Genomic DNA, 72,089 nt, shown 5'->3' on the forward strand with positions numbered 1-72,089 from the left:
ATATATATACAAGTGACTTACAACTCTTTTTTCTTTTTTCTTTATGATTTTTTCCACAAAATTACTCACCTTTTTTTGCGATTTTTTTTGTGATGAACCAAGACTTTGATTAATTAAAAATAGAAATCGAAGTAAAAAAAAAAAAAAAAAAAGATTGAGAATTGCATAAATTCTTGGGTTTCAAAAAAAAAAAAAAAAAATAGAGACCCATATAGTACTTTTAAAATTACTCTTACGCCTTAGTCAATAAATATTTTGATGCAATGTGGATTTTGTCAATCTTCATTTTTTTTTTCTCCAACTTGAAGAAGATTTGTTTTTAATCATTTCAATGACAATGATGAGTGACCTATTCAAGGAGCATATCTATAGAAAACTCTTGTGAACTAGTTAATAATAATGCTCACCAAATCAAAAAAGGGTTTGACTTACCTCCAGTACTTTTTTAATTGGACATGTCTTTTTGTTTAAAATATACAATGACAAGTGAAAGTTCATTTTAATCTCTATATTTTATTTAGTTAGTAGGCAATATGTCAATCTCTTATTAAAACAAAATGAGATTTATTTTAAAAAAGTATTGGAGGTAAGCCAAATTCGCCAAAAAAAATAAGGAAATTTTCACCAGCATAAATAGACAAAATTACATTAATTTTTTTTTAAAAAAATAATGTTATTTACAATTATGATAATTGCTTTTTATTACCGGTCAATATAGAAATTAGTTTGTGTTGCAATATTTTATTACAAGAAATAAATACAATCAAGCTAATTAATTAGACATGTTAAAGTGATTCTTTACATTATGGAATGTCTGCATGACATTACCTTTATATGTTTTTTTTTACCTCTCAGAAAGAGAAGTCGACAAGATTGTAGCCTGAGATCCAGCTATTTTTACTTTTCAAGAATCAGATCCAGCTATCACATCATTGGCCTTTGCCTTTGGGTTAAGATTTACGCGTTAGACATGAGGATTTATATGGAGGCTTGGTCCCCACACGGAAACTATACTAGCCCTAAGATCAAGGCTGTCCAAAATTCTTAAGCACTAAGATAAGATTTGATTTGTATATGTTACTCAACGCCTCCCAAGTCCCAACTAAGGTGAAACTCTCTTTTTTCCCGAATGTAGGACCCTGCAAAAACCAAGAAGCAATCGGATATTGACAACACATGGGACATGATGTAGATACAACAAAACAAGCTTGGGCCACAAAGGTCCATACTCCACAGTAGTTCACTCCAAGACAGAAATGACCCAGGCATTAAAATCATTCATTACTGAAAACAATACTGTTGTAGTGGGTAAGAGAATAGTAATTTGGTTCTTTTGCATTTAGTCAATCATTTCACATTCCACGGAGGACAATAGCATATGGTAATAGGACTATAAGATATGAAGGCCGCATGCTTAAACCAAAGAAAAGAAAGATATGATATGAGTATGACACGAAGATGGGTATTTGCTTCAAGTTCCAAGCTCTCATTCTCTCCTTCCATGGCTCCATCTTACAATCCACAACAACAGCAACAACAACAAGATGAGCTTCTGTTCTTGAAAGATAGACACTTTGAGTTACATGGGGAGATTATGATGTTTGTTCTTGTAGCTATGTTCTCTCTTTTCATTTTATTCCTAGTCGTGCTGCCTTGTCTCAGGGTCAGGCACCTTAGCAATCATGAACCCGGTTCTGTTGCACAAACAAAGTGTCCCTTACCATGGCTGAAGACAAGGAGGAGGAATATTGATGAGATTACACCAGAAGTGTCACTGCAGGATGAGACTGAAGCGGACAGAAAATCTCCTCTGTAAGTACTTATTTCGTTAGGCTTTCTATCATTTCTATGGCCTAAGCAGTAGTAGCTCCTGTATTGGAACTGGATTTATGATGTATGAGTACATGCTCGAGGATCGAATGTTTCAAAATACATGTTTATTTTATGCACTTAATATTTTGAAGTTTAGGTTTGACAAGTGTTAGTTTAAGTTTCAGTTGAGAGCACAGCCATTATGTAGCTTATATCACTAGCTTGTGGTTGTGAGTCTTCCTATCTTCTATCATTGTGTCATATCATGATATTCTGTAAATATTATAAGGTCTAGACTTTAGATATATGGTTTAAAGCTCCTATTTTCTAGGATTTCTTTTTGGTAAATTTGCTACTCCCGAAAAGTCGTTCTCTACTTTCTGTTAATTGGAATATTCAGGTAGAAAATTAGAAGATCTCAGTTTTTATCTCTCAAGTGCACTCAACTTGCTTCAACCATTCCTCGTGTTAAAGCAGGGGACTACTTAAAGCAATGAGCTCTAAGAACATTGATTTTAGAGGTCGAGTGCACAGTGTAATCTTCAATATTCTTGATTGTCAAAGTAGTTCCCCTCCCGCCCCCTCCCCTAATGTTATTTTAGTGGATCTTAAACCCACGATTCTATCCATATTATTCCAATAAAGGAGGTTGTGTCATTATTTGAACTAGAGTTTATTGACATTTTCGGAAGCAGCACTTTTAAACCTAAAGTGGATATACAGATGAAAATTTATTGAACTTTTGTCTAAGCTTATAGGTATTCTTATGTAGATCTTATTTTTTGTTCTTTTGGTTTTCTTGAACAATAAGGGTAAGGAAATCATAGCGTCACTCCCTCGGGATTGGGCCACAAACTATTCTTAACCACCCTACCCATGTTTGAAGTGCTTGGTCTAGTGCTTTTAGGCTTCCTTTAAATTTAGCCAACGTCTTGTCGCCATCTCTAAATGTTTGAAGTTCAAACTCAATACCTATCTTATATACTAAGACCCTCCCCATTGGATTAGGGCCGGTTGATCGATTTGAAACTTAAGATAAAAACTTGAAGTAAGCTCCTTTTCTTTGTATATATCATTAATACGGAGTATTTTAATTTTTTTTTAATCAAGAAATCTCTCTCTCTCTCTCTCTATCTCTCTATCTCTCTCTCACACACACATATATATATAATTACATTATCATTATGATTATATTCATTATTGTCTTTCTAGTTTCTATTGTATTATTTCATTATCTTCTAACTTGTTTTTGTGAATTTCTTGTTCATTTGTAAGATATTTATCTAAAATTTTTTCATATATTATTTTTGCTAATAACAAATTTATCAAGAGATACTAGTGGAGATTCAACTAATTTTGAGCAAAATTACACATTTGTTCTATAAACTTAAGCCCATAAATGAATTTTAGTTCTAAATATTTAAAGTGGTCACTTTTAGTTCTTCACAGACTTAATATATACATACATATATATATATATATATATATATATATATATATATATATTATACTTTTGTAAAAATCTATTAAATCTCTCAAACAATACGACCATGTTCCCAAAATAAAAACTAACATGTCATCCCTTCATTAGACTAAAAGATAATTGTAATATAAAGGGATTACTTTAAACTTCTAGGACTAAATTTACTAATGGGTTAAAATTTAGACACTAATAATATATTTTGGCTATTAATTTCCTATTCTTCTCCTTTTTAAATATTTTCATATCAAAAGTCATATTTTCTCATATATAATAATTTATAACATAAAAATATTTACTAAAAGAACCCTTATAATGGAATAAACTTTTAAGTGTAAAATAATAAATTATGATTTATTAAAAGAACTATTGTAATTTCACTTAACAATATTGTAAGGACCAGAAAGTTTTGGCAGCCCAAGCCCACTTAGAGTAGTGGGTTGTGGAGTTCAACCTTGGCCAAAATTAATAAAATTTGTAAGAGAAGGGAACGAACTTGCCTGAGGACAAATGCAGGGAAGAATAAGGTTTATATTAAGAAATAGATGAGCATTTAGCTCTCCACAAGCTTGCCCGAGGAGGCTAAGTTTATACAAAAGTAATACTATTCACCCTCTTCTCTCAATGCTTTTCTTTCTCTTTTCTTATTTTTTGTCTTGATCCCTTTTTCAGTACTCTCTCCTTTCCTTATATACTTTTACCTCCATCATATCTCCACCATTCATTTTCACCTTACCTCCCTCTTTTTATGACACTTGTTACTTTTAACATTTGAAGAAGATGGTGGAAGGAATTTGCTTAGCTATACCTTACACTGTTTAAGTCACCTTCTCATTTAATGCGGCTGATAAAACTGTTGTCTACCATTTAATGCGGATGCAACAGGCTACACCAGACCATAAGCTTCCCTATTGTCCACTGACTTCCACTCTCTTCAGACTCCAACTCCCACTTAGAATACTACAGAGTATCTTAATTCATTTCTTCCCTTCCTCGGGCGGCTTTCTTCCTCGGGCCCATGGCTTGCAGCATTCCCACACCAATGCTGCGACCCTTCAACTTCATCCTCAGTCCTCAGGCTTCCACAAATATAATTGCCTGATAACTTGAAACTTTACCAACAAAGACAAATTTCATTTATAATCAAACTAATAAAATTACTTTTACATCAATTGTATATAAGCCCCCCCCCCCCCCCCACACACACACACACACACAAACATTTTATATATATTATACAAAATTATATATATATATATAAAATTTTGTATAAGATTAAGTTTAAGGCTAGTAGAGGAAAAAAAAAGATTTAATTATGATTGGTTATCAAGAAATGCTTTTAGAGAGATTAAAAAAAAAAGAAAAAAGAAAAAGAAAAGAGAAAGAGTTTTATCTTAAACGTGACCCGTGGAATCTATATATATAATAAGTGAAGTTGAGAGAAACTCAAATTAGAATTCCAAATTAGCATTCCAATTTTGTGCTATGTGTCCTGAATATTCATCCAATTGAGTTATTAAGTACAAAAACTAAAGAGTTTAGAATAAACGAATTGTAATAAAAAAAAATGGACAATTTACATTTTATACCTAATAATATCCTAACAAATTTTTTTAAAGAGTTAATAAAATATAAACATGACTATCAATAGTATTTAAATTATATATATATATATAGGAATTATATTATGCATTTTATTGTATATTTCTAAGTGTAATAATGCATATGCATAGGGTTACAAACTAGTTAAAATTAATGTCAAGAGATGAAAAAGAATGATTTGATTTGGAGTGGTTCTCAAAAAGTGTACCTAGATTTTAGATAGATATGAGCCGCTTATCAAAAACTGGGGAAAAAATAGTTATGAAATTTATCATATTAATATTGTACTACAAGACAAATTTTATAGTCTCTTTTCCATTGTTTTAAAAATTGAACCAGGCTGGCCAGTTCAACAAGTCGAACTGAGAACTAGGCATGGAATCGGTTTGGTAAAAACTAGAAAAATTGACAAAAAAAACTGATCAAAATTGGTAAAACTCAATCAAAATTGATAAAAACTAATCAAGAAAAAAACTAGGAATCGATCTCTTTTTCGGTTCTTTGATCGGTTTAGTTTTTAAAACCATACTTTTTTCTTCCACTCTGGGGCTTTAAGCCATTGTTGTGTAAGCGCCTAGTGAAAGAACTAGCCTTGCATTAAACCATGTCCTTTAATGGTGAGCACTGGCATCATCAGCTGTGTGCTATCCCAAATGTCATATTACCACACTAAAAATTATTTTATCTTTTTTAACACATCACTTTATAAAATACCAGATATCACATATTCTATTTTAACATTCAACACATTAAAATACTATATAAAAAGTACATTATAATAACTTTTAATTTAGGGTTCAATCTCCTGCCTACATAAAAAACTGATTGGTATCTTGGTCTGATGATAAAGAACAATATTATCAGAAGCAGACACCATAATTTGAAATTACAATCCCACTTCTCAAACACTACAGTCCTCCACCACTAGCCAAAATCAACCAACCACCGCCTTAAAACACTAAACCTATAAAACTACAATCAATCCCCCAAAGTTTCCTTAAAAAAAAAAAAAAAAAAAAAAAAAAAAAAAAAAAAAAAACCATTGTTCGGGGGCCTTTTTCAGTTGTCTAGCCACGTGTGTCCGTTGGAGAGATGACCTTACTAGGCTCGGGTTCTGTTTGGGGAGTTTCGTTTGGAACTTAACATTGGGCCACGTGGTCCAATAGCTACCGGCGTACTTAAGCCTACAAAACCATTAAAGTCAAAGTCTAAGAATCACGATAATGGTTAAATAAATATATAATATGTGTTTCATATAATAGCTTTGATTGGTAGTTGTAATAACAGTTGAAATAAAAAAGTATTTATTTAGAGGTAAATTAATCATATATTCAACGATGTAAATTTAAAGATATAGAAGAAAAGTCACTTATCTTTGTATGGTTTATAGCTCCAGATGTGTAGCATCAGTGAGCTGATAGGATTCCAGCAGAATGCCAATAGTAGAGGCTAGTTAAGCTTACCCCTCTTATCATGCATTTAAATGAGTTTAAGCCTGGTTAATAGTTGTAATAGTAGTTGGAATAAAGTAATATTTATTTAAATGTGAAGTAATCATATACTCAATGATGTAAATTTAAAAATATGGAAGCAAAGTCACTTATCTTTGTATGGTTTGTAGCCCTAGTTGTACAGCTTCTGTGAGTTGATAATATCCTAACAGAGTGACCCCAGCGGTAGAGAGGCAGTTTTCCATGATAGCTTCAAGATTGAGGGGGAAAAATGGGTGCAATTGGAGGGAGAGAGAGTATATCCAGCTGTGTGTAGAGGCTGGTTAAACTTGCCCCTCTTATCATGCACTTAAATGAGCTTTCCCCTTGACAATGTTCTTTTAGTTGTGAATAGTGTTGCTTTCCATAAGAAGGGCTTTTGTATGGAGTACTTATGCCTTCTAAGAGAAGGGTTTTATGTAAGATGAATTTGTGTCTTCCATGAGAAGGGCTTTGATATGAGATCTTGGTGCCTTCTAGGAGAAGAGCTTTAGCATTAGAAGTTTATGCCTTTCATGAAAAGGGCTTTTGGTATGAGTGTTTGATATCTTTTAAGGAGTGTGGAGATGGTAAAAGATATAGATGTTTTGTGGGATGTAGTATTTGTAACATGTATATATATATATATATATATAGAAGTATGAGAGATATGGAGGTTAAAAATAGTAAAAATATGGGATTATAACCGCTAGAGAAGTTGTAGAAATTGCTTTCCAAGAGGAAAGACTTTGTAAGAGAAGGGTAGGGAGATGTGTTTAGGTATTTGGAGATAGGAGCAGTAAGATAGATGTATTTGCTAAATTTGGAGAGTGAGAGAATGAGTATAGGAGAGTAATGGTGTTGTAGTATGTTTAGCAAAACTGCTGGGATTTTCTGCTAGGATCTTCTATTGGGGTATTTAGCAAAGAATATCAGCTAAAATCTGTCCCAAATAGCAATGAATTTTCAGAGAATCCATTTTAAGATTTGGCCAAAAATGATATGTTTAGCTTTAAGGTATTCTTGCCGTTTTGGGTAAGAGCTGCTGGGAAAAATGTAGTAGAAAAGGAAGGTATTTTGACAAGAAAAAGATAGTTACTTTAGTTGGTTTTGGTTTTAGCCAAATGTGGAAAATCAGTAATGCTAAGGCTGCTGGGTCAGCTATTACATCTATTTTGAAAAAGTTGTCTCAGCTGTCAGAAAAAACTGTGACAACTATCATGAGACAGTTGTCATAAGACAGCTGTTGCTTTGGGCAGAAGCAGATGAGGTTAGCTAGGTGATTTCAAACTGTTAGAGAGGACATCCAGCATTTATTTCATGGATTTGGCTGAAAATGGTAAGATCTCTTTCAAGGGTATCTTGCTATTTTGGGTATGGCAGCTGGTTGCTGGGATTTCAGTATTAAATGGCTGATGATATCACTTCCAGCCAGGTGTCAAGTGCTGAATACACTACTGGGGTTCTGTTGGAAATGTTTCCTTTTTTGGGCTTTTGTGTTTTTGGTCCAAGGTTCCATTACAACACGTTTTTAGTAAGTAATAGAAGGATTGGTTAAAAGTTAATGAAACTTTAGAGATTTAGTCAATGTCTCATTGTGTTATGACATAATCTTGGTGAGCAAGAAGAGTATTTAATGCTTTGCTCTGGCAACTGGCAAAGAAATATATGGTCTTATTGTGGTAGACAGCAGCTGGGTATCAAAGATATCATGAACATTTTATGTATTTGGAGATTAAAGATAGTCAATCAGATTAGGCCATGCGTTTGAGTAAGATTTTAGCTGAAAGTAGTAATAAGATTTATGTAGAATAATATAATGAAGTTTCTAAATTTGTATAGCAATAGCTAGAATGAACAATTATTTTCTCAACAATTAGATGGTTGAGGATATGGAGTATTTGTCATATGATGAATGTTAAGTTTTAGGAAAAGAGCATTGGGGGATTTTATTATTTTAAGTGTTATATGATAAGAGATGCTTACCATATGTTACCCGCTACACACGGACTCGTCAGAGTTTACGGAGTTAGAGAAGACACGCCAAGTAACATGTCTCTTTTATCAACTTTAAACCGCTGGAGTTTTACTGAACATACCTTTTGGCCCTCCAAACCACAACTCCCAAAATTTCCCCAAAGAGACTTATGATCTTGGATCATAAACCGAAGATGAGATGACGTACCTCGGGTTTTATTATCATTTGGTATAAATATGGGCTCTTGTTGAAGAAACCGCTTGGCATGAGTGTAAGAGATGTAATATGGTTCGTGAGCTTTGATTCTTTGTTTAAGCTCAATCCATATGTTGATGTTGATAATGTCATGGGGTTATGATCCCAATTGATGAAGAGGAAATGTTGACCATAAATCTGCCTTTTGAAGTAAGGATCTCGCAGGCCATGTGAGCCCAATTCATGTAGTTGAATGGAATATGAGCTTATTTTGGACTTTAAATAGTTTTATCCAAAAAAATCAATAATATGTTGATGTGGCATGAGTTGCCAATGAAGTAATGCCATGTGGGTTAAAAAAAAGAGTCCTCTACACCTATGAAACCCAAATTAAAATCCAACTTCTCAAACCAAATCCAATCACCAAAATTAACCATAAATAGCCAAACAAAAACAAGAATTTTTGGCCATAGGTGAAAGAAAAAAAAAAAGGTAGAGGCAGAGGCGAGCAACTTGGTGAGAAGCAGAGTTGGGCGGAGTTTGGTGCTTGGTGAGATTTGTTGTGAGTGGAGATCACTGGGGCATAGATCGGTAGCTTTTGAGAGAGAGAGAGAGAGGCAAACAATATATATATATATATATATATATATATATATATATATGAGAAGAGAGAAAAAGTAGAATAAAATAATGAGAGGAGAGTGAAATAGAATATATTATTTTTATAGCATTTATGTATGGACCGTTCCAAATTTTGGAATGGTACTATTCCTTCATGCTAAACTTTTTAGCATTTAAAACATTTGATGTGAGAGGTTTTTTGATGTTTAATGTTTGACATTTGGCACACTTGATGTTGCTCTTTTTTTTTCTTTTTTTTTTTGAGGAACCACTTGATGCTGCTCTAATATTATACAATTAGCAGTAAGAAGGGATAACCAAATGTTACAATGTTTTCTTGAAAAGAGAACAAGACCTATAGAGGTGGATTGTATCCTGAACCATATATCCAAATTGCAAGAGGAAATTACCATCTCACTTATAGAGGTCTGGCAATCTTCTGCAATTGTTTTGATGGGAAGCAAAAATGATCAAGTTTAAGTATTTTATCAAAACTAAAATAGCAGTTGAGTAAAAGGACAGATAAATAAATTACATTAATCAAATGACAGGTACATCTAAATATCTAATCAAACGGTCAAGAAAATTAGTATACGACAAATAAACGTTCATCAAAAAGTATACAACAAATACATTTTCTACCCCTAGATATGATTCCTAACGATTCCCCCCTCTTTTATTAGTTTTGCATTGCCCCCACTCGTGAAATCAGAAAACAAGAATGCCCACCAATATGGAAGTCAAGGGAACCGTGAGGTTGTCATCAAGCTCAGTGCTTATGGGGAGTGTTTCCACCAATGCTGAGGCAAGAGACACAACCAAAAACCCCAAAACCATTTCCCATCTTTCCTGAAGAAATCCAAATGAAGAGAAATAGTACATATACCTGTCACAATATCATTTATCATCAGAAAACTCAATAGATTTATGCACAGATCAGATCAGAAAATAATTAGGGAGAAAAACTGTACCCTATAGATGCTAAAAAGCCAGCAAATACCATTGCAATACTACCAATGAGAGACTTGTGTCTGTTGTAAGGAATTTTATGACTACCAAACCTCCTTCCAATTATGTCTGCAAAACCTGAAACCAGGTATAAGAGCCGGTTACTTCCAGAACCATAAAAGAGTCTAGAGCGTAGAGCTGAGCAGGATTGCCATTGCTGACTATTGTTCAAGAGATAAAAGTTTAATTATACCATGGCTAAATTCTACCAAAATCAAGCCAACAGACAGTAATTCACTTGATAAAAAAATTACCATCCCCAGCACAGAGGTTACAAATTGCTGCAATCCCAATAGGGGAAGTTCTCCAATAGATGATGCAAGCCAAAGAGATCGTTGTAGCATAGTAGAGTGGTCCTCTAAGGAGTTCCCTGATGCAAGAAGTAAGCTAAGGGCAATTTGAGTCATGTCAATATATGAAGAACCAATCAATGGAAAATGTGTGTGTGTGTGTGTGTGTGTGTATATACACTTGAAAACACTTGGTTATGATTATAGTGAGTATCATACCTCAAACATGAAAACATCATATATTTTTCCTATATATATAAAGAATTATATATTCATTTTGCTGAGTTTCTGCTTTACATGGCTCAATTGTAGAAAATTTGGCCCCTACCTGAGACAAAATTTAGGATCACAACAAAATATAATTTTGATGTGCTAGATGGAGAAAAAGTAATGGGTCTATGTGAAAATAATAGGCAACCAATCACAATCTACCATATAAGATAGTTTTGGAAAAGAGTGTGGTAAAAGTTATGGGCTTAGAATAACTCTGGCAACCTAGCATGTAGAAGTGTAAACATATCCTTATTTTGGATTACCCGAGGATATAATACCAAAAGGTCAGAAAAATTACTCATTTTCCATCAGGGTCAACCAGCTTTGTCATTTTATAACAAAAGAGGTCTCTCTAGGTTGGGTCAATTCCAGGGAAAGAGAAGCAGAGACGTGACCCAATTTTTCATAAAGTCATTCTGAACCAATAATTCACCCAGAGTTGTCACCTGTGGTCTCCATTTCTGCTCATCGACTTCACTATAGCCTCATCTTTCATTATTCCAAGTCCCAAGAGAAGCATCCGAACGATATTGATACCTGGAACAAGACCTGCTAAAATGGAACCCCGATACCCAGAACTGTAATAAGAAGTAATAACTATTCAACAGGCAGATATGTAGTAAAATTATGAAAAATTTCTTGAATGATAGTAATAATAATAGTACCTGAACATTGGCCAGCAAAGCATGAAAACTAGCCCAACGCTTATATGCACAAGCTTCCTATTCAATTTCTAAACAGGCAAATACACAAAGAAATAACTAAAGGAAAATCAAAGAATAGGAAAAGAAAGATAAGGACAAGAAGACTACAGATGAACAAGATAGAAAGGCTTTGGGGACAGCATTTTATGCTTACAGGGTCAGATTGTCTCTAAAAGAATCTTTCCTTTAACTTTGCAAGTAAATTTAAATAACATTTTGGCAACAAGGGTTAAATCACTAGAGAAACAAAGCTAGTCAGATAACTCAGAACTATCAATTATTGCAAGGGTTTAGTTAGCTTAACTAATAAAATATCTTGTCCGAGTTAAGAGAATTCCAAATCCTGCCTAAAAAAAATGCAGCCCTCATTGATAACTTACCCTCCTTGCAAACAGCAATTATCATGGAATGGAGGATATCATAATTTCAATTCAAATTCTATTGTATGTAATAAAAAGAAATCTACCTACCACATAATATCTAAAGTACAGCACCATCTCAAACTTTAAAAATTATAACATTCACATAAAACAGATAAAATTAAAAGAATTCCTACATGAGAATCTAAATGTTAAAAGTACGAGTGTTCAAAGAAAAGACAAGTACGCTTTCCTGTTCGCAAAATATTGATCTTATAACTCAAAAGAAAATTGAATCTATTCCTGAAATATATCTCAGAACCAACTACTGTGAACCAAACAGTTATATTTATACCATACCTAAGTAAATTAACTTCCATTTAAACCATTGTTGAATCAGCAATTATTGTTCCTATTTTTGTGAACTTCACTTTCCACATATTAAGCTCTAAATTCTAATTAAAACCCAAAATTTTACCCGAAACGGTAAAAAGGAAAAATACCCAGCTAGACAGTTTTAACAGTTTAACCACTTAACACCAAGAAAAAACAAAGAAAAAAAGAGTGGATTCGATTTTGACCTTGTCAAAGATTCCACGATTGGCGATTTCGCCCCAGAATCGAAGCAAGGAGAGGGCGATGCAACCGGTCAAGCTGGCGGCACAGATATCGGCGACAACCGGGTTTTCCGGTATCATGATGGCAGCCAGTGGCTTCAGATCGCGATTAAGTATTCGCCCAGAACTGATAGCTCCCAGTCTCAAACCAAAACCAAAACCAAAACCACAAACAGAGCTGATACTATTAATATTAATAGTATGACGTGGGCTGTTGCGTGAAGGTGAGAGTGAGAGTGTGGCAGCTGAGAGTAACGAGGGAGTGTTGGAATTCCGTCCCAACCCGAATTGAGATTTGATTTTGGGGGCAAGTAAGTCAAACGTGGAGGAAGAGTTTAGTGGGGAGAAGATAAAGACAGTTGTTGCTGCCATTTCTTATTTATTTATTTATTATTAAATTAAAAGACTCTGTTTGGAAAGGTGGAAAGAGGGGAGAAAGGAACTAGTGGGTGGAAAATCAATTTCCACTTTTTAGTTCACAGGATACAAAGGAAAGCTTGAATAAATGGAGAGAAAAAAAAAAAAAAAAAATTCTTCCTGGGTGCACATTTCATTGTCTGCCCAGATTGAGCGGACGATGAAGGAAAGCAAATGTTGAGTTCAGCCGGTTTATATTTAAGGGCCTTTTTCTGTACGGTTCCTTAATTTAGACGATCAAAATACTTACGAATTCATCCGTTTTTAAAGCTTAAACGATAGAATTAAACATGTAAAATGTAAAATTAGTAATTCAAAATATCAATTTTTTCTCTCATTTACACTTTTTTTTTTTTTTTTCTCACGTTAGTTGTCAAGTATTAATATAGTTTCTTTATTTTTGAAAAAAAAAATAAAAATAAAACTATTTTTTTCTACAAACGTACAATTTTTTTATCACTAAACTTTTTTTTTTTTTTTTCATATCTACATTTCTCTCTCATATTAGTAGTCAAGTATTAATACAACTTCTTCTTAAAATAAAAACTAAAATAAATCTTTGATCGGTAAAACATGTAAACCCAAAAAATAAAAATCGTGAAAATAATGTGAGTTTAATTATCAAATAAAACAGCATAAAGTAGTATTTTAATAGTAATAGTTTTTGGAAAAAATATTATTTTATTACTAATAACTATTAAATGGATAAACTTTGGCTTTAAGCCATTATTTAGAAAAAAAAAAATAGTTGTAGTATAAAGCTACAACTTTTATTAAAAAAATATATATGGATAAATGTTTTGAAAATCTAACAGTTAGATTGCATTTTTTTTAAAAATGTTTTTAACACACATGTCAAATTTGTATCAATTGAATATAATTTAGTATTAGATCCATAAGCTTATTTTTCATTTATAAATTTAAACTACAAAAACTTGAATTTTAAATATTTGATTGATGATGTAGCTATTGATATTTGATCTTCGGAGAATTTTGCAAGCATGGAGGATATTAGAAGAAAATGTAATCCAATGGTGGATTTATCAAAATTCACACCTAATAAAAAGATATTAAATAAAGTTATAATCTTAGACTACAATCAAATTTCTAGCCAAATTTTGTCCATATTAAAATTAGCATTGTGGAAAAAATATTATGAAATATCGTTTCTTTGTAAAATCGTATTTTGAAAACGTGATTTGACTTGAAATTCTACTAATGTGGCAAGAGTTGATGAGGCAAGTATCAACCTAAAAATTGTATTTCCAAACATGATTTTAGTGTAAATTTTGAAATTTTACAACCTGTGCAAGACAAATTGTCAAATGTTTTGGAAACAAGATTATTAAGTGTAAAATGTTTTGGAAACACGATTAATAAGTGCAAGACAAATTGTCAAATTTTTTGGAAACAAGATTTTCCAATACTTGACTTCAATGTAAAATGTTTTGGAAACATGATTAATAAATGGACAACTGCATGGTCAGCTCCTGCCACATCAACAAAATTTAAAGTAAAATCGTGTTTTGAAAACACAATTTAAAGATGAGACTATTCTCTAAAATACTTTTCCAAAAACGCAATTTTTAATTAGAAATTATAAAATAATATATATATATATATATATTTATATATATATATATATTTTTTTTTTTTTCCAAAAAAACCCAAATATAGAGTCCATACATATAAGCCCCTGGGTGGTAGGGCAGTCCATGGGTTGAGTCGGTTTGGGTTTGGGCTCAACCTACATCTGACTTGACCTTCTGGGGTGGAGCAGCCATCAACCCACCACCAACCAAGAGACTGGTTGGATTTGGCGGATCAAACCTCCAACAAGTGGCGGGCGGGTCGGTTGGAGTAAGATTTCTAAGAAAATGGTGAGAAACGGCCAGAAAACAGTGAGATTTCACTATATCTGGCAGAAATTTGACTAGATTCAATGAGATTTAGCCAGATTCGGTGAAAATCTCATTACATCTGCCTGATATCTTGTTAGAATCTGGGTATTTTTTCCAAAATTTGGAAAATTTTCACTGAAATCTTGAAATTATTGCCAGAATTGAGGTATTTTTTGCTAGAATTTGGACATTTTTTTCGAAACACCTTAGTATGTCAGTTGGTTTGGGATTTTTGGGTATTTGGGGAGGAAAACCGAAACAAACCTGCTGGAGTTGGTTTTTGGAGGTAAAGACCAACCGCCAACCGTCGAAGTAGTCGGGTCAACTGGTGTCAGATCGGATCCAGTTCGTTTCTTTGGGTGGATTGGGTCTTCAGATGGGTTTGGACAGTCCTATTGGGTGGGAGTAAGCCAGTTGTTCAAACTTCCTCTCTAGTGAAAATCTCTTCTAGCAGTCGTGTTACACGTTTGATTCTTTATGTTTTGGAGGTATTTTCATTTGGTTGCTCACATTTAAAGTAATTCATTTTGAAAGTAGCTCTCCTAGTGGTGGTAGTTACCATATATTTTTTTTAGGGTGGTCATTATGAAACTTGAATTATACAAAATATAATAAAAAGGAAATTTCATATATTGACAAAAAAAAAAAATGCAAATACATAAAATCTTACAATTTCTTTTTACGAGTTCTCTTATTTTCAAATTGTTCTATGGTAGTCTCATTATCAATGCAAATACATAAAATCTTTCAAAAATTTAGTTGTACATTACACTAGCCAAGGCACGTGAGAATAGTTATGAGCAAATGATGGGAAATGTTGGCTGAAGAAGGGGATCTTTGGCTCATGCCAATGGCATGATCATATTGGGGAAGATTGAGATTTTTACCTGAGATGGACACCCAGCACTTACACAAAAGGGAGATAGTGACCTCCTATGGTCAGATGCTACAGAACACCTTTTATTGGCTGAGCTTGTGTTAGACCACTGTTAAGGACATATGTATCACTCCTAGCATCCCTAATGTCCCTTTCCTTATCCATGGTTTTCTCCCCACGTAGTAGCAGAGCCACCCTTTGTTCCACTACCCTGACATTAGTGTGATTTTTCTCTCCTCCAGCCATAGTATAGTACAATAGCTATATTAGGGTTTGAAATGAGCGAATAAGGGTTTGACACTTGTCTTGATGTATCTCACAACATTTCTCATACTATAAGAGAAACATGTTGTGGAACAATTAGGGCAAGAACCTAGAGAAAATAAGAGAAAGAGCAAAAAGATTGTGTAGGAAAGTGAGTTAGAGAGAAAAAGGCTTTCTTTGGGAAAGAACATCACCATTGTTCGAAGACCTTCGTTTTTACATAATAAAGAGCTCTAAAGAGTGAGGGATATTCTCTCCTTTCTCACCCATGGTTTTTCATCTTTTCTAAAGGGTTTTCCATGTACTTTCCCAAGCCTTCTTTACTTTTCATGTTATGTTTTGCTTTTCTCTCAACGTTAAAGCTTCCATTTTATTGTTTTTAGGCCTTTCACTTAAATGTACTGATAATCTAACTTGCACGTACATTTTTGGTGACTTTGTTGGGGAGAATCTCTGGTTATTTTTTCTTTTTGTTATATTTTATTTGTCCTCTTTCCACTCCTATATTTGGTTGTCTTTCTCCTTGGCTATTCAATGCCTCCGAGAAAGAAGAATGCAGGCAGTCAAGTTGGTTCAAGTGAAAACCAGTAAGTAGAACCAAGCGTGGACCATGTTTCCATGCACACTGAGGGCACATAATCGTCTAAAGAGGTTAGACAACCTGGGAATAGGTGTAGACACCACATTTTGTACCCCTTACAACTCGGGACCCTGTTCCCTAATGATGTAGGAATTCTAAAGCCCAAGGTTGGTTTAGGGCCCAATTAGATTGAAATTGACTTGAGGAAAGTATTTTTGGAAAATGTAACTCTTTTTATGAATTAAATAAGTTATTTTTGGAAAATAAAGACCACGGAAACCCTAGGGCATGCGTACACATACATGCATATGTGCCCGCATGCTCAAGATTTGCGTACGCATGTTAGGGTTCCAGAAACTATGGAAGACAAGTTTTTTGCATTAGAGTTTGGGTTTTGCATTAGAGTTTGGGTTTTGAAAATTCTAAGGGAAAACATAAGATTCACTAGAAATAGTGAATCAAAGAGGGGGGTTTTCACAAAACATCCTCAAGTCAATATTTTTCTGATTGAGGCATTTTCTGGCCTTGATCTTGGAGTTTTAAGATGTAAATCACTTCCTTGTTTGATTGTGAATAGATTGACTGAGGGGAACGATTAAAATCAAGCTAAAGAGCTTTGTGTTTTGAAGTATATGTTCTAAGTCCTTTTCTTTTCTTTTCTTGCTTTAATCTTCCTTGTTTTCCTTGTTTTTCTTGTTTGTTTGTGTTATAACATGTTTGTTTAGTTTAGGTTTTCTTTTTTCTTTATTTATTTATTTTTAATCATTTTAAGCATGTTAGGTTGTTAGTTTTTAGTTTTTATTCTGGTTTATTCTTGTTTTCTGGGTTAAGGTTAAGGTGTGTATGCATACACATGCTTTCTGCATACGCATACATACTCAAAGTATGCGTACGCATACAACTAGGCTGCATATGCAGGCCCTATGTATGCATGTATACTTATGCTTAGAAACCCTAATCTGAGTCTTTTTGCTTCTGTTTCTTTATTTCATTTACATCATATGCTTGTGCCTTGCCTTGTTTTATGCTTTTGAGTCTCTACTTCCATGTTTGCTTGTTGTTTGTCTTTCACATGTTAAGGTTAGGGTTTCTTTTCTTCTCTTTGATAGATATGCCATGAACATGCATAGGTGTTGTGGTACAATAAGGTATGTAAATTCACATGAACATGCAATTGTTTGAGATAGGATCTTGATTTTGCTTTGATGTATATTTGCAAATGCTTTGCCTTGGGTGTGATAACTTATTTATTTGATCTTAACATGCTATCTTTCAGCTTTAGATGTAACATGTTTGTTTAATTGCTACCTTGGATATGATGTGATAAGATGTATGATAGGAGCATGCTAGGGTTTGAGATGTATGAGATGCATGATAGATGTATGTTAGGGTTTTTGGGATGAAAATGCCATTTTGATTGCTAGATGTATGCTAGTATGTTTGTGAGTCTAGAATGCAGTATTGAACATGTTTTTAATGAGATTAAGACGTAAGACACAATGAGTGGAAGCCGATCCACGGGTTGGGTGCCTAACACCTTCCCATCTCCATACCTAAACTCTGGAAACATGTTCTAGTAGTAGATCAGTCCTTCCATGAAGGGTGCTATATTTATGGTTCCTAGACCTAAACTAGGTGGCAAGTCCATTTCTCTTCGCCATGGTCCACTCAGTCGAGGCGTACTCCCCCCGTTGCGCTCGTAGTGGCGACTCCACTGGGGATAGAGAGTTTAATTCCAATGTGTCTTATTTCTTAATCTTGATAAAAGATTGTTCAATATTTGTTTGCACACACTTCACTTGGATCTTTTTGTCCTTTTCACCTCGGTTGGTGATGAGTACTCTCCATTCGGGCCAAAGGCTTTTGGGGTTTATCCTACCAAAGTTAAGTGAAGAGACATGACATTTATGAAGAGTAATGTCTGTCTGCCAAGTGTGGGAAACGAAGCAATACTAAAACGGCTAGAAACACCTGTGAATGCCACGTGTCCTAGCTTCAAACGTCACAAGGCATGATTACACAAGCATTGAATGACTTTACTCATCAATGCCATTAACAGTTAGGAGGCTAATGAACATTACACTAGCCAAGGCATATGACAATGCTGACATGGCTGGATCTAGAGCCTACTAGAATAGCTATGAGCAAAGGAAAAGAAAAGTTGGCTAAAGAAGGTGAAAGTTCAAAAACGTGTACAAAAACACTTTTGAACGTTTAGACCCCCAAAAACCAATTTAATCAACACACGCAATATGTTAAACAACTAGTGTGCGGAAACTTAACATATGCTATAACATGGAATTGATTAAACAACTATCTAAGCCACAACAAAATAAACCACAGCAGATAATGTAAAGGCAGAGATAGAGAGGAAGGAAGATGCAAACACAGCGATAACACCAGATATGTTATCGAAGAGGAAACCGAAGACCTCGGCGAAAAACCTCTCCGCCGCCCTCCAAGCGGTAATCAATCCACTAGAAAATACAGTTGGGATACAAGGACAGCAATAGACCCTCCAAGCCTAATCTACCCAATGCACCTAAGCCCTCCAAGCTTCTTGCTCCAACGAGGTTGCGCCGAACCTTTTTCTTTTCTAGCTTTCCGGATTCCGCTACTACACCGTAGCATCAACCAATGAATATTGGCTCCTTCCTAACTGCTTCCCAGAACTCCAAACGTCTGTCTCACAGAGATGATAATGGTGAGAACTAGGTTTGGTATAATGGCCTCTCAAGGATTTGACAATGGAGAGGAAGAGAGTGAGGGAATTTGATGAGACTCTAAGGTAGAGATTGTGGGTGAAACAATCTGGTTTTTCTTTAGGGTTTCTCTCTCAAAATTCTCTCTGGAAGCTCTCTTTCAATCGTGGGTTAAAAGGGTATTTATACTGAAGTGAAGAGGAATGCGAAACGTCAGGTTTTTCCAAAACAGGGGTGGCTCGCGGCTTGACCTCGCGGCTTGACTAAGTCGCGAGTTCCAGTCGCGAGTTAACCGTATGGCCAGTTGTCCTGTTTTGTCCTGTAGTGCTCCAGCTAGCATGACTGTTCATCTTCCAGCATGCTTGGCACGTGTGCATCTTCTGGCGGGTTGAAGCCGCGAGTCCAGCCGCGAGTCCCAGCCGCGACACTCTGTTTTCTTGCACACTTTTGAGCAATCTTCACACTATCTCACTCACTACCCTTACAACAATCCCACTTAAATACAGGGTTACTAAATGCTGAATTACAAGCAAATTTGGCACGGAATAAAGCCAATTAGATGGTTGAATAAATTCAACCTTACAATCTCCCCCTTTGTCTATTCCGTGACAAAACTCTAAAACAGACTCTAGACTTAACATGTGAGTTGGGAACAGTTGAACAAAACTCACTCACACCTAATTCTAGAAGCTGTGAAGCACTTGAATCATATGAACATAAACTCCTGAAACACAACAATACACCATGATCATTGTAAGCAGAAAATTATAAATGCATATGAAACAGGCAATATGTGATCAAGCAAAGATGGAGTTAATAAACAAACCATGGCTTGATCAACCAAGTGAACACCACAAGGTAGTGATCACAGTGCTCATTCACACTTGGAATGAACACAAGGACATACAAGTTAACAAGCACAAGGCAAGACACTTGTATGCTCAACACTCAACCAATGCATAGCACACAAGGCATATGCATCTAGGAACAATCCTACAAGGGCACAAGAGTGACAGTACAACAATCATAATGCAGAACATTTAGATTAAAGTACTGATTTCAACATAGCATAAAGGCTGCACTTAAGCATGGTACATACCACAAGGCCTACAAACTATGCATAAAACATAAACCCTAAAAGCTTACAAAAGCATATGGGTACAAACTAACAAATACCTGAATAACAGTTTTACAAAACATAATATATCAACTTAAAGAGAAGAAGGAAACAAAAAAAATAAAGACACTCCCCCTTAGATAGTGACACTCCCCCTTAGGGGCTGCTTTTCTGCTTCTCAATTATCAATGAACTTCTCCCCCTTTTTGACATGGAATGGCCAAAGGGTCACTTGTCATGCTGAGTTGTGAAGCTGTCAAGTGTAGCAGCCAAGACATCAATCTGGTCTTGCATGGCTCTCATCCTGTCAGAATGCTCAGTCTGGACTGCCCTGATCCCATCAAGCCTTTCCAGAATGATCTGGAAAGCATCTGGAGGTGTGTCTGCAGAGGTTGAAGCTTTGTGTCTTTTGCCACTTCTCCTAGGTGTTGAAGTTGATGCAAGTCCAGCTGCTTCTGCTTCAGTCTCCATTGGAGCAGCCTCTCCTTCATCACCTTCATCTTCTTCTCCTGGAAGCCTAACACTTATCCTTTTGCAGGTAAGTTTGTTGATTGCAGAGGGTGTAGACATGGGACTGATGTCTTGAGGGATTGGAACTCCTTTACTCCTAAAAATCCTCATAAGCAAACTTGGAAAGATCAATTTAGGCCTAGAGGTTGTTCTGGTCTCATCCACAATGGTGTCATAAATGTGGGAACTTATGTCTATGAAGTTCTTTTCCTTGAGATCCATCAGAAAGACTGCTCTAGCACAGTTGATTGTAGTCAATTTCCTAATGGGATAGAGGTTAAACATCATGATTATGGTAAGGCACCTCATGTCCACTGGAAAGGCAGTGGTATTCAAACATTTCCCTTCTCTCTGCCCACCTATCCTTTGTTGAATTGTTTCAATAGACACACTCCTATCCTTGTAATTGATAAATTCTTCATCATCTAATCCTTCAAGCCCTAATGCATTATCTATGACATGAGCATCTAAGACAAATTCTTTACCCTTCACCCAGCAACTCAATTCATTATCCTTTATCACAGCATTGGAGTAAAATTCCCTTATTAAGGGTTCACACACAACAGGGAAACCACCCAAAAGCTTTTCCCATCCTCTTCCTTCAAAACAACTGGGAATAAAAGTTTGCCTTAAATCTTCCAAATCCACAAATCTCTCTTGAATGATTCCTGCATTCAAGAAGTTATCCTTGTATCTCTCAAAGTGGTGAACTGACCTAAACAATCTAGGATCCATCTTAAGTCTTTTGTCAGCCTTCTTCGCAGTAGATTTCTTCTTCTGAGGTGAAGGAGCCATCTGTGAACAGTCAGAAAAGGCCACAACAACATATAGCAATATATGTGCAGAACCAGTCAGAACCATGTAGTAAACAGAGAGAGATATCAACCAAACAAATGAATTTCAAACACTTAAACAGCAAGCTATTTAGTTCAAACATATGGATAAACCAAGCCTAGGATAGGAAACACATGAACAACATGATGAAACTATCCTGAAGGCAGATGAATGACATTGAGGCAGATTATGGAAAAATGATATGACATACAAACAATATATTGAGCCTAACAGAATCTTCCCACAGATTAACAATCTAAGACATGCACATCTAGCAAAGGAAAACTCACAACCTCAAACAGAATCAATAGTAACATCTCAACAGCTCAAAGTTCAGATTGAAATGAAAGGAATACTTAGCTAAGCACAAGAGCAATAGGAATATGACTATCATTAACACAACCTATATCAACAGCATCCACAAGCTAAGCAAGAACAAAGAGCAGAGACCGAACCACAAACCCATTTCAAAAACACAATCAAATGCGAAAAATCAAGGGTAAAAGCACAGAATCAAGTAGAAAAGAGTGAAAATCAGAAAACCCATACCTGTAACTTGACGATTTTGGGCTGTAAGAGTGCAACACAAGAGATTGGAAAAGGGAGCACGGAGTGTTTGGGAGGAAGAGTGTTTAGAGAGAAGATGAACAGTCACAAAAATTCGAGGGAAAAACTGAAAAAGTTTAAAAACTGCTCCTGTTTCTGCAAAACACGCGATTTTCGCGACTGGTTCAAGTCGCCACACAGTCGCCAGCTCAAGCCGCCAAAGCACTCAAGAACAAAATTTTGAAAAATTTTTCTAAGTGTTTTTCGCGACTGGAAGGTCTACCCGCGAGTGAGTCGCGAGCTAAGCCGCGAAAATCTCTGAGTGAATCTCGCGACTGGACCTTCCACTCGCGAACAAGTCGCCAAAACTGACCAGCGAAGATGCGACTGAGGCTCGCGACTTGACATACCCGCGACTGAGCCGCCAAAACAGGGCAAAACTGTATTTTTGAAATTTTCAGATTTTTCCAGCAAAACACTTTCCAAAAACACCTAAAACACTCAAAAATCTTTTTGTGCTTGAATTAACAAAGATTGAGCATGTGAAAACACATTTTATCAAGTACAATCACACAAATGAATATGGCATTTATTGAACATAAACTTGTGTGTTGTGTGTGGATATCAACACTGAGATAGTCCTTTGTCTAATGTGAAGCTTCAATGATCAATTCAACCAAGGCATACACAATTAGCACTAGATCATGTGACCAATCTCAATTATAGAAATATGAATATATGACTTCCCACACAACTTGATAACATAACTTGGAGCCTTTCATTTGACTCCACTTTCAGCCATAACATTTGATCTTTTGAGGCAATCATCTCTCATTGTGAGAGGGATAGACAACACTTTTCTTTGAAGAACAGGCCTTTGGCCTTTTTGAAAGAAATTTCACTTTTGATATAAGGTCGCTTACCCTTTTTCCTAGTCAAATACTAGAATGTGCGACAGGCTTTTGCAGCTCAATATCTCTTTTCATTTGGAGATTTACATTTAGTGAGCTCTTTTTAGCAAAAAAAAATAAAAAGTGGGAAGAGATATAGACACAAGTCTATGCATGTTTCAAGATCAACATAACCATTCACTAATCATTCATGACAAGTTTGAAGATCTATTTACAACAATCACATAGATTTCAAGATTTTTCCCATAGTGATATGAGTGCATGAAGACAAGCAATGCTCGAAAATGCACAAAGCCATTAGCACAAAGGTACATGGCAAAACGAGTTTTAAGACAAAACTCAACAAAGTCAATCAAGCTTTTTGATTTTCAAATTTTTATGTAATTTTTGGATTTTTGACTCAAGAAACAAAAAGACTGATAAAACACAATTAAGAAATATTCACAAGAAGAATAATCAAACAAAAACAACAAGCATACCAAACAAACATAGTCACAAAGCATAGGAAGTATTAATGCATGGACATGTTGTAATGCTTATGCATGAGTACCCCTTTTCACCCACACGTCACTTGCGTTTGGGGTGATTTCCTTAAAGGATTGGGTACGGGAGTTAGGGCTTTCAAACCTTCGTGAGAAGCTTTCCAAGCAGTTGGTGAATGCACCAATCATCTTCATCACGTCCATCATTCCGGTATCTCCATTTTGCTCTCTAGGTTGATCCCCTGCCCAAGTTCTCCTATCAATTCTTGGTCCTCCTGACCTTTGAGGAGTAGCACTGTTCTTTGCTCTCAGCTTTTGGCAATTTGGTCGAGTGTGCCCTTGAAGTCCGCAGTAATGGCACACATACATTCCTCTAGGACCTCTTTGTGGTCGAGGACGTGACTTGGCACGAGACTCAGACCTGCCCACATACTGATTACGATGATTCAGCATCCGTTGGTCCACCACATTCTTCTTCTCCTCCACCTCGAGCTTCACACCAATAGGGTCAGCTGCAACTGGATCTTTGGCTTTGACAAACTTCACTTCTTTGGTGACATTTCCAGTTGAACTACTTCCTCCGCTATATCCCAGTCCGGATTTGTCTGAGAAGCTCTTTTGAGAAGATATAACATCGTCAAGCTTCTTGATGGTGACCCTCTCTATTTTTGCATTTGCTTGAACAACCTCACTTTCAAGAAATCTCACTTTAGTGTAAGCTTCGGAGAGCTCACCATTCAAAGTTTCAATCTCGCATTTGGCCTCCCTATACCGGATTAGGAGACTTTTGTAGTCCTCCTCATCCTTCTTCATCTTTCTCACAGCAGCCTTGGCCACCTTTGTGTATTCACCAGATTTCTCCAAAAGTGAGTTGTAATTTTCTTGAAGAGTTGCAGTGCTTTCTTCTTCTTCAGCTTCCGATTCTTCAACAATTCCTAGTGAGTCATCCTCACTATGTTCTCCAAGGTCTTGAACAAGCAAATTCAATTCATCCGAAGACTCAACATGAGCAATAGTCATGAAAGCTGAATAGTTCCCTTCTCCATCACAGCTCTCTTCAGATTCTGAGTCGGACGAGTCTGAATCACTCAAGGTCGTGGCATACACCTTGCCTTTTGATTTCAAATAATTAGGACATTCCTTCTTGAAGTGTCCATGCCCGTTGCATTCAAAACAAGTAACACCTTGTGTGGATTGGGATTCTTTTCCATCTTTGCTTTTGAAATCCCTCTTCTCCCTTCCAGAATTTTGGAAATTTCTCTTATCATCAAATTTCCCATTGTTTTTGAATTTCAAAAACTTCTTGAAATTTTTAACAAGATAGGCTACATCCTTGTCCACCATATCTTCTCCCGACGAGCCTTGATCTTCCACCTTCTCATTAGTGGTCTTTAGAGTAAGGGATTTGCCCTTCCGTTGATTTGGCAGCGACATTTCATAGGTCTGTAGAGAACCAACCAGCTCCTGCACCTTGATGTCGTCAAGATCCTTGCTCTCTTCAATAGCTGTCACTTTGGCACGGAAGCTTTCCGGCAATGATCGAAGGATCTTCCTTACAATCTTAGAGTCCTCCATCTTCTCCCCCAAGTTAAACTTACTGACAACCACTTCATTCAACTTTCCATAGAAAGAGTCGAAAGACTCATCCTCACTCATCTTGAGCTCCTCAAACCGAGTGGTCAGCATTTGTAACTTGGTATCTTTCACCTTCTTCGTGCCTTCATAAGTTGTTTCCAGAATCTCCCATGCATCTTTGGCAATAGTAATGTGAGAAATCCTGTGAAATTCATTTGGAGACACACCACAGAAAATAGCATTTAGTGCTTTACTGTTAGCATTAGATGCAGCAAGTGCTGCCTTATCCCATGTGGATTTGGCTGCCTCAGGTTTGGCCCAACCAATCTCAACAGCATCCCACACGGATTCATCAATAGAGCATAAAAAAGCTCTCATACGAACCTTCCAAAATGCATAATTACTTCCATCAAAATATGGAGGTGCATTAAGGGATTGAGACCTATCCATCTCAAAAAGAAAGGGGGTCAAGGATCACACAGTGGTGATGAAACCAAACAGCTGTGTACCCGCTCTGATACCAATTGAAAGTTCAAAAACGTGTACAAAAACACTTTTGAACGTTTAGACCCCCAAAAACCAATTTAATCAACACACGCAATATGTTAAACAACTAGTGTGCGGAAACTTAACATATGCTATAACATGGAATTGATTAAACAACTATCTAAGCCACAACAAAATAAACCACAGCAGATAATGTAAAGGCAGAGATAGAGAGGAAGGAAGATGCAAACACAGCGATAACACCAGATATGTTATCGAAGAGGAAACCGAAGACCTCGGCGAAAAACCTCTCCGCCGCCCTCCAAGCGGTAATCAATCCACTAGAAAATACAGTTGGGATACAAGGACAGCAATAGACCCTCCAAGCCTAATCTACCCAATGCACCTAAGCCCTCCAAGCTTCTTGCTCCAACGAGGTTGCGCCGAACCTTTTTCTTTTCTAGCTTTCCGGATTCCGCTACTACACCGTAGCATCAACCAATGAATATTGGCTCCTTCCTAACTGCTTCCCAGAACTCCAAACGTCTGTCTCACAGAGATGATAATGGTGAGAACCAGGTTTGGTATAATGGCCTCTCAAGGATTTGACAATGGAGAGGAAGAGAGTGAGGGAATTTGATGAGACTCTAAGGTAGAGATTGTGGGTGAAACAATCTGGTTTTTCTTTAGGGTTTCTCTCTCAAAATTCTCTCTGGAAGCTCTCTTTCAATCGTGGGTTAAAAGGGTATTTATACTGAAGTGAAGAGGAATGCGAAACGTCAGGTTTTTCCAAAACAGGGGTGGCTCGCGGCTTGACCTTGCGGCTTGACTAAGTCGCGAGTTCTAGTCGCGAGTTAACCGTATGGCCAGTTGTCCTGTTTTGTCCTGTAGTGCTCCAGCTAGCATGACTGTTCATCTTCCAGCATGCTTGGCACGTGTGCATCTTCTGGCGGGTTGAAGCCGCGAGTCCAGCCGCGAGTCCCAGCCGCGACACTCTGTTTTCTTGCACACTTTTGAGCAATCTTCACACTATCTCACTCACTACCCTTACAACAATCCCACTTAAATACAGGGTTACTAAATGCTGAATTACAAGCAAATTTGGCACGGAATAAAGCCAATTAGATGGTTGAATAAATTCAACCTTACAGAAGGGGATCTTTGGCTCATGCCAACGGCGTGACCATCTTGGGGAAGAGTGAGATTTGAAGTTGACATGGACACCCAGCACTTGCACAAAAGGGAGATAGTGACCTTCTACGGTCATATGCTATAGAACCCCCCTTATTAGCTGAGCTTGTGTTGGACCATTGTTGAGGACACGTGTATCACTCCTAACATCCTCAGTGCCCCTTTCCTTGTCCATGGTTTGCTCCCCACGTAGTAGCAGAGCCACCCTTCATTTGACTACCCTGACATTGGCGTGCTTTTTCTCTCCCCTAGCCATAGTATAGTATAATACCTAAAATAGGTGAATAAGGGTTTGACACTAGTCATGATGTACCTTATAACATTCCTTGTACTATAAAAGGAACATGTTGCGGAATAATTAGGGCAAGAACCTAGAGAAAACAAGTGGAAGAGCTAAAAAGTTTGTGTAGGAAAGTGACGTAAAGAGAAAAAGGCTTTCATTGAGAAAGAACATCACCACTATATAAAGACCTTCATTTTCACATAATAGAGAGCTCTAAAAAGTGAGGGACATTCTCCCCTTGCTCACCAATGGTTTTTCATCCCTTTCGAAGGGTTTTTTGTGTACTATCCCATGCCTTCTTTACTTTCCATGTTATGCTTTCCTTTTCTCTCAATGTTTAAAACTTCCATTATAGTGTTTTAAGCCTTTTCACTTAAATGTGCTGTTAGATGCATCACCCATTCTCTCACATAGTTCTGATAATCTAACTTGCAGGTACATTTTTGGGGACTTCGCTAGGGAGAATCTCTGGTTATTTTTCCTTCTAGTTATATTCTGTTTGTCCTCTTTACACTCCTATATTTGGTTGTCTTTCTCATTGGCTATTCAATGCCTCCAAGAAAGAACGCAGGCACTTAAGCTGGTTTAGGTGAAAACCAACAAGCAAAACCAAGCATGGACCATGTTTCCATACACACTGAGGGCACAGAATTGTTTGAGGAGGTTAGACAGCCTGGTAATAGGGACCTTGTGGTAGGAATTGAGGACCTTCAACGTTCTCAGGTCACTATGTGGGCAGAGTTCCAATCCTTATGCCAAAGGACATCTACCCCTCAAACCCCACAAGGAGGCCAAGGACCTTAGGGAGAGACCGAAAGGTCAAATCTTGTTCCGCCCCAGAACCAAGATCCACTTCTTAACCAAAAGGCACCCCCACAGCCCGAGGGAGCTTAAGCAACTCCCTATTTAACTAGGGAGGATATTGTAGCCATTTTACTTGAAGCTAGAAAGGAAGAGAGTTTTGCTTACATTGACGCGAGACCTCTTTATCCTGAAGAAATGGCTAGAAAACCCTACCCCGCTAACTACACACCTCTTATCTTTCCTAAGTGTGATGGTATGATTTGGAATGCTAAAGACCATATCAGGAAGTATGTCGATGCTCTGACAACTCATTCTCATGACCATGAGTTGAGACTTAAGGAGTTTTCCAAGTCCTTGGAAGTTTAAGTCTTTACTTGGTATACCAGCCTTTTGCCAAGATCGGTTTTAAGTTAGAATGACATGGCTACCCCATAAAGAAATTCTTCGCTTTAGATGAAAAGCTTACTCTATCAGATTTGCAGCAGGAAAGGCAGAGGATATTTGAAGGTTATTGGACTATATCCATAGGTTTAGGGGCCTATCCTTGATATGCTATGATCCTGTAGATGAGGAAAGATTGGTGGATATTTGCATTGCTGGCATGTTGTATGAGTACAACCCTTAATTGGAGAACTTACAGATCCCAAGTTTCACAAGGTTGGTGGAGGCATCTAGGAGGACAAGTATGTCAGTGAGGAAGCCTTCCAAGGGCTTGACTTCACAGACCTTGAGTTCTCCTAAGCAACCCTAGAAGTAGGAAAGCAAATATGTGGAAGTAGCTGTGGTAGAGGAGCCAAAGAAAGCCACCAAAGGTAGGAAAATGGAGAGAAGTGGTATTCCTCCCCCTTTTTCTGTCTCAATAGAAGAGCCATTTAGCATCTTAGATGCCTAGGTGAAAGATTGTGTGGTGGTCTTGCCTAAGTGCAAACATGAGCCAATAGAGGAGGAAAAGTAAGGTGCGCTTTAATGTAGGTATAACAAAAGGAGTGACTACCACACCATGGATTGCTACGCTCTGAGAAACATATTCCATGAAAAGGTGGCCAAGGGTGATTTGGTCATCAAGAATGGGAAGCGTAAAAACCAAAGGATGCATAGACCCGAGGTAGAAATGACCTTTTTCATAGGTTGTGAGGACCCTATGGAAGAAAAGGCTGGGAGTGTGGCCAGTAGTAATGTTGCACCCCTGCCGTTGCAAGATGAAGAAATGACGTTGAGAATCCAGTAGGATGATAAAGTTCATTCCTTTCTCGAGGGAATAGGTCTCAGGCCATTAGTTATAAGGGATGAAACTCAGACCTTGACTTGAGTGGTGTAAAGAAGCCAGAGAGTGGTTGCTTTCGAGGGAAGCTTATTGCAAGTAGCATATTAGGAGACCAAGGAATCAATGACCTTCTCTTCTAGGGATTTAACCAACTGAGTTGTGGATGGTGAAAGGTGTATGTCATTGCTTTCTTAGGAGCCTCTCAAATCAAGAAGGCCTTAGTGGATGCTAGTGCTTCCACCAACATCTTGCCCTTCTTGACATTGGATGCCTTGGGCATTCCACGAGAAAGAATCATTTGAGAGCCACTACAAATGGCAGGGATAGGGTCATTGCAGTAGTGCACTTTGGGGCATGTATCTTTGGATTTAAGGGTGGGGTATATCAAGGCACGAAGTATCATGCATGTTATGGATGGTGATACTTCATACCACATTATTTTGGGCTAGCCTTGGCTCAAAGCGCGCAAAGTTGTGGCTTCTACATATCACTAATGCGTAAAGGCTGTTTGGAGAGGTAGGTTTGTGCCCGTTGAGGCCACCAGAATGCCTTATGATAGAACATAATTCCATTATGCAAAGGCAGCTTTGTATCAAGAGTTTTAGCCTGAGGGAGAGAATAGGATCCTTCCTTTCAATGCCATTATTTTAGAAAGGGAGGAAGAAGATGATGGAGAGGTTGTAAAGCTTGTGAGACCTCCTAATATAAGGAGGATCACCAAGCTTGATGGCATGGTGGTGACGGTCAAAGGAAGGGGGTCGGGAGAATGGCAGGCCCAATATCTTTAGCCTTATTCGACAGCCAAAAGGGAAGCACGTAGCTGAAGAATCCTTGAGAAAAGCCCCTGATTGTATGAACAACATTTGCAAGAGCGTCCAAGAAGAACTTGTGGTCAATCTTAGCAAGGAAGGAGAAGAAAGAGTGGTCAAGATATGCAAAGGTTTACCAGAAGAAGAAAAGAGAAGGTTGATATCTTTGTTGAGGGAATACGGAGAAGTTTTTACCTGGAAATATGAAAAAATGCCAGGCTTAGATCCAAAGCTAGTGACACCCAAGCTGAATGTCGATCCCAAGGCCAAGCATGTAAAGCAGCTAGCCAAGAAGTACAACTTGGATGTTGAAGAGAAGATCAAGGTTGAGGTGATCAAGCTCTTGAAAGCAAGGTTCATAGAGGAGATCAAGTGTCCAGAATAGTTAGCCAACATAGTTCCTATGAAGAAGAAATGCGGGTAGATAAGGATATGTGTGGACTTTAGAGACCTTAACAAGGCCAATCCTAAAGATGAGTTCCCACTGCCCAATGTTGACATTTTGGTGGATGTAGTTGCTGGTCATGAATGCTTCTCCTTTATGGATGGTTACAATGGTTACAACTAGATCTTCATGGAGCTAGTAGATGCTCAAAAGACCACCTTCAAGACACCTTTTGGGAACTATTACTACAAGATGATGCCTTTTAGATTGAAGAATACTGGTGCTACCTATCAGAGAACCATGACCTTGATTTTTGCTGATATGTTGCATAAATAGGTGGAGGATTATGTCAGTGATCTAGTGCTAAAAGCGAGGAACCCAGTTGAGCACTTATTGCACCTAAGACAAGTTTTCGAAAGTTGCAGGGAGTATAACTTGAGGATGAACCCTTTAAAGTGTACCTTTGGGTTGTCTTTAGGGAAGTTCCTAAGGTTCCTTGTCCACCAAAGGGGGATCGATTTAGATCCCACTAAAGCTAAGGCAATAGCTGCACTTACCCTGCTAGCAACCTTGAAGGAATTAATGAGCTTCGTGGGAAAAGTGTCCTATTTGAGAAGGTTTATTCCAGGGTTGGCTAAAATGTTAAAGCCTTTGGTTGAACAAACCAAGAAAAGAACCGCTTTTTTGTGGTATGATTAATATGAGAAAGCATTTAGGAAGATACAATCTATTCTAGCAAATCCTCATACCATGGTTGCTCCATCACTTGGCAAGCCTCTTTTGTTATACATAGCCAACATAGAGCAATCATTGGGAGCATTGGTGGCCCAGGATCAAGAGGGTATGGAGAAGCCAGTATATTATATTAGCAGGCTCATGAAGGGACCAAAGATAAGGTACTCCACGACTGAAAAGGTATGTCTATCCTTAGCTTTTATTGTGTCTAAATTCAATCATTACTTTCTAGGGCATCGTATATAGTTGGTGACCAAGAGTAATCCTGTGAAATACCTTGTGACCCACCCTCAATTGTCAGGGAGAATGGCTTAATGGGCCATCCTGACATTGTGCCATGATATCAAGTGCATAAGGTCATCCACCATTAAGGGGCAAGCAGTGGCTAGCTTGCTAGACAACTTCCTAAGGACAAGTGTTTTCTCACTTCCCCACCAAGAAGTTTTGGTGACAGAGGAGCAAGAATGGTCTATGCACTTCGATGGCTCATCTACCTTCCAGGGAAGGGAATAGGGGTGGTGTTGAAGTCACTAGGGGAAGAACACACATTCGCCTACAAGTTGTATTTCCCCTGTTCAAACAATGAAGCAGAATATGAAGCCCTAGTAGTGGGATTGAAGGCTGCCAAGAGACTTGGCATAAAAAGGTTTAAAGTATTTAAGGATTCCGAGTAAGTCATTATGCAAGTTGAGGGAACCTATGGGGTGAAGAATCCTAGCTTGGCTGCATACAGGGCCACAACAAAGGAACTTATGAAACACTTCACCTCCATAGAAAGAGAAGATGACAATTCAGGTGGAGAAATAGCCCGGCTTAATTAAAGGTGGGTTATGCCTCCTAAAAGATTGGCAAGAACCCTTATTAAAGGCAATGATCCAAGGAAGGGACATTAGGTCAAGTTTGCCATCAAATGTGAAAAACTTCCTCAAGATTAATGGGGACTTGTTTTTTAGAGGGGCAAAATGTTTACTTATGAAGTGTGTCTCGAGGCAAGAAGGGCTAATTACACCATGATATTTTTGGGGGTGAACCTGGATGTCAGTCTATATGAAAGATTGTAGAGGTTAGGGGTTTTTGGCCAGAGATGGCCAGTGAAGCCAAGGAAGTGCAGAGAGATTGCAAGACTTGTTCCATTATACCCCTAGATCAAGTAGAAGTGTTACATGGTGATGTACAAGAAGAAGATTGGTAGGATCTGTACCTGAGATACCTTTTAAAGAGTGTACTACCTCCTGATCGGTTGAAGAAGGAAAAGCTGAATGGGAAGCTATTCAAGAGGAGCTTCCAAGGGAAATGGTTGGTGTGCATTTCTAACAAGGAGGTAAAGGGTATTCTCTAAGATTTGCATGAGGGGGAGCCATCAGAACACCCTGGCGGTAGAAAGCTAGGGCAAATGGCTTTGCACCAGGGATACTACTAGCCTACCATACAAAGAGAAGCCCAAGATTTCGCCAAGAAATGTCAAGAATGTCAAAGCCCATGAATCTCTCATCATTTTTAGTTTTGACATGCAATAAAGAGGCCTAAGATTAGGGAGATTCATTTTGACTTGTAGGATCTTGGATGCTAGGTCCATAGTATATTTGTTACGTTTGGCCCAAGAATTTATTTCTCAAGAGGCCTTTGATTTTGGGCTTATGATAGCAAATAGGATATGATCCTATGAACCTTTCAAGTTAAGACATACCTTTGGATTTTGGGATAAGCCTTTTATATGTGAGAACTCCTTTTCTTTTCATCCTCTTCCTCATTCTCTCACCCCTTCATATCAGACTTAGAAAAATCCGCTCTTCCCTAAGAACTCTCTCATCTTCTCCAATGGCACCTAAGACCAAAACCAAGAAAACCTCTTATGTGATTTCCGGCAAAGTCATCAATCTCACCCACTGGGATGGGGCCACAAGGCTAACAGAGTCTCCTCCATTGACTTTCAGGCCACAAAACCACCTCTCAGAGGGTGCACGGGCTGGATTGGTAAGTTTTTCAAACTTTTTCCATTTTCAAGTTTTTCTTTGATCTTCTGTTTTAATTCGTTTTGGACTTGTAAATGCTTGGGTTTTGTTGTGGGATGGGTCTAGATGAAATCCTGATTTCCTAGGAGGGGTAGGAACATGTTTAGGATGATTTTGATTCATAGCACGCTTGAAACTATCGAATGAACCATTCTACTTGTGTTCATGTGTGCGCATACACGTGCATATGTGCGTAGGTGGCTTCATGCATACGCATCCACTCTTCATGCGTACGCATCTGTGTTCATTAGTTCATTATGGGTGCATGCTACAACATGCATATGCACATAGGACCTTACGTATGCATACACGAGACCTGCGTACGTATATTGGTACTCATAAACCTCATTTTTTGTCCAATTTGATTTTTTTCACCCATTTTTCATATCCAATCATGATTCTTATGCTCTTTTTCATCCTCTTTTGCAGGTCTTACCACCTTTCATGGGTAGGGGTAGTATTAGCCGTATTTCTTCATGGTATAGGGCCCTAACCAAGGATACAAAGGCCTTGGTGTACGCAGCCAGCTTCGAACCTGTCGTTCATTTGCTTCTAGAGGGTTCTGCCAGTGGCATTCTGGTGTAGACACTAGCTAAGAGGTGGTGAGATGCCACCCACACCTTCCACATTGCCGAGAGGGAGATGACAGTAACTCCTCATGATTTTCATCGGATGATGGGTTTGAGATTTGATGGCCCCCCTCATTGATGTGGAGGGTGTAGGCACTCGAGCGAGAGCATTCACTATTTCGATCTAGAGGCCGACTAAAGGCCTTATTCTCAGGCGACACTTGATGATTATGCTCGGATGGTTAAGGCATTCTTGTTGTATCTACTAGGGGCATATCTCTTCGCCAATGGAAGATAGATCGTATCCTTGAGGTGACTGGCCCTCTTTCGTGACTTCAAGCATGCTTGGAAGGCGAACTGGGGCTAGGCTTGCCCTGCCTACCTCTTTTCGGTCCTGGATACTTTGAGCCAAGGGACTCTATGTCAGCCGGTGGGACCTTAGAAGCTCTTTGAGGTTAGACCTTTTTTCTTTTTCTTTTGTAGTTTCACCAATTGTACTTCGTACTCTTGCAAACTGTATTTGTTCATGTCATCTGAGTTTACAAACTGCGTTTCATGCTTTTGCAATTATTCCTAATTTTCTTGTAAACTATCATCTTGCGAACTGTCATCTTGCAAACTATATCTCTGTCTTGCAAACTACATCTTGTTTTCTTGCAAAATGTCATCTTGTATCTTGCAAACTGTGTCTTATTTTCTTGCAAACTGCATCTCTGTCTTGAAAACTATCATCTTGCAAATTGCATCTTGTTTTCTTGTAGACTATCATCTTGCAGTGTTAGGCCTTGAACTATGGCCTTGTCACCCGCAGTGCAGATGTGGACCTGAAGAACTTCCCCTCGGTCCAGGCTCATCTCAACAACCTTTCTTCTGAAGATGTGAGTAAAATTCTTCTTTCCTAGCTGTCATTGCATGTTTGAAAGGTTTTCTCTCTAACCATGAGTGCTTTTTACAAGTCATTTGGGGGCTTTGGTTGGGTGTCCCTCCCATTACTGACCCTGGTCTAGAGTCGATTGCCATTATCTCTTCTACGGCTACCTAACCCTTGGAAGGTGCTGGTTTGAGGATTCTCTACTTGGCTGAAAGGGCTTTTTGTCAGCTGGCAGGTGTGAAAATGCCTCAAGTTCCAATGGATCCTCCCTTGTTCATGCTTGCCCTGCTCTCAATGACTGATGCTGAGTATCAAATGTGGAGGAGCGGCATTCCCTATGCTGAGCGGCTTATAGGCGACCTTGATTATGGAGAGTTCAGTGAGACTTGCCTCATGCCTTCCTTCCCAATTGGAGTATGTATCCTCTCTCTTTCCTCTTTGTTTTCTCTTTATCTTGCATATGTTGCATGTGATGATGCTCAATGTGGTAATCATGCTAGGATGTGGCTAGTTCTGCCATGGGTGGCCCTGTTAACCCTTCCCATTTGCCTTGGTAAATCTTTACTTATGGTTTTGATGGCTTTGCTTGGGAGCTTCTTGTGGGACAAAACCCAAATGTCATGGGTTATCCTTTCCCTTTGAGTATATAAGCAATGAGTTCTCTTTATCCTTGTCTTCCTTTATCCTTCTTCCTTTCTTCTCTCTTTTTTCTGCACCCTTCTGGCTTGCCTTAACACTGTCTTTTTTTCAAATCTAGCCTATTGCGACAGAGCACAAGGAGCTTGTTTGGCTCACTGGGAACCTCTAGTTAGAGGTGTCCGAGTATTTTAGGTAGATCTACCAGCCTAGAGGGTATGCCTACCTGAGTGACGATGATGATGACGGTGATAACCTTGAGATGACTCTAAGCTATCAGCTGAGGAAGAGGTACTACCGATGATGGCCCTGTAGTTTAGACACAAGCACAAACAGACACGGCATAGCATATTTCTAAGTCTTTTTTCTTTTTCTCTTTTAGCATATATATCTTCCACACTTTAGATTTTATTTAAGACATTGGGTTATATTTTAAGAATATCTTTATATTTTTTGCTTTTATTTTAGGACATGTACTTATTTTACTAATTAAGGGAACTTTGGATATGTATTTATTTTATTCTATCTTGCTTTTTCTTTTTCTTTTCCTCTTTGATGCATGAAAATCTAAGCATGAATCTGTCTCGATGTGGATTAACAAGCTTAATTTCAATTTCAAAGATGCTCTAATCTCCCTTGGCCTTTTTTTTTTTTTTTTTTTTAATTTCTTTCTTTCATCAAATCAAAGTGAATTAGCCTCATCTGCTAGTAGCCATTAAATTTCGGATTCCTACTCGGCATGTTTTTAAATTTAACAGTGTGAAATTATGCCTAACTCTTGAAGAATTTGGTGCAATCATGGGAGAACACGACTTCGGTGCTATCATTCTTCCTACTCTCAAGGAAGATCTTTCTGACCTAGCTCATCGACTCTTAGTGGTTACTCTAGCTATGGCTAAGAGATGGTGCAAGTCCAACAAATTGAATGCTTTCATGGCCGAGGCAAAGCGCTTTCATCATCTCAACGCTTTTTGCCTTTGCATTCTTGCATGGTTCTTTTTCGTGCATAAAACACTTCGTGTGGATCCGGGTATACTCCATGTGGTCATGAATCCAGGAAGTGGGAGCCCAATGACCATCGTTTTGATTGAAACCCTCAATGGTTTGGATGCTATTCATAGGGAGGAAGTAACATTCTTTGTGGGGAGTCCCCTTCTTCAGGTATGATCCCTAATTTTTCCCTAGGTTCTTAACCTAGCAGGATTCCTCTAATTTTTGCATGGATTGGCTTTTAGTTTTTAACCCATTGAGGCTTCTTATATCATCTTTGAATATTTCTCTTTTTTACTTTTTCTTTCTTTTTTTCATCTCTCCATTTTCCACTCAATACTCATGCTCTCCCCCCCCCCCCCCTCATATATGGCTATATGAGAAGCTCAAATTGAATTTCCCCCCCATTGTTTCTCCTAGTTGGTATCAACCAAAGCATTACCGTAATCGCAAGCTCAAAGATAAAGAGATGGATCTCGCTCAGCTTACTGAAATCTTGAAGCATCTTACTTCTTTAGATGTCCAATGGGTGGTAAAGTGGTGGTGCATTAAGGCCATGTCTAGTTGTGATATCAAGAAAAACCAGGTACCTTTGGTTGGGCTTTGTCATTGTTCTTATTATCCTACATGTCACATTACATAGAAATTTGATGACCGTTAAAGGGTACCTTGTGGCTTTGGTTCTTTTCATAACTTAGCATTCACTAAGAGAATCTTGGGTAGAATCCATGAGACTTGGCTGTAAAGGGCAATGAATAGGGACATCAATTTTCCTCAGTTTCTCCATCCAACTTCGGGATACAAGGATTGACTATACATTGATATGAGAGTAGTCCATAAGGAAGAGAATGATCACAAGAAATCCAACAAAAAGAAAAAGATTGAGTGACTACTTTGATATGTCCCAAATTTTACTTTTCTACACTTTATTATTCTATGTCTTTTTATTTGAGTTAATAAAAGATTGGAAGATTCCAAATCCCCTATGAAACGATTATTATCTTTCAATTTGAGCAATGAGAGAATCAACTATTTTATTATCTTTGCTTATTGTCTTTATTTTCCTTTTCTTTCTTCTTTTTTTATTTTTTATTTTTTCTATGCCATGTAATTTTTTCCCATGACGTCCTTGTAGGAATTTTTGCTATGCCCATGGTCTTTTCCCCTAAGCCTAGATCACTCTTTCGGGTTTTCAACCTAGCAGGGTCTCTTTGCCTTAACTTTTTCCTAGGCCGCCCTTTCAGGTTTTCAACCCAACAGGCATTTTTTTTTTCCAAATGTTATACTTTCGAAGCTTGTCCATGTTGATTGGATGAAGCATCTGTTCTCCATCCAAATCTATAATTCTTGTAGCACTTCCTAACATGATCTTCTTGATAACAAAAGAAACACATCTTGGCTTCATCTTTACTCTTGGATCAAAAGTTTCACCTCTAAGCACCTTTAAGATTAGATTTCCCTCCTTAAGGTTCATTGGTTTCACCTTCTTGTTAAATGCTCTAGCAATCCTTTTTTGGTAACCTTATGCATGGTATTGGGCTTTCTTCTTCTTCTTATCTATCAAGGCTAACTGTTCATATCTTTCTCTCATCCAATCCTCTTCTAGGACCTCGGTCCCCACCAATACTCTCAAAGATTGTATCTCCACTTCAATGGGAAGTACTGTTTCACACCCATAAACCAAAGAGTAGGTAGTTGCCCCAGTTGATGCACGAATAGAAGTCCTATAACCCCACAAGGAAAATGGAAGCTTCTTGGCCCAATCCTTATATGTCACTACCATCTGAGCTAGGATGTTCTTGATATTCTTGTTAGTTGCTTCTACAGCCCCATTAGTCTGTGGTCGATATGGTGAAGACTTGTGATGGTCAATGTTGTTCAACTCCATGATCTCATGGACCTCTCCTTCAAAGTGAGAACCATTGTCAGAGATGATCTCTTGTGGCACTCCAAATCAGCAGATGATGTTGTTTTCTATGAATCGGGCCACATGCTTGACTTTTAGTATGGAGTAGGAGGTTATCTCTACCTTTTTGGTGAAGTAATCAATTGCAACTAGGGTGTATTCATGCCCATTCAAGGCCTTAGGAGCTATTCTTCCAATCACATCTATGCCCAATATTGAAAAAGACCATGGAGAGGTCATTCTGTATAGTTTACTCGGTGGCACATGGTACATTTTGTATAGTCATGACAACTTTTCACAATGTCCACACAATTGGTTTCCATAGTATTCCAATAGTATCCAATCCTTAAAATCTTCTTTGCCAACATCCTCCCATTCATTTGAGGACCATAAATCCCTTGGTGGATTTCTTCCACCACTTTTTCAGCTTCTTCTTTCTTCAAACAACGAAGGTGCACCCCGTCACGGGACCTTCTATAGAGCTAACCTCCTCATAGGATGTATTGCAACGCCATCATCCTAACTGAATGATGTTCCTTCTTTCTGGCACCCTTAGGGTAGATTCCTAATTCTAGAAACATCATGATGTCATAAAACAAGGGGTTCCTTCCACTTCTATTGCTAAGAAGGCCAAATCTTCCTTCTCTTTGTGTACCAGTTGATATTTCTATTTGATTTCTAAAGGTCGTGTCCATACTCGTTTGGGTATTTCAATTATGGAGGCCAAAGTAGCCAATGCATTCACAAACTAATACTGAGCTCTAGGGACGATAGTTTATTCAATCCTATCAAAGGTCTTTGTCAATTTATCCAAGTATTGTCAGTAAGGCTTTAAGTGTTCTCCCTGCACCTTTCGTAATTTTTGTGCTTGGGCTATGATCAACATCGAATCCCTAAAGACCTTGGCTTCTTTTACCCTTAGCTCTCGTAGGGCATCCATTCCGGTGATACAAGCCTTGTATTCTACCAAGTTATTGGTTGCTTCAAAGTTCAACTTGATGGCCAAAGGCATATGAGATCCATTGGGGGTAATCAAGAGAACTCCTATCCCATTTCCATATTGGTTCACGGCTCCATCAAAATACAGCTTTCATGCCCCTAGTTCTATATCCAAAGTGCCCTTGTTTGGGAAATTCTTTCTAACACTTTCTCCTTCTATAGGGTTCTTGGCACAAAAGTCTGACATGGCACTTCCCTTAATGGTTTTTCTAGCCACATATTTCAAGTTAAATTTATCCAATAGGATCAACCATCTTGACAATCTTCCGCTTAAGGTAGGCTTCTTAAATAAGTACTTCAAGGGGTTCATTCTAGCAACTATCCATACTTGGAATGGTAGGATGATATGTCTCAATTTCTGTACATCCCATACAAGAGCGAAGCATGATTTCTTAATGGGTGTGTACCTAGTCTTATAGTCATGGAATCTCTTGCTCAAGTAATAGATGGCTCTCTCGTTCTTGTCATCACCTTCTTGCACTAACATGCTTCCTTCTACATCCACTATAATTGAGAGATAGAGGAGTAAAGGTTTCCTAGGTTCTGGAGGTACCAAGATAGGCAAGTAGAGAAGATACTCCTTGATAAGCTCAAAGGCTTTCTAAAACTCATGATTCCATGTATGGGGTTCATTCTTCCTTAAAATTTTGAAGATAGGTTCACAAGTGGAGGTGAGTTTGACGATGAATCGGCTAATGTATTGCAATTGGCCTAGGAATCTTCTTATCTCCTTCTCACTCTTAGGCCGAGGCATTTCCAATATGGCCTTGATCTTAGATGGGTCAACTTCTATCCCTCTATCACTTACTAGGAAGCCTAATAGTTTTCTAGTAGTTACTCTAAAAGTATACTTCTGTGGGTTCAACCTCAATCTATACTCTTTAATCCTTTCCAAGAACTTCCTCAAGTTGGTGATATGACCTCCTCTATCCTTGGACTTATGATTATGTCATCAACATAAACCTATAACTTATTGTGCATCATGTCATGTAATAAGGCTGTGGCCATTCTTTGGTAGGTTGCTCCTGCATCCTTGAGTCCAAATGGCATTACTGTGTAATAATAGATTCCCCATTTGGTGGTGAATGTAGTCTTGTCCATGTCCTTAGGAGCCATCTTTATTTGGTTGTATCCTGAGAAACCATCCATGAAATACATCAAGGTACTACTAGTGGTGTTATCCACTAAGATATCTATGTAAGGCAAAGGGAAATCATCCTTAGGACAAGCCTTGTGTAAGTTTTTAAAGTCTACACACATCATCACTTTCCCATCCTTCTTGGGTACAGGCATAACATTTGCTATCCATTCAGCTTGATGTATGGGTTTGATGAACCCTACTTTCAATTACTAGGTGACTTCCTTTCTGATCTTAAGAAGCTATTCAGTTATCATTTGTCTCAACTTCTGCTTGACAGGCACCATGTGAGAATGAGTATCAATGTGATGTTGTGCTATCTTGGGATCAATGCCATGCATATCTTCATAAGACCATGCAAATACTTCTTGGAATTCAGTGAAAAGTTCTTTAAGATCTTTTCTTTCTTGTTCATTTAATGTTGAGCCAATTTTAATTAAGTGTGGATTCTCATTATCGCCTAAATTAAGAGTTTCAAAAGTTGGTTCCATAGGTTCAATTTTCTTTTTCAATTGTTTATTAGTTTCATTTTCAAATTTATTAGAATCAGTTAAGTGCATAATTTCGATATCATGGGACACATCAAAATAAGCCAAATCAGATTCATCTTATTAAAAATATTGAAAAGTATATTGGAACTTGCATTATAAGAAACCTTTCCCATAATATTAGAAAACCCAATCCAAGTCCAATTATTGTGGACTTTATAGTTGTCACTTCGTTGTCTCCTTATACGGCCATTCTAGGAAGGCCGTGGTTCCATGTGATGGGGGCAGTTCCCTCCACCCTGCATGTGAAGGTTAAGTTCCGCACTGAGTAAGGCATTGCTGTAGTAAGAGGAAGTCAACAGGCGGCCAGACAATGTTTGGTTACCACGGTCGATTGGAAGCACCAGTAAGCTAAACAGAAGGAAACAGCCGATGAGGTCCCTTTATAGCAATTACAAGGGCCTTAAGTGGGAATGGGGGCTAGTTACGTTGAGGAATTAATTAGAGTAAAGATACTATTAGATGTTGATCGGTATTTTCAAATAAGGGCAAGTTTGAGGGATGGGGATAAGGTAGAATCATTGTTATTTCTTATATAGAATGTAGATGTGTTTGCTTGGAGCTCGTATGAGGTGCTTGGGGTTGATCTTGAGTTCATCGTTCACAAGCTTAACGTAGACCTGTTGTTTCCCCCAAAGAAGCAGAAGCCGAAAAGGTCAGCCAAGGAACACGTTGAAGCAATGAGGAAGGAGGTCGGGAGGTTAAAAGAGGCCGGGGAAATAAAAGAAATCTTCTTCCTGGAATGGCCTGGCGAATATCGTGGTGGTCAGGAAGAAGAATGGCAAGTGGAGAGTTTGTGTAGATTTCACGGATTTGAACCGAGCGTGCCCAAAGGACCCGTTCCTTATGCCAAAGATAGATCAATTGGTTGACACCACTTATAGGCACCCGAGGATGAGTTTCCTAGATGCCTTTCAGGGTTACCATCAGATCGCCCTAGCTGTCGAGGACTAGGAGAAGACATCATTCATCTCCCCTGATGCAAACTACCATTAGACTGTGATGCCCTTCGGTTTAAAGAATGCTGGGCAACATATCAACGAATGATGACTAGAATGTTTTGGGACAAAATTAGGCACATGGTTGAGGTGTACATTGACGACATGGTGGTAAAAAGTAAATAAGAGACATAGCATATAAAGTGATGGAGATCAAGGCACCGCGTCGAAGGATCTCGTTCAAGTACCAATTGGGCCGGTTATGAGAGCACAAGCAAAGAAGTTCAAGGATGTACTTAACGGACTCATCCAAGAGTTATAGGCTTAAGCAAATTCGTGGAGGCCCATTGAGCATGATCCATGTGGGCAACAAAAAATCGTCACCTTGATTCAAGTTCTAGAAGGATCCGGTCAAGGCTAAGAATTGGCATGAAATATTTTGGATCTATGTAAAAAACGTTATTCTAGGTTTAGGTGATTTATTTCTTTGTTTTTAGGTGAATTTAATGATTTTTAGGTCAAACTTTATTCCTAATATGGTTAGGTATCAATTAGGAGTTATTTTAGAATATATTTTCTTGTCTGTCAAGTTTTAAGGAGTCCTTAAATAGTCATCTAAGTTTGTAAACGTTTTTCAGACATTATTGATAAAACTTGTGAAGTTTATTCTCTTTGATTCTTTGAAGAACTACTCGAACTTATCAGGAATTCCCGTGGCATTCATCTCGACTTATCAAACGGAGTTTCCACCACCGTTTATGGCGACTTCCTTATACCAAGGTTCTTGTTTGTTATAAACAATGGGTCGAGGTCTCCCATTTAAATCTGTCCATAGAACGATCTAGGGTTCCCTTTCGTTGTCGGGTCTCGTTATTATTGACGGGGTTCACATCATTGGATCTCTAGGGAGTATTTGAAGTGTTTCGACAACATAAGTTGCGCCTGAATGTGGACAAGTGTGCTTTTGGGGTGGGGGTTGGCAAGTTCCTGGGTTATCTGATCACTAACCGTGGGATAGAGGTCAACCCTGATCAGATTAAAGCCGTGCAGCACCTCAGGCCACCAGGCAATCCGAAGGAAGTGTAGGTGTTGGTCGGAATGTTAGCTGCCCTTAATCGGTTCATTTCTAAGTTTGCCGATCGTTGTCATCCATTCTACCAACTTTTGAAGAAGTGGAAGGGGTTCAGGTGGAATGAGAAATGTGAAAGAGCTTTTCAGGATTTGAAGGAGTATTTGATGCAGCCACCCATGTTGATGGCCCCAGAACCTGGGGAAGACTTATTCATATATCTCTCAGTGTTTGATCATGCTGTGAGTGCCTTGCTATTAAGGGATCAAGGGGTGTAATAGCCTATGTATTACATCAGTAAGACCTTGGTTGATGCCGAGACAGGGTATTTACCCTTGGAAAAGTTGGTGTTAGCACTTGTGCACGCTACGAGGAAGTTTCCTCAATATTTTCAAGCTCATATTGTCTATGTCTTGATTGAGTACCCGTTACAGTCATTGCTGAAAAGATCCGACTTTACGGGCCGGATAGCTAAATGGGGGACCCAGCTAGGATCCTTTGATATAAGGTACAGGCCAAGAAGTTTGATGAAGGGCCAAGTTCTTTCCGATTTTGTTGCAGAGTTTTCTCCTAAGAATAAAAGGGAGATGGTTTGTCATGTGGAATGTTGCCTATGGAAGGTATTTGTGGACGGCACATCAAATGCTATGGGCGTTGGAGCCAGGATTGTCATTATCACCCCAGAAGGAATACGGTTAGAGCATTCTTTTAGGTTGGGATTCAAGGCCTCTAACAACGAAGCTGAGTACGAGGCCTTGCTTGCCGGATTAAGAATCGTTTTGGGTATGGGTGCTTGGGATGTAGAGATTTATTTAGATTCTCGGCTAGTGGTTAGCCAAGTATAAGGCAGTTTTGAAGCCCGGGATTCTCGAATGAAGGAGTACTTGGAGGTGGTAAAGCAAGTCATGAGTAAATTTTGTACAACAAAGTTGGCCTAAGTATCTCAGGGACATAACAGACACGCTGGCTTTCTAGCCATGTTGGTATCATCAACGACGGAGGATGTACCTCGGTTAATCAAGGTAGAGCTCATAGCAGAGCCGAGCCATGCTAGATGGACTCGATCATTGACTTCTTAGCCGAGGATCGAGTCCCAGATGACAAAAAGGAAGCTAATAGGGTTCGCCGAGTAGCTACTCGGTATTGGTTGTCAGCAGATCGTAAGCTGTATTGGAGGTCATTTGGGGGGCCATACCTTTTGTGCTTACACCTTGAGCAAGTGAACGAACTTTTGGCTGAGCTACATGGTTGGGTGTGTGGCAGTCATGTAGGGGGACACTCATTGGCACACTAAGCAATGACTCAGGGATTCTGGTGGCCGCATATGTAGAAGGTTGCAGCCGAATATGTGTGGAAATGTGAACGGTGCCAAAAACATGCCCCTTTGATCGACCAACCGGCAGGCCATTTGAACTCGGTCAGCAGCGCTTGGCCCTTTGCACAGTGGGGGCTAGATATTCTTGGTTTGTTTCCCTAGGCCACGGGCAATAAGAGGTTTGTGTTAGTAGTCGTTGACTACTTCACCAAATGGGTGGAGGCAGAGGCACTAGCCAATATTCGGGACGTATATGTTAAAAAGTTCATGTGGAGGAACATAGTCATGAGATTTGGGGTGCCAGACTCTCTTATATCTGATAATGGATTGTAGTTCGACAGTAGGGCCTTTCGCGAGTTTTGTAGTGATCTCGGCATCAAGAACAGGTCCACACCGGCGTATTCTTAGAGCAATGGACAAGCTGAAGCCACTAACAAGGCAATTGTGAATGGATTGAAGAAAAGGCTAGATGGTGCAAAGGGAAGGTAGGCCGAAGAGCTGCCTAACGTTCTGTGGGCATATCGAACAACTCCCAGGAGATCTACAGGAAAGACCCTGATCTCCCTAACGTACGGGGCAGAAGCTGTGATACCAGTTGAGGTAAACTTATGTAGTGCATGAGTTGCAGCATTTACCCCCACCCAGAATGAAAGATTAATGGTAGAATGTTTTGATTAGCTAGAAGAGTACCGAGAAGCTGCAACTACAAGGCTAGCCGAATATCAGCAAAAACTTGCCCGGTGCTACAACCGTGATGTGAAGACGAGGGAATTCAATGCTGGTGACCTAGTGTTATGGAAAGCAGTAGGGAATATATGGGATACAAATGCTAGGAAGTTAGCCTCGACCTGGGAAGGGCCTTATAGGGTAACTGCCATTGCAGGTGCAGGGGCGTACTACTTGGAAGATTTAGATGAAAGGCCACTTCCTCGGCCATGGAATGTCCACAATCTGAAGAAATTTTATCACTAATCATTCATACACAGGGGTGTGAATTAAATGTAATCTTGTATATATGTTTTATTAATTAATATAAAGGTGGTATTTATCTTTGCAGGTGCATTTAGTTTTATTATCGTTAATTCATTAGAGGCGCTACCGGCCAACAAATGCGAAGAAAGTTATGGGGACTGGGGTAGCTTGTTCCATTCTAAGGACAAAAGCCTGCTTCTCGGTTCGATCATTATCACCGAGCAGGTGGAAACCTTACACTAAAGAGTTTTCTATGGACAGAAGCCTGCTTCTCGGTTCGATCATTATCACCGAGCAGGTGGAAACCTTACACTAAGGAGTTTTCTAAGGATAGAAGCCTGCTTCTCGATTCAATCATTATCGCTGAGCAAGTGGAAACTTTATACTAAAAAGTTTTCCAAGGACGAAAGCCTGCTTCTCAGTTCGATCATTATCACCGAGTAGGTGAAAACCTCACACTAAACTGAACAGGTGGAAACCTTGCACTAAAGAGTTTTCTAAGGACAGAAGCCTGCTTCTTAGTTCGATCATTATCACCAAGTAGGTGGAAACCTTACACTAAACCAAACAGGTGGAAACCCTGCACTAAAAATTATCTAAGTGGGGAAACCTACGTCTCGGTTTTCCATGGCCTACATTTTACCCGGGAGGGTAGGCATGTATTAAGTGGAGTTTCAATTACCAATGAGCTAACTCATTTTCCTTTCCAAACCAGCCCCAGACACCATGCATGCCCGAATGTAATCTTTCCTGGAGGAAATGAACTAGTAAGCGGCTTCAATTGTTGACTAGAAGCAAACCGTGATTAAACTACCTGATCATTAGGGGTATATATATATATATATATATATATATATACACTTGCAAAAAAAATAAGAATATAATGAAAGAAACAGCATAATATTAAAACATTCATAAACATGACTAAGGCAAGTGTTTGGTAATTGAACCTTAATCAAACAAAGGCAACATATAAAAATTAAACTAATGTTTTGTCACCATAACTAGGTGACTGTAAAAAAAATTAAACCTGAGAAAAATAATTGTTTTGTCACCACAGCCCGATGACATAGGCAAACTTGCTAAAAGGAAAGAAATTATTTAAAAGAAAAGTAAAGTAAACAGTAGAAATCCGGTTTGGCAATTTACTTGTAGGGTTTGCGGGTTGCATTTAGGTGACGATCTCGGGCTGCTGCTGGGTTGCTGAGAGGGGCTGAAGCTAAACATCCTCACCGGGCTGATTGCCAGCACGGAGGTTGCAACTCCACGTGGGAGTCAATTGCCTCCACTAACTCCCTCATGCTTGGGGTCTCCTCCTCGTTAGTGGCACTGGGAGGGTTCTGTGCAGCAGTAGAAGGGCCCAGGAAAGGGATTTGGTTGGGGTTTCTTATAGGAGAGTTCTTGGGGACCCCCAGAGCTTGCAGGGCAGCCAACCAACCCTTATTAAAGGCAAGCTTCCAAGCTTCCTGGATGATGGGCACTGTTGAGTTTTCCGCGTTAGCAAATCCCTCGTTATACCATTTATTTTCGCAGGCCTCTAAAGATGCCTTTAAGTCAGCCAACTCCTTGGCTTGTGTAATGTTCAGGCTCGCAGCCTCTGCTAGTTTTAGCTCAGTTTTGGCCAGCTTAGTCTTCAGCTCCAAGGACTTCTTCTCTACCAACGCCTTGGCCTTCTCAAACGTAGCAGCCTTCTTTTCCACAATTGTGGCAGCCTTGGTTTTCTCTTTTGCAGTCACCTTGGCCACGTCCTTAAGAGCCTTCTCCTGCTTGTTATCCTCGGCTAGCTCCTTCAGCCGCCCATCGAGGATGTGAGTCAGTTAAGCAACCTAATGAAACAACAATGATAAGTACAACAACGTCACAGTACAACAACATTACAGAACAACATTACCAAATGTTCTTTCAATATACAATGAAATTACATAAACCTTGAAGTATAGCGTGACTAGCTATAGAATTTACCAAATGGTCTTTAAATGCGGAGGCAAGACCTTCCGGTGGCGAAGACGATTAGTTAAAATTAGGAGTATTACTTTATCCTACAAACATTATTAATTAAAGGTTAAAAATTAGATCTAGTTATAACTTATAACTACCCATTGCAGCATCCGTATATTAAAGCAAACTCTGCAACTTTTACTCGGTCAATAATACACGGATAGTAAACCTTCATTGATTCTCTCTCCATTGATTTGCTCTCCACTTTCTTCAATGGCCACCAGAGATGCCGAGATCATCCACGACTTCCGTTTTTTCCGTGTATACAAAGACGGCAGCGTTGTCCTCTCCAATCCCACCACTGATAAAAGAATCCCACCGTCAGATGACCCGAATTCTAGAGTCCGATCCAAAGACATAGTCATCTCATCTGAACCAGCTGTATCAGCTCGTGTCTTCGTCCCCGGATCCGCCAATTTGACGCAGAAACTCCCTCTCCTTTTGTACATGCACGGTGGTGGTTTCTGCATGCAATCAGCTTTCACTCCCAGGTACCATAATTATGTTGATACCCTTGTTGCTGAAGCTAATATAATTGCTGTCTCTGTTGAGTACGGGTTGTTCCCAGACAGACCTATACCTGCATGTTACGAGGACTCTTGGGCTGCACTTAAGTATGTGGTGTCACATGTTAATGGGGATGGACCTGAACCATGGTTCAATGATCATGTAGATTTTGGTCGTGTTTTTATCGGTGGAGATAGTGCTGGAGGGAACATAGCTCATAATTTGGCGGTTCGGGTTGGGACAGATGGGTTGCCTGAAGTGAAATTGGTTGGGGTGATTATGGTGCACCCGTTTTTTGGTGGTACGGAAGATGATCAAATGTGGCTATGTATGTGTCCGGAGAATGGTGGATTGGATGATCCTAGAATGAGACCTGGTAAAGAGAATCTAGCTAGACTAGGGTGTGAGAGGGTATTGATGTTTGTGGCTGAAAAAGACCATCTTTTTGTTGTGGGTAAGCGCTACTATGAGGAATTGAAGAAGAGTGGTTGGGGAGGAAATGTAGAGATTGTTGAGAATTTAGGGGAGGGGCATTGTTTCCATTTGCGTGACCTCAAATATGAGAAGGCTGTGGATTTGATTAGAAAATATGTTTCTTTCTTGAAACAAGAGTAATGGTTGTATTTTTGACTTTGTGTGATGAATAAAAAGAATATCAATTCAGGGGAATATTCTTGCTTTATAAAATATTCTGTCTGCTTTGATTTGTTTTACTCTTACATGGCAATTGGAATGGTAACTCCATCCTTCATCATTATTGAAGAGGGTAAAAATCTAGGTTGACGGATCTCCATGAAATGGGCCTGATGGTTCCACATCCATGGGCCGATAGAAGACGGGCCCAACTTATGCAAGGTCTATTATGGACGGATCATGCATAAATGGATGCAACAAGGACGGATCAAGCACCCACGTGGCATCTAGAAACCCTAATGGGAAATACTTGCGACACACATTTAGCCATCATAGAATCTCAAGGTAAATGGAATCCTTGCACAAAGAGAATTCCAAAAGATATGCGCATTAATGAAGATCTTCTCTATAAGGAAATGTCTTGTCCATCATGTTTGGGACTATTTAAGAGGATTCTTATAAGAAAAAGACTTCTACACCAAGGAAGAGATATCAAACTTCTACTACTATAAAAACACCAATACCTTCACAAATCAAGGTACGCATAATTTACCATTCTCTAGCACTCTAGAGTTGTGAGAATAGTTCTAACTTGACCTTCGGAGGGTATTCGGCCAAAATCACATTGGTGCTCTATGTTAGGTCTTCTCTTTTGCTGTGCAGGTATCGTTACGAGCGTGCGAAGATCGTGTGACTCACTGGTGATAGTTACGGCATCATCAATTGTAAATTTAGTCATGAAATGGCTAATTGAATACCCAGCCATCTAACAACACAGTTAGGAGAGTGCACTCAATAATGAGTTGGGTTTTGTAGTTTCAAATCTGCACATTGGCTGCTCATTTCCTTGTCAGTGGTTTTTCTTTCATTTCGGTTGAGCACTGAATAATGGGTTGAGAAGAGTGCTCAACTGTGCGATGATTTTGATCCTATCTAGAATCATATGACTCATCTATTTGTAAAGTAATATGTTTTTCTATTTTTATTTTTTATATATATAATATTTTTTAGTCAATATGAGAACGGGTTACTACATCTTGTATGAAGATTGTCACATAATTTTTAGCCAAGCCAGTAATGTAATATTGTCACCAAGTGAGACATTAACAAGTAGTTGGATCAATGTATGAATTGCTAAGGTGTGGTATTACGGGATGTGGCCTGGCTTGTGTTGGTCTTAATTTGGCCCCTCAACCATGGGTTAATGGGTAACCAAACCCATCATGAGTGGTTAGCCATCAAAAATTTTATACATGGAAAACTTTTATGTGAGAAATTGTAAGAGCTAGTATTTGATCAGAATTTATGTTTCACCACTAATATTATTCCAAGATTAAATGTAAATTGACTAAAGAAAAATAAATAAATTGAGTAACATGAAAATAAAAAAACATTTTTCGTAACAATGCATGTGTTTAAGAAATCCCAAATTGAGATATACAATCAGGCGGGGATTGCAATAGATGGACTCGGCACCCATGCATAAGGCAATCTCGACGCCTTAATCATGGCGAACCTTGGTATAATCATGATGCCTTTTCTTGTCAATATTCCTCATAATTGCTCTTGGAGTGGAGTAATCTATTGAAGCTTAGAACTAAAGCCAAGCAGCTTGTATGGCATGAAGTAGGTGATGGAAAAAGTGACAGTTTTTAGACCCCTTAAACAATTGATTAAACCTAGGTAATTAGCCAAGTTGTTACTTAGTCCAATTAAACAAGTCTAGGTTATCACAATAATAAAGATCAAATCATGCAAAGCAGCGGAAAATAAATAACACACGATATGATCACCCAGGAAACCAAACCGGTAAAAACCTGGGGAGGATTTGACCTAGCTATCCTCAAGGTAAACTTGAATCCACTATCAGAAAGAATCGAAGTTCATACAAAAGGACTTACAAGCACCCCCGCTCGACTTCCTAATGCTACCAACCAGTAGAACTTACTGACATGACCACGTGCAAACTCCGAATCCATGGACTCCTTCTTTCTTTGGATTCCCACCAGCTACAAGCACCCCCGCTTGTGTATTCTTTAAGCTTTAATGGCAGCAATTGTTTTGATCATCAAGGTGTAGAAAATATCTCCTCATTGAAAACCCTAAGTTTGTGTAGAGGAAAGCTACTCTAGATCTCACAAGAGATTTACACAAACCACAATATGAGCAACCTTTAGAGAGCCTTTGGGTACAAAACCCTAAAAATAAAAAGAGGCACAAGAGGCACTCTAATCTCTCTAAAAACAATTTTAAAAAACGTTCTAGGGTTTCCCTTATATATAGGAGAGTTTTACTTGAACCCTAATACGTTTAAGTAGAGTTTGGGCTGAACTGGAACTCTGCAGAAAAATAAATCTGCACGTGGTTCGATCAATCGAGTCTAATTTTCGATCGATCGAGCCTTGCAGATTAAGTCCAATAAATTCTACAAACACTCGATTCCAATTTCACAAATAAACATACTTTGAGCAAGCCTAAACCTAGACTCTATGTTTTGATCATGATTTTCCAACATAATACAAATTGAAATTCTAATACATTAGTTCCTAATTTCTTAGAACCTAACAATCTCCCCCTTTGGCAATCCGTGACAAAACACATCACAAACATGAAATGCTCAAAGTTACATATAGCCCAAAAATAATTCAACCTAACTACTATCTATCAGTTGCAAGTGTAGACAGCAGCATGACTGAATCAACCTGTATATTTCCTGAAACACTCAACAAACGCATAAACGCATGTGTGACAGAAAAACAAAAACAGTAAATCAACAAATATGCAATCTAACTCTCCCCCTAAGTTAGATACATCAAAAAAAATGTTAACTCCCCCTAAACAAAACATTCTTGTATTTTCCACACATTTCATCTAAAACTCTCCCCCTTTTTGTCACGCATTGACAAAGACAACTCAAACAAAGAGTTGACAGAAAACATACGCAACAGAGTAAGAGAAAATAAAGAAAGAAGGGAACACAAAACAATTCAACTCTATACGAAATAGAGACAACTCCCCCTATGAACAACAAAAGTTAAAAACAAGCTTCTCCCCCTATAAAAATAGGAAAAACAAAACAAGTTTTGGGAAAAACAATTTTAGGGAAAAATAAAGGGGTTGGGGATAAATAAAAAGACACAAACCAAGTTTAAAAAAAAAAAACTAAGTTGAGGATACACATGAAGAAAAATATTCTCTCTTTCAATAAAATGCAAACATGGCACTATGTGACCCATAAAAAGTTGCATGAGTAGAGAAAATATTTGCACATTAATTATCCATCATATCTCTTAAGAAAATAATTTTCTACAATTCACACATAAAAATAGCATATACTAGAAAGTACATAGCTCAAAAATTAATCAATCAATTTTTTGATCAAGTTGAGTACCCAATGTAGCAAAGTGTATGCATGTTATGTGTGAAAACAATGAGAGATATGACTGCAAAACTGCAAGATGGATACAAAAACAATCAATGCATTACATGTGAATCCTAAACATAAATGATGCATGGAAAAATCAAATTTTTGAAAAAAACAGAGCAATTTAATGCAGAAACTCCTCAAAGCACAATATTTCATGAATGAAATGCATGAGTATGAGATTAAAAGTTTTTCAAAAATACTAGAATTCAACCTGGATCTTCCAAAAACAAGTTTTTCAATCAATTTGTCCTGAAAGCGCAAACATTAAACACATTTTGCATTAAAATCAAGGAACTTTTAATCTTGGATGGCCATAACAAAATCACACACAATATAATGTACCAAGTTTAGCAAAGAGTAACTTGTGTAGTGTGTGCAACTAGCAAAAACTTGAGATACATGTGAGGTGATATGTGAATAGCAATCAATTACAAAGTCTACAAAATTCATCACATATAATTTAAAAGAGACTATCACCTAAAGAGTTACATCATATAACTCCCACATCTCCTAGAAAACAAGCTTGCAATCATGTAAGTTTCTTGATTTTATGCCTCATAATATACACACCAATTTTAATTATGTGATTTGGCATCAAGCCTAATAGTACACACCAATTTTAAGTATTAAGCAATTAAACCGAGGCTACATCTTATGTTGTTTTTGTGCATGTGCTACACTTTCTTGAGCACAAAATCTTATGATATGCACTAAGGTGTTCATGATTGGCTAGTGAACAGTGGTGAGATGGTTATTTATGCCTTTCTTTAAAAGTTCAAGTCCGACAGTCAAAAACATGTGACTTCAAGATCAAGACAAAATGATCAAAAACTATAAACATCTCCCACATAATATGCACTACAAAGCTCAAACTAGTAAAGTGCAATACAAGAAGCTCATCCAAGCTAAACAAGGTACATAAACTTGTTATGTAAAAATAATATGGCCAATTCTTGATTATAAATCCAAGATGTGAAATACAAACACAAAAATCTTTTTGGTTTTTAAAAACTACATGACCAAAAAAAAAAAACACACACACATTATGCTAAATAAACAATACAAATGTAATGCATGACAGTGCTTAACTAAGCTATAGAGGGTACACAAATAAGAAATATCAATTTCTTAATTAACCCATGAGTACATGTACAAACTAGTACATACTCACATAAAATCAAAAATAGTTTAGCACTTATATAACACATACTATTCAAGTTTCTCCACAATGTCAAGCATGTTCTAAATCAAAAGAGAGGTATTATCATTCATGTAATCCTCAAGAAAAATAAAACAAGACTCAAAATAAAATATTTTTGTCTTTTTGAAAATTTTTCAATGTTTTTGGATTTTTTTTATTTAAAAAAAAAAAAAACAACCAAAAACAAAACATGTCCACAAACAATTGAAAGAATTAAATCAGGGACAAGTCAGCATCACTCACCTTAGAGAATCTTTTCTCACCCATCTAGCACGAGTCTTCGGCTTTGTAGGTGAAAATCCATGTGAAGTAGAGTGTATTTGAGGGATTACACCAATCTTCTGAGAAACACTGAAATCCTGCAAATTCCTTTCACAAGCCAACAAGCTTAAATTTTTCAAAATAATATGAAACAATTTATATGAACTTATGGCAGGAGAAATATCATCACAAATCCTAGATTGAAACATAGAATGCTTAAATTTCAATTTATGACAATTAGGACGAATGTGACCGGAGACACCACAAAAGTGACAAACAGGAACAAATTTAGGAACATCAGTATTCCTAACAACAAGTCTAGTTTCAGATTTTGGTTTTTGCCTCAACAAGGAACAATTTGGTCTAATATGACCAACTACACCACAAAGGTGACAAGTAGGCACAAAAACAGATTTATTATGCTCTCTAACAATAGGTTTAGACTTAGGTTTAGAAACTTCATCGTCAACATCAGAACTTTTACCTTTGTCTAACTTAGCAAAATATGCCTTTTCTTTATTATTCCTCTTGAAAGGAGGGATATAAAATTTCTCAGTTTTAGGCTTAAGAGAAACAGAAACACTTCTGTTATCAACAACAGACTTGGTACAAGTCAAATTTTCAATTTTAGCTTTAGATTCAACTAACTCTTGTTCCAAGCTTTTCATCTTCTCATCTTGAGAGGAAATTTGATTTCTCAAAAATTCATTCTTTTTATTAGATTCATCTAATCTAATAATCAATTCCTCTTTTTCAAGATTAGCCAATTTTAACTCTTCCTTGAATTTCTTATCAATTTTCATAGATTTCAATAATTCCTTACGAAGAGTTTCACAAGCATCAATAAAATCAACAGAAGCATGAGCAGAAACATGATCAGAAAGACACTTCAAATTATCCATGACAATAGGGGTCAAAGATCAGCTCTTAGATCAAAAGATCTAAAACAAAAGAGCAACCCGCTCTGATACCACTTGACAGTTTTTAGACCCCTTAAACAATTGATTAAACCTAGGTAATTAGCCAAGTTGTTACTTAGTCCAATTAAACAAGTCTAGGTTATCACAATAATAAAGATCAAATCATGCAAAGCAGCGAAAAATAAATAACATACGATATGATCACCCAAGAAACCAAACCGGTAAAAACCTGGGGAGGATTTGACCTAACTATTCTCAAGGTAAACTTGAATCCACTATCAGAAAGAATCGAAGTTCATACAAAAGGACTTATAAGCACCCCCGCTCGACTTCCTAATGCTACCAACCAGTAGAACTTACTGACACGACCACGTGCAAACTCCGAATCCACGGACTCCTTCTTTCTTTGGATTCCCACCAACTACAAGCACCCCCGCTTGTGTATTCTTTAAGCTTTAATGGCAGCAACTGTTTTGATCATCAAGGTGTAGAAAATATCTCTTTCTTGAAAACCCTAAGTTTGTGTAAAGGAAAGTTCCTCTAGATCTCACAAGAGATTTACACAAACCGCAATATGAGCAAGCTTTAGAGAGCCTTTGGGTACAAAATCCTAAAAATAAAAAGAGGCACAAGAGGCACTCTAATCTCTCTAAAAAAAGCTTTAAAAAACGTTCTAGGGTTTCCCTTATATATAGGAGAGTTTTACTTGAACCCTAATACGTTTAAGTAGAGTTTGGGCTGAACTAGAACTCTGCAGAAAAATAAATCTGCACGTGGGTCGATCGATCGAGTCTAATTTTCGATCGATCGAGCCTTGCAGATTTAGTCCAATAAATTCTGCAATCACTCGATTCCAATTTCACAAATAAACATACTTTGAGCAAGCCTAAACCTAGACTCTATGTTTGGATCATGGTTTGCCAACATAATACAAATTGAAGTTCTAATACATTAGTTCCTAATTTCTTAGAACCTAACAAAAAGTATATTCCTATGGCTGGACAATTGGCATCCAGATGGGGTGTAGCTCCAAGCTTATGGGCCCAGAGTTATCTATGATGCAACTAGTTCTTTTGAGGCAAGGCTCTGCAATGTACTTTGTTAAGTTGTTATTTTTCTTGTTTTCCGTCGTTGGCTTTATTCTGTGTCATATTACATGTAATTTCTTTAAGTATATACCTGTATTTAGGTGGGGTTTAATTTTAAGATAGTGAAGTTTCACTCAAGACAGTAGCTGTAGCGATTAGCTAGTGAGCCACCAGATGACATGTGAGCAGCACATGGGAGATTCAAAATTATTTTATGCCAAGGTGGTTGTCTCCTAGCCAGTTAGTAGGTCAACCCGCCAATGAGTAGTCAGGTACTTTAACAACTCATTTTGTTTGTGACTCTTCCTCTCCTTCACCTATACTCTATATACCCATATTACCCACGATTCTGTAAGAAGAGTTTTTGAGAGAAAACCCTAAAAATATCATTTGAGAGTTAGTGATTGCATCCATCAATCCACTACACAATTCTCTTAGTTTTCTATAATCTCTTTCCTCTCCAATATCCATACCCATGAGAGGAACTTAGTCCAAATACAATCCACACACATTCTTAGTGTAGAGTGTTGATTTGGAGCAATTGGGAAGTATTGGTTCTATACCAATCTTTTGTGGTACAATTGAGCATAATTGAGGGATCCAAAAAGGTAGTGAAGACAAAATTCCATGAAATTCATTGATAGCAAGAGCTTGGAGGGTTCAAGTAATTTGGGTAGCTTAGGCTTAGAGGGTCTTTGTGTTTTCATGTGCTCCAACTAATTTACTAGTGGATGATTTTGGCTTGTCAGGCCATGAAGAGGTTTTTCCTCCGGGTTTTTCTGTTTTCCTCTTTGATAACACTCCAATGTTATCTTGTGTTTACATTATCTTCTCCCTTACCACTCTTGTTTAAATTGCATGTCAATTATGTATGTCCATGATTTAGTTGTTGGTTTCGATTGATTAATTAATAATCACTTTAATTAATCAAGCCGTAGTTGAAATTTGGGGTCTTAATTAGCTCTAGGAATTAGACTAGTGCTATTTCATACTTAAAGGCAAGGAATGGCATTGGAGGCCAAGGTCTGAAGATTTGGTCAAGATTCAAAGTAAATTGCAATTGATAGACCTTAAAGAGAATGATAAAGTAATTTGGACAGCATCTCCTTCAGGGGAATTTAGCATTGCTGCCACTAGGAATCATATTCGTAGCAAGAAGAGTGAGGCCCCCAGGTGGAAGCTGATTTGGTTCTCTGCTGCAACACCAAAGCACAACTTCATAGGGTGGTTAGCAATGAAGGACAGACTCTCAACTAAAGCAAGATTGATACAATGGGATTTCACTAGGGATAGTCTATACTCCTAATATAAAATGATGATTGAAACTAGGAACCACTTGTTCTTTGAGTGCCCTTTAAATTTAGCAAGAGAATTTGGCAAGCTATAATGGGGGAAAATGGGCTTTTGCCCTTATTGTCCCTGTTTTGAAACTCAATTTTTAAAAAATTGAGTTTTCCATAAAACTTGATTTTATGATTATCGAGTTCTAGGTAAGTTTTTGCCACGCTGAAGGAGCACCCGTCAGATGATTGAAACTTACTAAGAACTTGATTTTCTAAAAATTGAGTTACATTAAAACTCGGTTTTTAGAAAATCGAGTTTCAAAATAGGAACACTGTTGTTAATAGTTTCAAAATAGCGACATTGTATATAAGGGCAAAAGCCCATTTTCCCCACCATAATGGAGCTTAGTTTAATTCCTAGTATACCCTATAAATGGGAGGAGGTGGTCAACTGAGGAATAAATCGCCCACTCTGCAGTAACTTCAAAGTTTCTTTGTGTTCATGGGCCACTGTTTTTCATCTTTGGATACAAAGAAACAATAGAATTCATGGAGGAAGCATCAAAACCAAAGAGAAGCTGATCAAAAGTATAAAAAGGGCTGTCAATTAAGGAAGGAATGGAAGAACTTTTTTTTTTTTTTTTTTCAAACTCCCAACAGTAGCATTCTTGCCTAAAATTGGGGGTTTTACTGTGTGTAATCATTTTTACGCATTTGTAATGAGCTAGAGTGCTAGGTGTAGCTAGCAAAGTTTTTGAGACTTATAGGAATTTTAGCTATGAGTTTATATTGTAGGTTGTGGGTTGTGCTAGAGCTTATGCTCTGCTTTGTGTGATGTCTGTTTTGGGCAAAGTTTTTGAGTTTCCTTGTAGACCTCTTTTCCTGGTTTCCTTTGTTTTGTGGTAATAAAATGTTCTCAATTAACCAAAAAAAACAAAAAAAGGAAAGAAAAAAAGAAAAAGAAAAAAAAGAGAGAGAATCCTAGCAGAGACTTGGAATGCTAGCCAAATCATGGACAAGGATGAGAGACCCAAGTTAAATCGGTGTGGTGTACACTACATATGAGTGAAAAACATTTGGATGGTGGGTTGAAGGGATTTTTGAAACAAAAGATTAGTGTTAAGGTGATCACTAATGAATGTATGCCTTGATAGGCGCCCTTTGTACCGAATGAGCCAACGAAAGGACAATACATTAATTTTCAACCACGTGCATGATATCTGGCTCTTTAGATCAAATGGAATTCGTCCAAGATCCTTAGAAAGAAGACCTATGTATCCCTCAACTTTTACCTATAAAATAATCTTTAATTACAAAAAGAGGAGTTTTAATAAGGAGAAGAAAAGATAGGAATGGAGATTACAGATTAACCCAGTGGAATAGGCAAAATTAGTGAGAGGTTGCTGTGTTTAGTTCAACTACAAAGGTATAACCCCACTCTACAACTTCAAAGGTTAGACCCTTTTGTTGTTATACTCTGGTTATATAATGTATTATAAACCCGATTTAAAACACTAGTATTATTATTTTTGTGTGTGTTCTAATAAGTATTACTGTTTATTCAAAAAAAAAAAGTATTTATCCCACATTGGTTGTGTGTGTCTAGTGTTTGCTGTTTATAACTCCAGTCTACAACTACAAAGGTTAGGCCCTTTTGTAATTATATTCTAGTTATATAATATATTATAAGCCTGGTTTAAAGCACTAGTATAACTATTTTCGTGTGTGTTCTAATAAATATTACTATTTACTCAAAAAGAATTTTTTTTTTTGGGAAAATAAATTACATTCAATTGTTTAGTTGCATTCTTGAAAGTACTTTGGAAAATATTTTCAAGTGTTCGGTTGCATTCTTGAAAATAATATGGAAAGTATATTTGCTATTACTTTCTCACATTTTCTCATCTCCTAAGCATATATATAATAAAAATAACAAAATTTTAAATGAAAAAAAAAAAAAAAACTGGTGATTGGGGATCAGCAATGGCAACGACCGGTGATTGGCTACCAGAGACTGAGGACATTAGTTAGGGGATGTGGTGGTTAAGTGGCGAACAATGAAGGGTGGAGATTTGGTTGATATGTTTTGGGCAATGAAAAAAGTGGTTTACAAAAAATAAAAGCATGAATCAAGTTTCACAATAAGAGCATTTACATCCGATTTCTCAAAATTATCCTATTTTACCATCTCAAAATCTACTTTATCTATTATACCATACAATGTTACAGTACACCTAACATCCAATTTCTTATTTATCTAATCTATTCATTAAAATATTAATTTCACCACCTCTTTCTCTCTTTGTCCCTCTTCCTCTTCATAAAAAATAATTAAAAAAAACCCAGCCACCACCAAAAAAAAAAAACCTAATCACCACTGCCATCAACAACTGCCATCAACCCAACCAAAACCACCACCATCAACCCATTCTTCCTCTCCATTTCATAGTGTCTAAAAGATCAACACCACTGCCACTCACATTCTACCTTAAAGCAACAAACAACCACATCAACACACTACCCATTACCACACACACAACACCCAAACCCGTAAAGCTCCACAACCACAACCACAATAGCCAATCAACCATCACCATCATTCACCCATGATGGAAATATGCATGTACACAACGGAAAATTAACGGATCTACTTCATTTGCAATTGATAACATGTGCTATGTAAGTTTCAGAATATAAGAACAAGAAAGTGTACCTTGGTGTGGTGAAATTCAAAACCGAAGATTAAAAGTTCTTGAGAACATCTTTAATCTTCATTCCAATTCCACTAACGCCCAAGAAGTGTGGTCTCTCAATTAGTTTCTATGAGTTTGTTCAAAGGAGAATGATAGAGTGTCCAACACTCACATACACCATTTCATGTTCTTACCAAAAATCTGTATGTTTCTCCCCTTACAGCTGATTATCTAATTGGATTGACCTTTTGCGCCATTCCAATTGGGCTTTAGTATGTGGCTTAGAGTGGGACCAAAAGGGAACAAATAAGGTACTAGCTCCAATGGGCCTTGGGCTTTTTTGTTAACTCTTAACAAGTCCAAAGTTACTATTAATTATATTAAATACCACTATATAAATATAATTGCACTCTACGCCTTATTAATAAATTATATCTCAAGACTTTATTATACATGCAACCCCTTCATAAAATATTCGTAGTAATACAAAGTCATAAACGAAGACTGCCACTTTATAGAGTAATACATCTTAATCCTTGAGTACCCGGTTTAATCATTTTAAGTTATTCACCATATATTTATGAAATCCAATTCCATAAATATATACTTTAGTAATTTCTTACTAAAGTGGTTAGGCCTAATACTCTGAATAATCGTATCCATTAAACTTATCTCAAGGGAATATTTTATATCTCCGTTAAGAGACAATGAATTCCATTTGAAAATATATGTTCCATCAACACTAAATGTGGCTGTCCAACATACTAAGGTTTTGATCGTTACTTTAGATCTCACGCCTGATATATCAAAGCAACCTACACTTCATGATCAGGTCCATTATTCTCTCAGGATTAAGAGATTATGTAAATAGAAGTCGTGATATTTATTATTCAATTGACAGTCATTAGGAGAATAATAAATCTCACAGTGGTCCAGTTCAATATGTCTTAACTCTTAAAACATATCAACATATCAACTAGAAGTCTCAACTTCCATGATCAAGACAAATCATCTTAGTTGATAGGTTATAGTCTTCATAGATGAAATGCCCAATTTCATCACTGATAACGAACTATAATTCTGAGTTTACAAAGAACTTGTGATTTATATCTTCTGTGACTTTTCACATAAATCACATACTATGCATCTCATGGACTATATGATAATGTCTGAATATTCATGTTACCATTATTTTAGATAATAATAAAACAAAATTATTAATCACAATATTAAGTCATACATAATGTCATACTTAATATCATATATAGCATCATACAATAGGATTTAAGGGCACTAATCCTAACAACCCATCCCTACCACCACCATTAACTTGACCCATAACACAACAGTAAATAGTGAAACCCACCCTGTACCACCAACACAACAACCCCCACCTCCACTTACATAAACCCATAAATGACCCATAACAAAACCCCACCCCTTCACCACCACCACGGTAACCCCCCACCTCCACCATCATCAATCACCCACCACCATGGCAACCCCCCCCCCCCTCCCCAACACCACCACATTATTGACAAACCCAACCATACCCATACCCACACCCACACTCATCAAACCCATCACTGTCGTAGCTACCCACCACCACCAAACCAAAACCAAAACCCACCGTAAATTGGACAACTCAACCACCACCGGATCGATGGAGACGGGACCGAAACACAACAGATCGGTGGAGACTAGACTAATCGTTGCTTCTCTGTTCTATTAGCTTGGAGGCCTAACACCAGCATCAAAGGGGTACATTAGAGATAGAGTGTCAGAGATAAGATGAGAGGACTTGGGCTCAAAGGGAAATAAAAGAAAGACAAACTCGGTGAGAAAGAGAGGGAGTAAGGAATCAACAACCCACACCGGACCCAACCGATCTCAACCAATCACACCATACTGTCTCAACCAACCACACGCTGATTGCAACCCACCACACCTATGCTAGACCCATGCTAGAAAAAACCTAGCTCCGAGAGAGAGAGGGAAGTGAGATCGAAGGTAAAGTAGGAGACAAAGAGAGACAAAAAGTGTGAGGAGCAGAGAGAAAAAAGTAATTTAGTATTATACAATATGCTACATGTGAGAGACCTGGAAAATTAGGTGCTCTCAAAAAAGAGATATAGGTGCTTTGAAGGGCACCTTTCTTTTTGGATAAGTGGTGTTGGGTCGCCACTTTTTTTTTTTTTTATACAAAAAAAAAATTAGAAAAGTAAATAAATACAAATTTACATGATTGAAATGCTTCATTGTCACTGATTAAATAAAAATAAATACAAGCTTGATAAATTGAATTTACAAGACTTTGAATCCTAATTAAAATCTGCCAAAAGAATGCATGGCTTTTTGTCCTAGTTACAATCTACCCAAAAATAAAAGAAAGACAAGGTATAGATCTACCTATCCAAAAGAACTAAATTCGGAGGCTAGGTTATGAAATGGGAAGGTGTTAGACACCCATTTCACCCAGACAGAGTCTGGTCTTCTAGACTCTAATGACCAATATACCCTTTTTGCATGAAGTGAATGATATGTTGCACATACATAACAAAGATTTGACTAGAACTAACTCACATAAATCTATCATATGAATGTAACCTCTTGTTTTAGAAAAATTCAAATATGCTTTTGTAAATAAAGAAAATTAATTTGATTCATTAAAATAGAAAGAAATCAAATATGTTTGTGTAAATAAAAAATTAGTTTTGTAAAGAAAATCAAATATGTTTTTATATATAGCAAGAACAAGGTTTTTGTTAAAAAATATCAGATATGTTTTGGAGCAATGTTAAAAATGGTGAATTTCATTAAGAAAAATCAAATCTGTTTTGTGAATAAGAAAAACTAGATTTGTAGAGAAAAAAAAATATCAGATCTGTTTTTTATGAATAAAATAAGAAAAAGACTTTTTTTAGAAGAGGAACTACACTCATGAGATAAATCTATGCTGCATGCATCAATCAAAAAAATCATCTTAACTTTTGCTCTCTTCTCTTAAATTTCAAAATCTGCTATTTTGTGTCAAAGAAAACTTTTCTAAAAAAAATCAAATTTGTATATAATGAAAATACAAATCAGTTTTATGTGTAAAAAAAATCAGGTCTATATTCAATGAAAATACAAATCAGTTTTGTGTGTTAAAAAGAATCAGATTTGTATTTAATGAAAATACAGATCAGTTTTGTGTGTTTAAAAAAAATAAGATCTGAAAAATTCAAATAAGTTTTATGTGTTAAAAAATCAGATCTGAAAAATTCAGACCAGTTTTTAGATTAAAAAGATCTTTGATAGCTAGCAAATTTTGAGATTCAAGAGAGGGATCATAACAACAAACTAACTAGAACATATATATATAAAACTCTAAAACAAAACATGGCAATTTGAGATTCAAGAGAGGAATCATAACAACAAACTAACTATAACATATATATATATATATATATATATATATAAAACTCTAAAACAAAACATGGCAATTATATATAGAATCAGAGATAATAAAAAACATCCTAAACCTATTCATGCATCATCCAACAAAATTGATAGAAGGGAACAGAGAAAAGAAAGGGTAAGGAATAGACTATCTCTTGCATGAGCGTGCTCTTCTTTGTGAAATGATATTTTAGGATTCAAAGAAATTTATTTAATTCTCTTTGAAGCCTAAAAGATTTTGCTTACAGTAAAGAAATTCCTAAGGCAAGAGCCTCCAAAATGTCTTTAACGTAAGAGAGAGAAGAAAAGAAGAGAAGAGCCAGAAAGAGGGGAGTCAAAGAATGTGAAAAATTGTGCTGAATCGACACTCCAAAAGCATGGAATGGCGCTTTTGGGTGTTGAACCCGTGTTTGAGTTCCAGTCCATTTTGGACTCATTTTTTTGACCCGGGACTTGCACTTAATCGCGTTTTTAATCCATATTCCAAAAATTAAACTCTTTTTCTAATAATTCAAGTCTTTTCAGCAATGATTATCTTGTAGAGAAATACTCCAAAAAGTCTTGATTATCCACAATTTTGTAGTTATCTGATTATCCTCTTTATTCCCATGCATGCAAGCCTATTTTTTACATTAACTAACAACCAATCACAAAGTTATTTCATTTATTTTAATTGCTCAACCAATTAGAATTAGTTTAAATTAATCATGTGTGGTTGGTTCGACCTAAACAAAATGCATGTAGACCGTGCAAACTTGATCATGCGATATCTTTCAATCCAACGGTCCGATTAAGAAATCGGGCACACCGTCATGTCTGTTAGAACCTCAAGATCATTTTTATGGTATGCAATGAATGAATTAATGCATCACAAAGTTATTTCATTTATTTTAATTTCTCAACCAATTAGAATTAGTTTAAATTAATCATGTGTGGTTGGTTCGACCTAAACAAAATGCATGCAGATCGTGCAAACTTGATCATGCGATATCTTTCAATCCAACGGTCCGATTAAGAAATCGGGCACACCGTCATGTCTGTTAGAACCTCAAGATCATTGTTATGATATGCAATGAATGAATTAATGCATGTAATGCAATCATGAATTTTGGGTATATGAATGGTCATTCTAGCCATCTTCCTCGATAAAATTATAGGTGCAAAATCGAGTGTCTACAGAATGCCCCTCATTGACAGAGCTTGCAAAACGAATGTCAATGTAAAACAAAGACATTGATTTTAGTAGCCATGATTTAATTGAGGTTGATTTTTCAAAGATTACCTAGCCCTAGAACCTAAAACTTTGGAACATAGAACTAGTGCCTTGCTATTTTGAAAAATGAAAACTGTGAATTCTTGACCTACTTGATAACCAATATTGAATTGAAATGAATCTTGATAATTGGAGTGACTGAAAGGCTTTTCTATCCTAGCTTGAATGCAGCAGGTCAACAAAGGAAAAGGGGCTTCTCTACCTCGATCTTACTAAAATGTCGATCAAAGGACTTCTCTACCTCGATCTTGTTGAAACTTCAATCAAAGAGCTTCTCTACCTTGATCTTGCTAAAATGTTGATCAAAGGGCTTCTCTACCTCGATCTTGAACTATTGCCTACAAAAAGTCAAAATTTGGGATTAGACCTTAATTGATGAGTGCTTTGCTGTCCCGTTGTTTTTGAGATGTTTAATTTTCATTTGTTCATTCTTAATTTGAAATTTTCATTTTTAATTTGAAATTTTCATTTTTAGTGAGAAAACTTTGATTGATTTTTGTAGTTCTTTGAAAAAAAAATTTATCTTTGAAATTTGACATTTGGAATATGAAACTTGAGATTGAAAATTTGAAACTCAGAATTTGGAGTTTGAAATTTGGAATTGAGAGTTTAAAACTTTTTCTCCTTAAGAAAAATTGTATCTTTGTCCTTGATCATCTCCAAGAATCTTTTCCTTCAAAATCACACTTTTTTTTTTTTTTGAAATTGACATCAATCTATTTTTTGGAACTTTGGAAAATTTTCATTCATCCTTCTTGAATTTTCTTTTTCTTAAAAGAAAATAATTTTTTTTTGGGAGTTGACTGAGTCAACTTAGTCAAACCTGAGTTGACACAGCAACTCAGGTCACTGAAAGAGGTGGGGGGGGGGGGGAATTTGGCCCCCATTTGCTTGTCTTCTCCTTTTTTTTTTTTTTTTTTTTTTTTTTTTTTTGCTTTTCTCTCTTCTTTCTTCCATTTTCTTCCATTGTCACTATTCACTTCCTTCTTCCACTTGGATTTTCTCCTTCCCTACACCATTTCTTCTCTAAAAAAAACACTTTTCTAACCTTCTTAACCTTCGTTCACTCATCTCCTTCAATATCTTTTCAGATCCTTGTGTTCTTGGCCATTTTTGCTACACACCCATTTTGTGAGACCCATTTCCAAATTTTCTTTTTCTTTGCATTGATAATGACATCATCTTCCAATAGGCCTTCTTTTCTCACTTTTCATGGAAAAAAATACCATCCATCCCTTGAATGGAATGATGAAGAGGGGCTCCTTCAAGACCCCAAGACCCATGCTCCTCATTCCAATATGGACTTTAAGGTGAGCTTTTTTTTGGGAGGGAAATTTGTTGATTTCATGCTTTATTGCAAGTTTGGTGTTGAGACATTGTCATTTTGTTGTTGTTTTCTTTAGTTGGAATTTTGGACATTGCATGGTTTATCATGTTGTAATCTTGGCTTTGGGGACATTTTGAATCATTGAGTTTTTTGGCATGGTGCAACTTGAACAATGTTGATGGGTCATGAATTTTGGCAATGTACCTCATGTGGTATTGTTGGATGAATTTAGACTTGAATTTTGGGGGCATTGAAGTTATTATGGAAATTTGTTGTGTAGGCTTCTTTGAACAAGTTCATCTTTGATGAATGTGGAAATTTTGTTAGGATGTGTAAGTCTTGTTTCATGAGTGTGAACATTTTTTCGGATATGGGTTTGTATTTTTGTATTGGACATGAAATTTTGAACGTGGAAAATTTTTGTTGGACATGTAACTTTTGTCATGGAAAACTTTTCTTGTTGGGTATGATTTTCGTCATGGAAAAAAAATTTTGTTGGGTATGGGAAGTTTTTGTTGGCATGGGGAATTTTTTTTTGGCATTGGAATTTTTTTTTTGGCACGAAAATTTTTGTTGTCATGGGATTTTTTTTTTTTTGGCATGGAAATTCTTTGTTGTCATGGGAATTTTTGAGTGGAAAATTTTTGTTGGACATGGATTTTGGAGTGGGAAACTTTGTTAGGGCATGTAGGTTTTGTTCGTGGAGAATTTTGTTGTGGCATGTAATTTTTGTTCATGGAAATTTTTGTTGGGGCCTGTAATTTTCGGTTCTCCTAATGATGGGTTAAACTTTGTTTTACAAAACCTCAAAAGCAAAGGTAACCTTCAAATGCTAAAAGGCATATGGGAAATATTGTCTCTAGATATCAGGAACATTATTAATGATGTGGGCTTTCAAACTTTCTTCGAGGCCTTATTGAATCAGGAGACTCATGAGTACAAGGATCTCCAGTTACTCCTTACTTTGTCAGAACGGTTTTGGGATACCATGTGCACATTTCATTTCCCAGGCATTGGTGAAGTAATGTTGACACCTTACAACTTCTCCATCATTACTGGCTTAAGATTGGGTGGTGAAAGAATCAAGGTCAATGATTTCCTTACTCCGAAAGAGATTATGATTCTTTTCGGCATAGTGCCTTCAAAGTTGAAGAGTAAAAATGTCTCTCTAATGTGGCTATATGAGAATATTGAGAGATATAAAATTGTGGCAACCGGAACATGCATGTTCATGCTCCTCTTCATTGGGACTTTCTTGTGTCCAGACTTGGGCAGTACTGTGAGCTTGCACTATTTGCGGAGTCTGAGAGATATTGACCAGATCAAGAATTATGATTGGGGTGGCATGGCTTATGCAACCCTCTTGCATTTTATGACTCAACTTTCAGGCGCAGTCTCTCAAGCTTAGGAGGTGCACCGTTTGTTTGGCAAGTAAGGTTTGAAATTTTTGGCTATGTGGGGGTTTTGGAAAGTTTTTTTGGCTATGTCATAATGATGTATGTTAATATTTCAGGTTTGGATGTATGAATATTTTGAGGTTGGTCCTCAAGTTTGGGAAGACTTGATGGCATATATCTGAGATTTCTCCATTATCATTTGTCAACGCCTTCTAAGCGTTCTTTGGAAGTTTGGCATATGGTGATTGACAATTTAACTATTGCTGATGTGAGATTTTTTTTTTCTTTTTTGGGAATTTTGTGTTTAAGGGTTTTTGTGGTTTGTTTGTGGTTTGGTCTTCTTTTCACTCTGGGTTCTTTGTGATTTTCAGATGTCCTTGAATCCTTGGCTTGGATGTGAGGAGTATGCTGAGTGTGAATGGGCTTTAAAGCTGAACAGTTGCTAGGTGTTGTTTGAGTGTGGCCATGAGAGATACTGGTATCTTGGTGATCGGGCGTTGGCTCAGGTTCAACACGTATATCCTCCTACGACAGTTCTAGTTCCTCCATTTGGTTGGCTGACCTTCTAGTTAAAGAAGAGATTACTCGTGCTCAAATTGGCCATGTTGTTTTAGGGATACTAGGGTTTTATTTAGATTTTATTCAAACTCGATTGCAAGGTTGTTTGGCCGGCATCCCTATTGCATCGATATCTCTCTTTCCTTTTAAAGTCGAGTTGCATTTCATCTTGTATGTTCCTTCCCATATTTCCTCTTTGTAACAATGTTTGCATGTTGCACTCACAAGCTTCATCTTCTAAAGAAGAGGAAGAGGGAGAAGAGAATTCCCCTCTTAGTCATGCTAGCGGCTCTTCTAGTTCTTTCATGGAGACCTATCCTCATTTTCTTGCATGGCAATATGAAGTGATGAATCTTGATGGATCGCATAGCTCCATGACTTTAGACAAGCCAGAGCACACCCCAAACGTCCCTTGGCTTGATTCGGTGTGTTCTTGAATCTTTAGTTCTTTGTCCTCATTTCTTCTTGGCTTATTGAATTGCTCATAATCTGGTAAATTTGTGTTTCAGGTCGATGTTGATCTTGTGGAAGAAAACATGCATATGATCAGAGGTTTGCAACTGATAGCATACACTCAATCTTCTTGATATATGATCAATGAAGCGAGCTGGGTATAAGATGATGCTCTCTGAGTGTCTTTGCTTGGACTTCCTAATGATTGATCTAACACTTGTCTTTGTTGATTTTTTAGGTGAGTTGAATGGCATTAGTTGATGCCACTAAAAGATCTTTGGAGGAAAGGATCATAAATCTTGAGCTTGAGAACCGGTAGCAAGAATCTTGATTCTATGCATGTCAAGAAGGAAACACTAAAGGCGACTCCTCTAGAGGTAGGTCGAGGAGGTCTTCGCGCACCCAGAGTCCCAATTGATTTGCGTTTTTAACTTGTCTACAAGAACAAGAAGAAATGTTTCTTAGAAAAATTTATAATAATTTTAGCTTTTAGCTCTTTTTTCTTTGAATTGCTTTTTATCATGTTGGAACTTTAAATGAGACAAGTTTAGAATTCACCTGATAAGGTCTTGTAGTACCAATTTAAACTTATCTTGACCAATTCTGATGGAATTTGCACTTACCTGAATGAGGCACTGCCGAATGCCCTTAGTTTAACTCTTTTTCTTTTTTTCTTTTTAGAAGAATGAGTGGCTTTTACCGGTTCCAGAAAAAGGGGATAAGGCACAGTCAAATGCCCCTAGTTTAAGAGATGAATACATGACTTTGAAAAATCTTAATTTGATCAAAAAAACTTCTTTTCTCCTTTTTTGAAATTAATGATGCAAGTGAGGATTTTTTTTTTTTTTTGAAAACAAATGGGTAAGGCATGTTTGAATGTTCCAATTTAACAGGAAAAATCTCTTTTGGAAAAATCTCTTTTGAGTGTTAAATAAGGTAAAAAAAACAGATCTAAAGAGTGCTTGAAAACGCAAAACAAAGTAAATAAGCCTTGGTGGAGTTGAGTGCCATTTGGCACTTTTAGAGTGTCGAATGGCACTCTAAGCCGACTGGCTTACGCCATGGTGGGCCAACTCCTTACGCTTTTTCAACATGTGTTTTGCGTTTTCCAGTTTTTTGAAAGATATTTTCTTCCTTTGTGACCATGAAACATTTTTCTACTCAACTACAAACTCTTTGAAACTTATTTCAACCTGGTTAAAGATTGAAGTAGCTCATTTTAGCATCTACAAACAAATCTCTGCATCAAGGCTAGCAAGACACAATAATCACAAACAAAAGTTATCCATGGCTAACAATCAAAAAATTTCTCATTCAACAATTCATGATATCAATAGATGGGTCCGTAGCTTTGATTTTAGTACTGAAGAGGATAAAATATGGCTTGATGGGCCTGACGGATCCGGGTCCGTAGGCCAACAGGGAACTGGCCCAACGCTCACTAAAGCCTATCGCTGGTAGATACAGTAAAGGCCCTTGATATAGTGTCTTTGTTGTATTCACCTGACTCACCCTAAAGCCTCAAAATCAGAATCCTAGCACAATGCAGATTCTAGAAGATACGCACACCTAAGGAAGATCTCCTCTATAAGGAAAGACTTTGCTCACCACGTTCGGAAATATTCAAGTAGAGTTCTATAAGGAAAAGACTTCCGCACCAAGGAGGAGGAGCCGACCTTCTACTACTATAAAAGCCCCAATATCCTCACAAGTCAAGGTACGCAAAATTTACCCTCTCTAGCACTCTAGAGTTGTGAGAATAATTCTAACTTGACCTTCGGAGGGTGTTTGGCCGGCACTACACCGGTGCTCTCTGAGGTCTTCTATTATTTTGTTGTGCAGGTCTACTTTGAGTGCTTGAGTGTTGTGTGACCTATTGGTGATTTTTTGGTCATTAGTTGGCGCTGTCTATAGGGAAAAATGTACGCGTTTAAGGCACGTTATTGCTTCCCGGACAAAAGAGTTGCATGGTGCTCACTCGCTCAATGGCGAACACTAATGACGTTCAAGAAGAAGAACCCCCCACGACTGCACTTGAGAAGCAGGTTAAGATGCTCGCCACAGCCATGGAGCGCCTCACCAAACAAAACCGCAACCTGGAGGAGCAACTGAACCAGAAAAACACAGCACCAAATAACCAAGGAGCGGATCAAGAAGGAACCAGCGCTGAAAGGAGGAATCAAGAGGGACCACAAGCCAGCAACACCCCAAGCAAACCAGAGCGACAACACACGAGCCTTCCCTCTCTTGCGAATACGGCTCTGCCACCTATTATCGCGGAGATGCAAGCGATAAAGGAACAGATGGAAGTAATGATGAACGCTCTCAAGGGACGAGTGTCCAGTGACCTTGACGACCTTGTCAACCAGACTGACTCGCCATTCACCATCGCCGTCAACTCCTTCCCCCTGCCGAGTAAGTTCCGTATGCCACATATGGATAGTTATGACGGGGTCAAGGACCCTCTAGACCACCTAAAGACTTTTAAGACCTTGATGCACCTTCAAGGAGTAGTAGACGCAATTATGTGTAGGGCCTTCCCTACAACGCTAAAGGGTGCGGCAAGGATTTGGTTTAGTCGGCTAGCACCCAACTCCATCAGCACCTTCAAGGAGCTAAGCGCTTAATTTACTGCGCACTTCATCAGAGGACATCGATACAAGAAGTCTACGGCTTGCTTAATGAATATCAAGCAACGAGAGGAGGAAACGTTGAGGGCCTACATATCTTGCTTCAATAAGGAGGCGCTTTCGATCGACAAAGCCGACGACAAGATACTTGTAGTGACATTCACGAATGGGCTGAAGGGGGGTAAGTTTTTGTTCTCCCTGTACAAAAATGACCCGAAGACCATGTCAGAGGTGCTTTACAGGGCCACTAAATATATGAACACTGAAGACGCGCTGTTGGCCCGAGAAGAGAGGCCTAAGAAAAGAGAAAGGCAAGAAGACACCCGACAGGACCAGGGCCGGAAGAAAGGAAGGGTAGGAGACCGAAGGGAGGAGAGACACCCTAAGCCCCTGGGGGGAAGATTCACAAGTTTCACCCCATTGACCGCCCCAATAGATCAAGTCCTAATTCAAATCAAGGACGAGGGGACTCTAATGTTCCCTAGAAAGCTAAAGAGTGATCCCAACAAACGATCTAGGGATAAATATTGCCGCTTCCACCGTGACCATAGTCATGACACAGCCGATTGCTATGACTTGAAGTAGCAGATTGAAGCCCTTATCAGACAAGGAAAACTGCAAAAGTTCATCAGCAAGGAGAAAACAGATACACCCCCACAAGAATAGCACCCTCGACGAGAGAACAAGTGACTAAGACCCCCCATAGGGGACATAAGGATGATAGTGGGAGGAACAGCTGCAGCCGGGTCTTCAAAAAAGGCTCGCAAAACTTACCTCAGGATGGTACAAAATGTTCAGCTGACGGGTACCGTGCCGAAGATAGCAAGAAGAGAAGGCCCCATTATCGGATTCTCAGAAGAAGATGCACGACGTCTACACCATCCACATGACGATGCGCTCGTTGTCAGAATGCGGGTAGGAGACTGCAACATGCACCGGGTGTTGGTCGACAACGGCAGCTCAGCAGATATCCTATATTATCCGGCGTTTCAGCAAATGAGGATTGATAAGGAACGATTAATTCTGACAAACGCCCCGCTTGTTGGCTTTGAAGGAAGCCAGGTATTCCCCTTGGGTGCGGTCACATTATCCGTGACGGTAGGCAATTACCCCCAGCAGAGCACCAAGGACGTAACGTTCCTAGTGGTCGATTGCTCGTCTGCCAACAACGCTATCCTCGGACGACCCACGCTCAACTCGTGGAAGGCAGTAACTTCAACTTACCACCTGATGATCAAATTCCCTATCGATTATGGAGTGGGAGAGTTGCGCGGAAGTCAAATGGCTGCGCGAGAATGCTATGTAGCCATGATGGAGATGGAAGATCAGGTCCAGGCCTTGAATATAGAAGAGCACCGAATGGTGACGGAGCCGATAGAGAAACTAGAGGAGATAACTCTTGACAGCTCAAATCCTGACCGAACAACCAAAATCGGAACGCTCGCTGACCCCGCAATCCGTCAAGAGATCATAACTTTTCTCAGGAGCAATCGAGACGTATTCGCCTGGAGTTATGACAACATGCCAGGAATAGACCCTTCGATCATGGTACACAGGTTGAATGTATCGCCCTCCTTTTCACCCGTCCGACAGAAGAAGAGAGTGTTCGCCCCGAAACGAGATCAAGCTATAGTGGAAGAAGTCCGCAAACTACAGGAGGCAAGCTTTATCAGGGAAGTCTACTACCCCGATTGGCTGGCGAACGTAGTAATGGTTAAAAAAGCGAGCGGGAAGTGGCGGATGTGCGTGGACTTCACCGATCTTAACAAAGCGTGCCCTAAAGATAGCTATCCCCTCCCAAGGGTCGACGTCCTAGTAGACTCAACGACTCGACACCAGCTGCTAAGCTTCATGGACGCTTTCTTAGGTTACAACCAAATCCAAATGCATGAAGCTGATTAAGAGAAAACTTCGTTCGTGACCAGTCAAGGCCTCTTCTGCTACAAAGTAATGCC

General features: G+C 38.0%; 2 protein-coding genes across 2 annotated transcripts; one reads left to right on the forward strand and one right to left on the reverse strand.

The window, feature by feature from the left end:
• Window positions 1-9,663: 9,663 nt before the first annotated feature.
• LOC126689232 (farnesol kinase, chloroplastic) lies at window positions 9,664-12,975 on the reverse strand. Its single transcript, XM_050384353.1, has 6 exons — window positions 12,373-12,975; window positions 11,394-11,461; window positions 11,175-11,306; window positions 10,420-10,535; window positions 10,129-10,243; window positions 9,664-10,043 (listed from the first exon to the last, which is right to left on the reverse strand). Exons 1-6 carry the CDS (start codon window positions 12,778-12,780, stop codon window positions 9,866-9,868), a joined length of 1,017 nt encoding a protein of 338 aa, XP_050240310.1. The 5' UTR covers window positions 12,781-12,975; the 3' UTR covers window positions 9,664-9,865.
• A 34,160-nt stretch (window positions 12,976-47,135) lies between these two features.
• On the forward strand, window positions 47,136-49,332 carry LOC126689241 (2-hydroxyisoflavanone dehydratase-like). Its single transcript, XM_050384365.1, has one exon. The coding sequence runs from the start codon at window positions 47,256-47,258 to the stop codon at window positions 48,162-48,164; it is 909 nt and encodes a 302-aa protein (XP_050240322.1). The 5' UTR covers window positions 47,136-47,255; the 3' UTR covers window positions 48,165-49,332.
• Window positions 49,333-72,089: the final 22,757 nt, after the last annotated feature.

Source organism: Quercus robur, chromosome 1, assembly GCF_932294415.1.
Source record: "Quercus robur chromosome 1, dhQueRobu3.1, whole genome shotgun sequence".
NCBI lineage: Eukaryota > Viridiplantae > Streptophyta > Magnoliopsida > Fagales > Fagaceae > Quercus > Quercus robur.

Excerpts from the sequence above, each read along its gene's own strand:
- LOC126689241 (XM_050384365.1), top strand. The coding sequence starts at position 47,256 with ATGGCCACCAGAGATGCCGAGATCATCCACGACTTCCGTTTTTTCCGT.
- LOC126689232 (XM_050384353.1), bottom strand. The coding sequence starts at position 12,780 with ATGGCAGCAACAACTGTCTTTATCTTCTCCCCACTAAACTCTTCCTCC. Across the intron at positions 11,462-12,372 it reads ATCGTGGAATCTTTGACAAG|AAATTGAATAGGAAGCTTGT; the intron begins GTCAAAATCGAA and ends TTGCCTGTTTAG. Across the intron at positions 10,536-11,174 it reads AGCAGAAATGGAGACCACAG|GGAACTCCTTAGAGGACCAC; the intron begins GTGACAACTCTG and ends TTCTTGCATCAG.